The sequence below is a fragment of the Nuphar pumila genome, chromosome 5 (assembly GCF_984573655.1).
Source record: "Nuphar pumila chromosome 5, dmNupPumi1.hap1.1, whole genome shotgun sequence".
Taxonomy (NCBI): domain Eukaryota; kingdom Viridiplantae; phylum Streptophyta; class Magnoliopsida; order Nymphaeales; family Nymphaeaceae; genus Nuphar; species Nuphar pumila.
Genome location: NC_143253.1, coordinates 112,638,565 through 112,710,653, shown reverse-complemented (window position 1 = coordinate 112,710,653; position 72,089 = coordinate 112,638,565). Strand labels below are relative to the sequence as shown.

At 38.9% G+C, this 72,089-nt stretch overlaps 2 protein-coding genes across 3 annotated transcripts; both read right to left on the bottom strand.

Annotated features, from left to right (window-relative positions):
* Positions 1-23,964: 23,964 nt before the first annotated feature.
* Positions 23,965-24,996, bottom strand: LOC149838173 (pentatricopeptide repeat-containing protein At1g06143-like). Its single transcript, XM_090008201.1, has one exon. The coding sequence runs from the start codon at positions 24,994-24,996 to the stop codon at positions 23,965-23,967; it is 1,032 nt and encodes a 343-aa protein (XP_089864327.1).
* Positions 24,997-27,749: 2,753 nt separating this feature from the next.
* LOC149838172 (immune-associated nucleotide-binding protein 9-like) lies at positions 27,750-67,895 on the bottom strand. Of its 2 annotated transcripts, none has more exons than XM_090006433.1 (6): positions 67,791-67,895; positions 65,542-65,806; positions 61,663-61,940; positions 29,224-29,388; positions 28,983-29,117; positions 27,750-28,146 (listed from the first exon to the last, which is right to left on the bottom strand). In XM_090006433.1, exons 2-6 carry the CDS (start codon positions 65,771-65,773, stop codon positions 27,937-27,939), a joined length of 1,020 nt encoding a protein of 339 aa, XP_089862559.1. In that variant the 5' UTR covers positions 65,774-65,806; positions 67,791-67,895; the 3' UTR covers positions 27,750-27,936. The 2 variants fall into 2 exon arrangements, with proteins under 2 accessions (XP_089862559.1, XP_089862560.1); XM_090006434.1 differs by lacking the exon at positions 67,791-67,895 and adding an exon at positions 67,304-67,455.
* Between the last annotated feature and the right edge of the window lie 4,194 nt (positions 67,896-72,089).

Sequence of the window (72,089 nt, the reverse complement as noted above, 5' to 3'; positions counted from 1 at the left end):
CTTTATGATGAAATCTAAGAACTCCCTGATTATCAACCTTGAAGTCTAATTCCTCACTTTTTGAAATTCTTTTTCTAATTTGGGCCAACTCTGAATCTAAGGGTTGCTTTTTCTTAATTTTCTCCTATAATTTTAACCTCAATGTAGTTTGCATAAATAATAACCAACCTAGTAAGCATCAAGCTTTTGCTTTCTGATGCGCGACTGAAGAAAATAAATCCCAATTTGCTAGTTTGGTCAATGCTCCTGACTTTCTGCTAAGAACGTCAGTGACTACATTCACCTTTTTCGAGTGATATTTCAGCTCAAAGTCATAATCTTTTAAGAATTCAAGCTATCTTCTCTTCTTCAAGCTCAAGTCTCTCTGCGAAAATAAGTATTTGAGGTTTTGATGGTCAGTAAAAACTTTAAATTGTTCATCGTATAGGTAGTGTCTTCATATTTTAAGAGTGAATACCATCGCTGCTAGCTCCAAGTCATACGTCAGATAGTTGATTTCATGTGTTTTAAGTTGGTGAGATGCATAAGTTATCACCTTACCATGCTGCATCAGAACACAACCCAAACTCTTATGAGAAGCATTACTATAAATAGTAAAGTTACTAGATTCAGAAGGTAAGACCAAAACTAGAGCAGTGGTCAAACGCTTCTTTATCTCTTGAAAATTCTGCTCATACTTGTCATTCCATTCGAACTTTAAGTCTTTCTTAGTGAGTTTTGTCATAGGAGCTGTCAATGTAGAAAATCATTCCACGAATCATCGGTAGTACCCAGCTAATCCCAAGAAACTATGAATTTTTATAGGATCCTTGGGTCTAGCCTAATTGGTGACTTCTTCAATCTTTGCAGAGTCTACCATAATTATCTCTTTAGATACAATATGACTAAGGAAGGACACTTACTCCAACTAAAACGCACACTTAAAAAATTTTGCATAGAGTTGATGTTCTCTAAATGTCCAAATGCAGAACAATCCTCAGGTGTTCCTCGTGTTGCTCCCTCATGGTTGAATAAATAAGGATGTCATCAACAAATACTACCACAAACTTATCCAAATATGGTCTGAAAACTATATTCATCATATCCATGAAGGTTGATGGTGCATTAGTCAAATCGAAAGGCATGGCCAAAACTCATAATGGTTGTATCTTGATCGAAAAGTCATCTTAGCCACATTTTTTTTCTTAATTTTTAGTTGATGGTAAATCGATCTCAAATCCAACTTTGAGAAACATGTGGCTCCTTGAAGTTGACTGAATAAGTCATCAATTCGCGATAATATATATTTATTCTTGATGGTCACTGCATTTAATTGTCGATAATCTATACACATTCATAGTTATTCTTCCTTCCTCTTGATGAACATAATTTGAGCACTCCAAGGAGATACTAACGGTTGTATAGAACCTTTCTTTAATAATTCTTGCAGTTGCTCAATGAGTTCCTTAAGTTCTTCAGGTTACATTTGATAAGGAGCCTTCAAAATGGGTGTTATTTCTGAGACAAGATCAATCTGGAATTCAATCTCTCGATCAGAAGGGAGACCTAGTAGTTCCTTCAAAAAAATATCAGAATATTCTTGAACTATGTCCATATCTGATATGGTGAGGTCCTCTCTCCCGTCAGTCTTCATGTAGGCCAGAAATCCAATGCATCCTTCTTGAATGTATTTATTTGACTTCAAGCATGATATAATCGTTGGCCTGGGTATTTTCCTAACACCCTGATATGTAAAAGTTCAAGCCTGGGGGTTTTGGAAACTAATGCACTTCTTTCTACAGTCAATAGTGGCATGTTGATCTGACAACTAGTCCATACCTCGGACAACATTTATATCCTTGAAATCGAGTTGCAACAAGTTTACAGGCAACTCACGGTTCTCTATTTTTACTATACAATTGTTGTACAAAGTGTCCACTATAGTGGACTCGCCTATGGGTGTTTCTATCAAGTAAGAAACAATCAATCGTGAATGTAGAACTAGTAATCATTTTTCAAAGGTTGATGTGGTAAAATGATGTGTAGCTCCAGAGTCAAATAACACATGTGCTATATTGAAATGATTATATAATTGATTTATCATTATTTGAGTCAGTTATATTCGTATAAAATTTCCATCACATGCAAGCAATTATGGCACTCATTTATTCAAAAATATTTTATTTCATTAATCATTTCAATTCACATAAAGAAAATATTACTAGGCAAGCTAAAAAACAAAGCAAAACAAAAAATAACTGAAATAGACTAAAAAAAATTAAGCATTCCTAAATATGATGTCCTATCATTCTCCAATCCATCTGAAGCTTGGTTCTCTTCATGAACTCCTTTGCATGTGTTGAGGATGAGTCATAGAAGGAGTATTCAAGCCGTACGGGAGCTAACCAGGAGTGTAGGTAGGTGACACAAGATCAAAAATGTGATCCTTAGATATAGGAAGAGTACTCATATTGTATGGGGGCAAAGCGGGAGTGTAGGTAGGTGAGGTGGGCATAAGAGTCTGATCTTCATCCTCGTCTCCTTCCCACGAACTTTCTGATGTTACTCATCCCTGAGCTAGTCCTGGGTTGCTTCCATTCACATGTGTCATGTGTCATGCTGCATTTGCGGCCTGAATTGCCGCTCTCCTGGTTTCTTCAGCGAGAAACTCTCCAGCTGGATTCGAAACTCCTTAATTGATTGTGCTCATGGCAACCACATAGCTAGTCTAGAACATATGTCATCCACGTACACTGGTCATTCGAGATCCTCCTCGAGACGTAAAGTTCGTGATAGGGGATGCTCTCCTTGTGACTTCTCCCCAAGCTGTCATCCAATCCCTCATCGTTCACCCTCGCACTAATCAAGCTCTCTGACAGTGAGATTGATGAGTCCCTCACCCGTTGGGCTGTGGCTTTCGCCTGTAAGACTGTCGCCATTGCTTTTGAGTAGTGTCAGAGTCGTTCTATTAGTATGTATCTATATCCCCGATTATGATATAAATTGGTGGGGGTTATGGTATCAACTCTCTAACTAATTAAGTCATACTTGTCATGACTATAGTAGTCATCGCCATTACAACAACGAACTCTTCTCTTCCTATGATCGGTTGCTCAGAAGTATCTTTTGTCTTAGAGTCTCTGTGATTATCGTGCTCGTTAGCTATTCCTAATCACAAAACAACATAATCACTAATATGTTTTTATCAAGCAGAGACTTATATCATATTCTATGTCATTAAAATTGATATGAATGATGAACCTTTTTTATGTGAACCTCGCTCTGATATCATTTTGTAACACTCTAATCTAAGACCTCAAGAGTCCGAGTTCGGTTGGTATTACTTCTCGGAGGAAAAGCATACTGAGTTCACAAAGAGAAAACATGGCTAACAATTTTGTTTTCTCTTACCAATAACTTACTTTCTTTCACAAAGTTCATCATTCATAACATAAGAAAATAACAAGTACATAAATGTTGAATGACAAAAAAATAAAACTACCAAGTACTATGCTGAAGTTGAAGTAGTCAGTCATGTCCTGCATGTGCTAGTGTGCTTGGAACCTACAGTTGTAATTATATAGGGGTGAGTATACAACCCAGTAAGAAATAATTATAAGCAAATGAAGTCTTTAACTTAAAACTATAGTGAACTCTAAGTGTGATGCCCCAAATCCCGACAGCAGAAATACAAAAGAAGGGGTAAGCAAAGGCCGCAAGTCTGAGCAGGCCATAGAAGTGATACATACAAAACCAAAGTCCAAAATATACGGTGCCAAATAGTTTAAAAGTACAAAATAAGACATTATACAATATTTCTATCAGTCTCACAAATGAGAGAAAAATCCCCTCAAACCCCAAAAAGAAGAAGCCAGGATCAGCAGACTAAGTGTGGGTCCAAAGCCTCCAACTGTGCACTATCGCATCGCAGCTGAATTTATTCATCCCATAAAACGGGGTCAGACTCTTACAAGTTGGTGAAGCACAACAACCATATATTACCATTTTAAAAAAGAAATGCATGAAGCATGGAAGCAGGTAAATTAACAAGTATATGTGCAGGTGAGCAAGTAAGTGCACGTACTACAAGTCTAAACAACGAAGGCAGTAACAAGTGTAACAGACTACAACAGACAGAACAGAGAACAGAGAAAAAGCATCTACTGAATGAGCAACTGAGGAGAATACAAGTAAGAAAGGTACAAGAATAGTACTATCATAAGCAAGCAAAGCAACTAACAAAATATGTTGGCATGTGATTGGTTAGCAATTATGTTCTTCTGATTACTCTTTTGGGTACGCGAATAAACCTCGCATTCTGTGAAACATGCACCTGATGTCTGTTATTCAAATTCTAATGTGGTAACCGGGGATGCTACAGATCGAGTAACCTCATGCGGGCAGCCCATGGATGAGAGAAACCTCGCATAGGTAATGGATTGCAATCCTCACTACTACAGTAGTGGAGGTACCTCAATAGGTAACCTCGACCTCCCTAACTGTTAGTGACTGGAGGTCAAAGAACACCTCAGCTCCTATAAATGTGTCGTAGTAACGACCTGTCACTCAGGGTTATACCATCCACCCTCTCTAAGGTGAACCGTTCTTATGAAATGGGGCGATGGCGGTTTATCTTTCTTAAGTTGATTTGACAGTCATACCTCCTTCCGAAGTGTTTAGACACACTTGCCTCATGATCTTCGTAGAATATGCAAATGAGGTCTTAGCTTGCCCATTCATGTGCTCAAGCCTTACACGGCCAAAGAATGAGCACATCACCGGTAAAGGCTATTCAACACCATTTTTTTCATTCTCATTTCTAGGGTATCACAATACGTGAGCTCTCTCACGAACATGGGACCATTGCCCAAAGACTCAAGTAGAGTCACAAAACCTCAAAAGGTGTTTGTGCTAATACCCAATAGTGTTCAAGTCATAACCATCTGTTACATCGAGTGTGTAGTGTGCACTTGGTGCATTTTTCGATATATCAAGCCCAAGACTTAAGTATAATACTCGAGGTAATAAATGGATAGTACAGGTGTCATAATGTGCTAACATGCAAGTGCAAAGCTATACCACACATGATTTCAATTTTTCGCACAAGTATCAAAACAGAAACAATGGCACTTACACATACTTATATAAACACATCGCAACACGTGAGAATGTACAAGTGAGTGTATCATTCAACATTTGTATACGATACAAAATTCAACAGTGCGTAAATTAGCCACCATTGTATACATGTCAAAAATAGTTTATTGAATACTTTGATCATAAGCCATGACTACAAAATTCCAAGTAAACACAATCAGAACGTCATATATAGGTAAATTTGCGTAGCGTGACCATTTACATGAAGAATTTATGACAACTACGTACACAAGTATCGAGGTATGAATATTTGCATACGTATGGGGATTACATTAGCATGTCCAAGGTTTATCGTCACGCTTGCGGAAACTAACTAGGCAAATCTTCGGCTTTCGGTGAAGGCAGAAAAAATCTAGAACGGAGGAAAAAGGGGGCACACGGGGTGGACAACATACTGCTCACCACTCTGCTAACCACCTTGCTGCCATAACAGAACAACAAGGGGGCCACGGGTGTTGCCTCGGGCCAGCACACACATTCGGCCGAATGCGGCCGGTTGAATGTGACAAGCAATGGGGCAACCATGTTGCCCACCAAATGAAGTGCAGGCTACGACCTAGGAGGCCAGCAGCCCACTGGTCTGGACATGCACAGCCTGTGCAAAGTGTCCAGGCCAGTGCATGTTGGATAGCAAGGGCACGGGACACCCGTCGCAAAAACCTTAACCTTTCTACTTCGCTTTTTTTAATGCTTTATAGGTTTGCGGCAATGGAAGGGTATACAGGCTTGCTGACTGAGCCCCAAGAGGAAGCTCAGCCAAGTCTGGTCCAGGTGGGACCAGACCCAGTTGGTCTCATCCACGCTCTGGTCGGAACCGGGGCAGTTCAGACTAGGTGGGTGCCAAAACAAGGAACCGGTTGGAACACCCCCGGACTGGAACCGTCCGGGTGTTCCAGCAAGCTAGGCGCCAAGACCGCAGGGTCTGGTCCTTCAGACCAGACCTTACGATCAGAGAGGACTCTGATCTAAACCAAAAAGGTTCAGACCAGGTGCTGCAATATGGTGCAACCTGGTCCAGAGGCTGAAACTGAGGCTGGTAAGGCCACCCGGGTGAAACTGGCGCTCGGTTATGTGCTGTCGCGCCCAGGTGGTTTAGCAGGGAACACCTGGCCGAGCACCTACTTAGACCAGGGTGCTCCTGGCTGGGTCCAACACAGGTGGTTGCGGGACAAACAGACACAGTCACGCAAACAGAAAAAATATCAGGGGTTAGAAGGGAAAGAGTTGCATGCGGCCTGGGTGGAGGGTGATAGGTATCGGTTGGGCTGGGCTACTAGCGAGCCCAGTTCGGTGCCCCATCCCATCACGAGGCTCAAGAGCTGCCTCATCCGACCTCATAACAGCGAGAGGAGGCTGCGAACAGGGCATGTATAACAAAACAAAAATAAAAAGAAAAAAAAACTGAATTTCTTTTGCAACAACCAACTGAAAGCATTTGTCTTTTTTTTTTTAAAGTAAACAATGAAAAGGGATTAACATGCTTAGAACCGAATGAACAACTAGTTGCTTAGAATCCCTCTCATTTCATGGAATGAAATGAAGGGAGTTCAAGCTTACTCCAATCCACAAAACACAAACTTTTAGCAAAAGAATCGTGGGTGCTCAAAGTGAAAAGGAAAAACAAAGAAAGTAACAACGTTACCAAGTACCTTAATCCACCAAGAGTCGTGCATGCCATGGATGCACCCGGCCCTCTTGGCTTTATGAATCATACAACATGTGAATCTCCAAATAAAATGGAAAAATAAGGGTTGAAATCTCACCTTGCTTGAGAACCTCCTCCACACGGTTGCACAACACACACACACACTCTTGGAAGCACACACACACAGTTTTGGAAGAAGAAGAGAGAAAGTGTGGGAGAGAGAGAAGCCTCACAAAAAAATTTGCCAACTCCTTTAGCTCTCTCTCTTTCTTAAAAGTTTTTATATCCCATGCATGGAATATGAACGGCTAGGATCTCTTGGAGAGATCCTACGGTGGAGGGCTTCTACACTCCCCTCTAGGCGGTGGCAAGGGTGTGATTCCCTTGCATTTGCCGCCCAAGGACGCCACCCATCTTTCAAGATTTGAAAGGTTTAAAAAAAAAAAATCAAATGTGCCATGGGGTTGCCGCCCCATGCACCCAATAAGGGCTCACCCCTCTCATAATTGCTACTTCCCCTATTTACATGGACGTCATGGGCTACCGCTTACTTGGCCAATCTATGTTCTTCTTTCAAAAACCTTGTTTTTTTCTTACTTTTGTGCCACCGCCCAGCCTGGTCAACGTGACCAGCTGGTCTCCAGGGTCATCCAATGTCCAAAATGTAGGTCAACCATGGGCTAGGGTTGACCCCCTAGTGGGACCCAAGCCCACCTACGAAGGAAAAAATATGATAAAGTTACAAATATAACCCGAATTTTAAAAATATATTTTTAATTTATGTTCTTTATGAAAAATCATCTCCGGTGTAACCCATACCTCTTTTGAAATACATTCTTTATTAATTTACATAAAATGACAGGGTTTTAACATCATTTAAATTTTTTGATTCGAGATCTGATTGATCTTATGCAATTCAAATTGAATTTAGGGTTTCGATGAATAATGCATTATAAATTCGCATTCATTTTAATTTGTGTGCATATATATATATATATATATATATATATATATATATATATATATATATATATATATATATATATATATATATATATATATTCATATTAGGGTTTTGTACATACATATATATAGATATATATATAGATATATAGATATAGATATATAGTTGTGTGTGTGAAAATCCTTGTAATCCATACAAAATTATTTCTTTCTGTACTCTTATCATGAATTGAATTTTCTCAAAAAAATTGTGGGTCGTACACTAAGCCTTTAGTTTGAGTTTAATTTTTTGCACACCACACAAGATTTGTATGTTTTAATTATCCCAATTTAAACTCTCTAAGACACTCACTCACACCAAACTAAATCACTAGATCGGCTATACCGGTTATAACTGCCTATGGGCGTAGCAACCCGCGTAGAATACCTTAATTCTATATATTGGCAAGACAATGAACCATACACTCCCAGTAATCTCTAGACCACCGAGCACTGCAGTAAAACAAAAAAAAAATCCACTGATAACTAGCTGAGAAGTTAGGCTCAATCTCAATCTCGGCATAGTTCATGCTACCTCCTAACCATGATGGTTTTCAACCATTCATGGTCATCAGGATTCATATACACCTTGTGAATATAACCCTAAGTTATATCTTAAGTTCATCACATTGGACCATATTCTCAAGCTCGTGTTTCACTCATTCTCTCACAAGTGATATCGTAAAATGATCATGACGAATCTCACTCTCAATCTCATAATGACATTAGGGTTCACACTTATCTCATACTAAGCACACAGTAATGTAGAGTCTCTACATCGTTAAATCACTGGTGCTTCACTCTCAATAGTGGTTGTACTCTGACCGCGAACCAGGTAGCCCTTTCCACAAGTCGCTACTTCCGAGATTTAAGAGGTTATGCATGTTAATCTCAATATAAACATTCACATGACATGAAATAGAATAAAGTGACTCAAGTCTAATGACAATCTCATTATGATGTATGTTATTTGCAATTTATAACACACATATGCTGTCAACAAATAATCTATTTCTAATATACATGACATATCATGACTAACATGGGTATGTAATTATCTCACAATTTCATGCATGCATAGTCATTTTATGCATATTATGTTCATACTCAAGCGCTATCTTTTTAATTATGTTAATTCACAATATTACAACAACATGCAATGCAGTAGGCTTTATTCACAACTAAAATTGCTTATAATATCTCTTACCTCGAATATGAATGTTGTGTTGTGGTCGCAATTGATTCTCAAAAGGCTCTAATAGTATGATCTGATTATCACACAGGCATGTTTGTATTAATAAACATAACTTTTTATATTTTGATAAAATTACCAAAACACTCTTCCTCAATTGACTCATTAAATCTCGATTTTTGTGCCTCTGATTTGACCAAAACCAGAAAACACAGAGATTTTTCTCTACAATACGAGTCCAACGCACCAAACCTCACTCAATTTTGAGGTTGGAGTGCAAAGTTATGTCTATTTTACCTAAACGGATCTTGGGTACACACATAAGGGTACTTTGGTTATTTCAACAATTATTCTTAAAATTCAAAAATTAATCACAAACTGGATCTAGATTCATTTTTTATCTGGATCCAAAACTATCAGACTGGATTTAGACTCATTTATGATCTAGATCCAGAACTGGTCCATCCAGTTATAAGTTGGATCTAGATCTAGCTCTCATCTTGATCCAAAAATGTCAAACTGGATCCAAACCCAGATCTGATATGGATCCAGAATCCATCCATTCAGTTGAATCCAGATCTAATTATGATCAGGATCCAGTACTAATCTAAACCAGATCCAATTCCATTTGGATCAGTCCAGAATTACTAGATCGGATTGGATCCAGATTTGGTCTTATCCATATCAGACCAGATCCAAACTGAGAACCGAGACCCAGTCACACCCGACTTAGTCTGGTTCACACCCAAACTGGTTCATTGTAACTTACTTAGTCTGAATTGGTTCTTTTCGGACTGGTTCGGTCTGAACTGCTTTGTTCCAAACTGATTCGATATGAGCCGACTTGATCTAAACCGGTTCGACCCAGAATCCCTTTTTCTTTTTTATTTAAACTTACCTGGTTCGGCCTGGGACCCAAACCGACCCAGTCTGGTCCTATATAAACAAAAAAAGGATAGACAAAAGTGGCATTGCCCCTTCCATCTTTCCTCTTCTTCTCAAACACAAAGGGACCGACCATCGAAGTTGGCCCTCTCTCTGTTTCTCTCCAATGCAGAGGGATTGGCCACCAACACAAGTCGGCCGACCATCTCTCTCTCTCTCTCTCTCTCTCTCTCTCTCTCTCTCTCTCTCTCTCTCTCTCTCTCTCTCTCTCTCTCTCTCTCTCTCTCTCTCTCGACAGCCTTGATTTTCCCCTTTTTTTTCCTATACTTGCAACCCGCCCGCAACTATGGCTGCCAACCCTCTGTTCGATCATAAAAAGAATGAAGGGGAAGAACCTTACCTTGCTGCGCTGGCCAAATTTTTGGTGATCTCCTCCTCTCTCTACACTTTCTTATTTTTTTTCCTCTTGCTCGATCGGTGGGGGGGGGGGGGGGGGGGAGGTGCACTATGAGGGTTTTTATAGCCCTCACGGTGGGTGAAGATAAACCTCACCCCCAGTCGATCATGGGCGGTGAAGTTTATCCGCATCCCCTACCTCTCTACGAGATTTGTGGAAGACAGTTTTCTCAATTTTAGGGGAACCGTCTTCCCCCTTTTTTTGAATTACTCTCCCCCCCCCCCCCCCCCCTCCCCAACAATTTCGTCGGGGCTGGTTTTACATCCTGATATTAGATTTTCATCTTCACAAAAAAAATTGCCTAGACTATTTGGTATTGTGAATTACTCCTCATAGAGACTACTGAAAATTCCACAGGATTGATGCTATTGCCAGTATATTTCATATTATAGTTCCAAAAATTATTTTAAAAATTTTTAATTTGAAAAATTCATAAATTACTTTGAAAATTTTGACAAAACCTTCCCTATTTTAGTATTGAAAATTCAAAAGTTATTTTAAAAATTTTGACAGAACCTCCTCTATATATGAGAACTATTAATTTAAACTAAAATATTATTTAACATGAATGATTTAATATACTGTGTACTAATATATGTTAATCATTGTATGAATTCTTGCAGGTTTGGATATGTGAGCACATGTTGATTGAAAGGCCTCTGAGAGGTCACTTCTCCTTGAATTTTTACATATTGCAAAGTGGAGGTGATCAAATAATGAATATGGGACTGATCGAAGATCATATGGTCATCACATGTTCAAAGTCCATTACTTTAAATTATTAAGAAGGCTGGCGAGGGAAAATACATGTATTTTTTATAATATTTTATACTTGTTTATAAGTAATGCAATATAAGACTAACCATGAATGAAACTTTATTATGTAGGTAAAGTGGTGCCCCTATGAAGATGCAGAGGAGGAGGAGGAGAATTATGATGTAGTTGTGCAAAGGGCATTGTGAAGACAAACGTTTAGTTGCATAATATGAATGAAATTGTGCGTCAAATGGTCAACAGAGTGATTCAACAATTTGGCAAAGCTCAGCAACCAACTGGATGCCTGATGAAATTAGCAAAATCTTCTTGTTGATAATAAAGGATAGGACAAATGATTACCTTATCTTATTCTTCTCCAAACTTGAAGACTGACGTGATGACAATGAAGACATCGACTTGTCCTCTATGGTACTTGCCAGCAATGACGAGTATATAGCTGCTCAATCCTAGCATTTTGCAAGCAGTCCCACAAAAAATATGATCATTAAGGAGGAGGAATATGGATCGATGAGTCAAAAGCACAAAAGGACTACAAGTGGAGTAGATGTAGAGTTGGCTCTTGCACAAGACAAAATTCGCATGCTGAAGGATATGCTTTTTGCAAAGGAGACCATTATACGAAATCAAGTTGAGTTTATCGAGGAGCTGCGAGCATGCCTGAGTCATCTACAAAAGTGAAAAGTGTTTTGTAATTGTAAATCATTATAATTAAGTGAACAATGTTTTGTAAATACAATTATAATTGAATTTCTAAATCATTGTAATTAGGTGAATTGTATATTAATTTTAAATTTGAATGTAAATGTCTGCGAAATTATAATAAGAAATGTTTGTTGAATTGTAAATGTCTGCTAAATTGTAAAATGTCAACTGAATTATAACATAAATTGATGGATTTATGATTTTAGGGAACTTCGTAAATAATTGTTGCGAACAATAACCAAGAGTTACGATTTTTGGGAATTCAATAACAAATAATATGCAAATTTATTGAATATTCTAGTAAAAAATCATAAATATGAAAGAACATCATACATTTAAATATGTGATTTTACTGTGATATATGCATAGTTAGTAACATATTTATGTCTCTCCACACAATTAGATATGTGACTTTGGTATAAAATATACGATTTTACTAAGTTATTTTCGAAGTTATGATCATAAGGATGTTCACATAAGTTATATTTGTGCATTTTGTAAATACTGCAAAAAAATAAGTGTGAACATACATTTAAGTGTCGGTTAAAGAAATGAAAATTGAGTTTTGCACAGTTTTTTGTGACTTTTGTATAAAATATGTGATTTTACTGCGTTATAAACAGAAGTGCGATTAAAGAAAATTTGTTTAACTTATATTTGTGCACTTTGTGAAGACCACAAAAAAAATAGGTGTGAACATACATTTAAGTGACTCTTAAAGAAAGAAGAAAGTAGGTTCACATAGTTTTTAAAGACTTTGGTATAAAATATGTGATTTTACTAAAGTATTTATGATTTTCTGATTAATAAAGAAGACTACATAAATAACATATTTTTTGTGCGCTTCTTGATGACCGAAAAACAATATGTATAAATATACATTTAAGTGAGATTTTGCCTTAGTCGATGGGCGAAACGATATATCATATGAACTTTGTGACGTTTTCTTGTGCGAAGGGTAAAAAGGTTCCAAAAAATTGCTTATTTATGGTTTTGGACAGCAGACAAATTTCTGAAATTTTAGAGCATTTGGAGAAATGCATCATTTTTGCCGCATAGTATAGTCATTTTTTGTAATTAATAATAGTGTTCATAAATGATGATGACACGCCCCAGCTCATACATGCATAACACCCTACACATTGTTAGATGAAGCATCCATATTGTCCCTCATTATAACTTAATAGTGTCTCACAAAGCATTTTTTATAGCGGCAAGTCTATATAGCCGACTTAGTTTATGTTAAAAAATTTATTATGACAAAAACAACATTAATGAAGATATAAAAATATGTAAATACTTCAAATTAAATATTTTCATTAAAAAAATGTATGTAAAAACTATTAAAGCAAATAAATACACTTTTATGCCACTTGCATCAAAGCTCTAAAAAGTAAACCAAGCATCTTGGTTACCCATCCATTTAGTAAGAGAATGAAAAAGAAAAAAAATTTAAAACAGATGACAAAATGTATAAAGAAAAAATAGCTTGTTTTTTTAAGTTGAGCAACATTGGGTCAAATATGATAAGAGACAGAAGCCTAATATAAATGTAAGAGAGAGTGGGTGACCTTTTGTTAAAGTCACTCAACATTTACTTTTTTTGAATAATTAAAGAGAAAAACCCTTCATCACCGATCGCACATTGGCTGGCATCCCGTTGGTAAAACCCTTGAGGTCTTTCCGGCCAATCGGGGAGTACGCCCAGCTTCAACCTTGCAGCAAGAGATGCCACTTATGGATTTTGAACTTGTGATGACCCGTCAACTTGGTGACGTTTACAAGTTTCCCCTCCCATATGAGCGAAGCCCTTGTGCACTCTCAATATTTATTTTTACAAGAGGTCAATGATCGGCAATTGGGAAATATGAAAAGTTGACTAACTAGATATGCAAGTATTAGTTTTATGCAAATTTACAGAATTTCCATGTGACACATAAATTCGTTGGAACAAAATTTACAAATGCCCAAAGAAATTTATAATTTCATTATGAGAACTTGTAATAAAGATGTCACTTGAGAAAAAGTTACAAAAGGAAAAAGTTTTTGGCCGCCACTGCAGATGCTTTTGCTTTTATATAAGAATTAAAATTAAGATTAAGATATATATGAGACTTGGACAAAGCTACCAACATGTAAGAAAAAATATATCGATTCAGAGTTGGGAGTGATAAGATTATAAAATTATATATTGTTTTATAGATATAAGCAATAAAATTTTATATATGAACCTATTGCTTGTAAACAAAATACTTCAATTATATGTTTTATTATATTATATGATATAAAATATATCTATTACTACTTAAATGAGCTTATGCGAGTCAAATCAAACCGAAACACCTATTGTCCATGTTCAGCTTGTCAAGTCTATTTTACAAGATAGAACGAGCTGAAAACATGTCTAGCCACGATGGCTCCACTTGTTTCCCAACATTTGAATCATCCTATATCCTTAAACTAGGTGTTTTTCTAACATATAGTATCCTCCTCCAGTAGGTTGGGAGATGTTATAGGCCTTCAGTAGGTTCAATTAAGGACGGAGAATTGGGTACATGGTGAGGAACTCGGAGGGTTAGTTTATCAAAACAGGAAATAACCGTGCTGTTTCAAAATGCCTAAAAATTTAACAAAATCTTTCGCATATCTAAAATAATCAAATTTTGACTTTTTTAAGATATTTTTGTCTTTCATGCATGCAAACATGTTGAGGTTCACTTGATATATAGGTACATTGTAGGAAGTTTATAACATTTCAATAAAAAGATCGCCTATAAAGCTTCACAAATATAGTACTGCATCTACAAATATAGTACGACATTCGCTAATATAACCTGTGAATCTCACTTAAGTAAATACTCCTCAAAGAGTTTCATAAATGTGTGACATTCACAAATACCAATTGTGAATGTCCCTGACTTTCACCGTTTGATGAAACCTCCACAAATACAATATGACCTTTGTGAATATAACCTGCAAATCTCCATTAAGTAAACTCCAGAAGGAGATTTGCAAATGTCTGCTTAAATTCATAAATATTTGTATATGCGGATCTTGTACCTCAATTGTATGTAGACTTTTCAAATATTCGTAAATTGGACATGAGATTTGCAAATTTTTTGAAGACTTAAATGTGAATCTCCCTATTCTTTTGTGAATGTTTGTACTAGCATTAAATGTGATGCATCGATATTTAAAAAGTGATGGTTCGCATTTTAAGGCTTTTTTGTATTTTAGGGCTTTGTTTATGGTTCCCAACCCTTTTTGTCCCATCATATTTTTTTCCAACAAATTTTCTCAGGTTTTTTTTTTTGACTACTTTCGACGGTACTTCATCAGCAATTTTTTTGGCTTTTAAGACATCATCGATGATGAGATATTCTAGTAAGCACTTTAACGGTTGAAATAATTATTATTTTTTTTATTTCTAACATGAATCAATTAAAGTAACTGAACATTGACATGAATAAGTTATTTTGGCATTCTCTTTTCCTGTTAAATGAATAGATAAATGTACATTTTTTAAAAATTACTTTATATTTTACTTGTTTATGTTATTTTGGCATTGTCTTTTCCGATAAGCACATATTTTTAGCATTCTCTTTTTGTATGTATGTTTGACTTTTAGGCATGCTTGTTTATCTTATGCATTGCATTTAATTTTCTGATGCTACGTGATTTTACTATTGATCATAAATCTAATACATTTTGTGGATCTTGATTTGGGTTTCATGATAAAAAAAAAATTATAGTTCAATTTACTCTAACATTGTGTTATTTTAGTCTATGTTAAAAATGCAAAAAAAAAAACTAAAGTTTTTATTAGAAATACTGATAATTGTATAACTTTGACCACTTTTGAAAAGTAATCTAGGTGTATCGATAAAAAAAAAAAAGAATAAAAATTTAATTGTGAAATAATAAGTTTCAAAAAAGAAAGAAATTAAACAAATGATCTTGAGTATTGACAATTCTTGAACATGAATTTTTGGGATGAACATAAATGTCATAAGAATGTTAGTCTTCTTTGTTTGGTAAATTCTGGTTTTAGGTTGCAATCCAACTCAATGAAGACACTTTTTATGTTAAAAGTTATAAAAAAAAAAACTTGTAAATATATTATTTATATGTCATATTTTGTTACGGATCCCCACCTCAAGTCGGACCCGCAAGATCCCAAATCCATCCTTGATTCGCCCAGCTCAGATTTGTGCAAGAGAGAGAGAGAGAGAGAGAGAGAGAGAGAGAGAGAGAGAGAGAGTCCCACTTATCTCAAGATTCTCTCCAGAGTGGGAACCCCCCCCCCCCCCCCCCCACCCCCCGAGTCCAATCCAGTGTGGACTCCCGGCTAACCTGAGATTCTTTCCGGAGTAGGATTGCAGGAAATTAACACTAACTCTTTTATATTAACTTTTTTTGTTTTATAAATAGGCATATACTTTCTCAATTATTTTCAATGAGATTTATTGAGTTTAAGCTCTAGATTTGTGTGATTATTCCAAGAGAATGACTCTGCTCCCTCAATCATTTGTCGTAGGCCAGTCGAAAAAGGCTTTACTCCAACTGAGTAAAAGGAAAGCTTATAAGGAATTATTACAACCAAAAGGAATGAGAAGGGGGAAGGGAAAAGGATGGGAATAAGCATATTGTAATCTCCCTTGGTTGAACAATTTATTAGATTTAAAGGCGACGTATCACCTTCCAAAATTTAAATGCAACGCCTCGCACGAGTAGGTGTTTTCGTTAGAGAGAGAGAGAGAGAGAGAGAGATTCATCTCCAAGCAGCCTCAATTCCCTAGAAATCTCATTCAGGAACTTGTTAATCCTCTCAAATTGTGGGTGAGAAGAATCACCAACAACAAATTCATGAACCACATTGTTCAAGTCTATGGAGCTACACCCTAGCGTCTTTCGAACACCTCTTTCTCTTATCATCTCTCGAATCGTCTCAACATCAACCCAATGAGAAAATTCCAAGTCCGTAGCAATTAGGCATGCATCACTCTGAAAAAAGAGTTGGACGTTTTCGAAACCCCTTTCGTGAGCAGAATCCAGAAACATTAAAATTTTAAATTATTAAATAACATATGGTAAAAAAATTCTAAGAATCCCTAACCAACTTCCACCAAAGCTGGATCAGGGGTAATCACATTGCACATTTTTAATGTGCTGCTGCACCTGAGCACCCTCCATCTCTCCCATACAGCTTGTCAGCTGTGCTGTCCAACAGCAGATGGTGGGCGTTTAGATGCAGCATCACATTTGAAATGTGCAATGTGATTGCACCTAATCTTTTTCCACTTCCACCACACCTTGAATGACGAAATCACTAAAAAGAACAAGTGTTGTTTCCATTGACTGTTACCAATAATCCTTGAAGGAGCATGACCCATCTTCATGAAAATGGTGAAATCAGTTCCTGCCCCTTACTACTATTTTTCTGCCAAACAACTTTGCAATTAGTTTGGTAGCAGCATGGCAATCGTTGCACATCCTCTGGTTCTTCACCACCCTCACCACAGAACCAGGCCTAGTGCTCAAGATCCCAAAAGCAATTGCCACCTTCTCACTGTGGTATCTAACAGAACTCTACTCCTCCTCATCGATGTCATGCAAAACAGGAACCGTATCGATCTCATATCCAAGCAACCTCAATTCCTTAGAAATCTCATCCAGGAACTTGCTAATCCTCTCGAATAGTGGATGAGAAGAATCACCTGTTGGAGTGTGTGGCCATGATTCGCACACTTCGGCATATCCACAAACAGGGATGTTCATGGATATGCATGTGTTGTTTTCACAACTGTTTTTTAAACTAAAATTTATTTCCAACAGATTTCAGTTTTGGCCCGTTTCTAATATCTCTTGTTGTGCTTATCTGCAACAGCTAAGCCTGAGGAAAACCGAGAGAGAAATTATAAATAGTCATGCCCAGCCAAATGTTAAGAAAAAATTCTAAGCAACTCTTACTGAGCTCTCTCGAAGCAAACCTAAAACACTATCTTCCTTCTTTTTTCTTCTTTTTTCTTCTTTTTTCTTCTTTTTTCTTCTTTTTTCTTTTCTGAAACTCCGAGCAGCAGCCCGTTCGTGGACTCCCCTTTCTGTTGTGCACCCATCAGTGGTATCAAAGCTTTCAGGTATCAATGATCTCGGAATTCGATGGACATTGTTGCTGCGATCAGGAACTGCTTCTGACACTGAAGCTGCAGAAGGATACCTGCTGATCATTCCTGCACACACAAGCAAATAGGATTAAGCGTACATCAAGTAAGTCAGGACTTCTTGAGGAAGCCCTTTTGCATATGTGCTTAAGCGTGAAAACAAGCACACTTAGAGCTTTACCTTTCTGGAAACTTGTCTTATGTCTGCATGTGCCTCAACGAGCCAAGAACTCCTCACTGTGTTTTTGCTTTTCCTAAAAATAAGCATGTATTTCCTTTAAGACACAGCAAAATCACAATAGTTAGTTCTGTGCATTTGTTTTAAACCCCTTGATACATCAAGGATATGACTCCTGCATAAACAACACAAGGGATAAGTTACAAGGCTCACCCAACTTTGGGCAACCATCTTTGACAATACAGGAAAACTGTGTATCTCCTTTTTGTTAAACCATAAACACACACACTAAAGAAAAAAATTTATATATATATATATATATATATATATATATATATAATATCTTGTTTGTCGCCGAAAAGTTGTTCGGCGACCTCTGTTTTTCGACCGTCGGGAAGGAGCTTTCTCGGTTGTTTGTTGTTCTGCTTTCTCGAATCATCAAACTCCTCCTGGAAAAGAAAACACCAAGCCTAAAAACAACACACAACAAGAGATAAGCTGGTAAAATAACATGAATCTCAGGATCTATCGAAAACCGACGACAGGAAAACCGAGAAACTCGGAGTCTATCGGAAAACCGAAAAATGTGAGATATCAACCAAACTGGGTAAAACCCATCGGTTTGCTTTGGGTTTTTCGTTGAGAGGAGCCTGAGGCAAGATTTGAAGACCCAAGCAATCGTCTGGCCTCCCCACCGCCGAAACCGGTCGGAACTGTCGGTTTTCCTTTCGTCTTCCCGGCGAAGACTCAAGAGAGGAGAGAGAAAACCCTCATTAAAATGAACTAAAAATCATGTTTGTCGAGTTTTATATGCCTTATTTCTGAAAAGGTGTGTCTACCCCTGGCTTTTTTAGATTTTCTCCAAAAGACTGTTACAAGTCTTTAAAATTAAACTCGCATTCTTTTCTTTTTGAAAATTACTAAACAAGGGTTGCGTGGTTTGAAATTTCATAAAAAAATTCAAATTTGTCTGAAATACCAGACAAGTACCTGAATCTTTTATAAAATTATACCGACAGTTTTTTGCATCTTTAACCATCCATTCTTGATCTATTTCTGGTTAAAGACCTGTTTTTTTTATGGCCTTCTGACTCCTTCTTTATAAAGTTATTAACATTGTTGTCCACTTGTTTGCTTATTCTTATCCTTCTTTTATAAATAAATAAATTTAAAAATATATATATATATACATAAATAGTAAAATGACTAGTTGTGTGTGTGCATCCGAATTGGCCAAAACTGACAAACTAAATGGAACAAAGTTTCCTATTTGGAAAAGACGCATCCTCTTTGCTCTAACTCTAGAAGGACTTGAATATGTTCTCCATACCTATGTTCCTAACCCAGATGAAGAGGTATCAAAAGATGACAAAGATAAATATGAAAAATTCCAAAAAGATGACCTAATGGCTAAAACAATTATGCTTACTTATATGGATGATGACCTTATAAGGGTCTTTGAGGATTATACAACAACCAAAGAAATGGAGGCAATCGCAACAATGATACAACATTCGAAGTCCGCATACAACTACTCCTAGAAACAATACAACTCTTATAGAATGAAAGAGTCAGAAAATGTGGTTGACCATGTAAATAGAATGTTAGTTATGGCCAAGGATCTAGCCATTGACGGAAACGTGATCTCAAACCGGATGCAAGTTTCAACAATACTGAATAGCCTACCTCCATCTTGGAAGATGGTCACAACGGCTCTAAGGTTAAATTCCCAAAACCTAAATTTGACTGAATTACCCCTGCAACTAGCCATAGAACAAGAACACATGGCTAAAAAAAAGAAGTATGAACTATTAATTACTCAAGACACCTCTTTATTCAATCGAGTACCCCTTAAAACAAACAACTTTAAAAGAAAGGGTAATGAAAAATTCAACAAAGGACAAGGTGCAAGTTTCAGGAGACCACAAGGAAACAAAGGCTCTCAAGTTAAATGCTTCAAATGTGGCAAGCTTGGACACATACAGAGGAACTACAAGACCAAGTTTTCAAACAACAAGAACAACAGAAATAATGGGAGGTACAACAACAACCCCAACAACAAAAATAAGGAGGTTGTTTGTGTGGTGTCAGAGTGTCTCTTCGCAAATGAAGAATTGTTTGGATGGTAGGTGGATTCTGGAGTAACCCATCATATTTCTAGATCCACAGATGGAGTTGTAGGACTCAAAGAATTAGGACCAAGAAAACATAAAGTATACATGGAAAACAACTCATACTGTGATGTTTTAGGCATTAGATCGTATCGACTTAATGTTGGTGGCACCAATGTCCTTTTGAATGATGTTCTCTATGTTCTCTTTATGAGGAGAAATTTAGTGTTTGTGTCGGCTTTAACAGGCAAAGGATTTGAAGTTAGGTTTGTTCCTGGCAAAGTTACTATAGGAAAACATGGAAAAGTCATGTTTGAGGAAAAATTTGTAAAAGAACACAATATGTTCAAACTCGGTGATAATAAATGATCTCTTTCAGTTTATATTGATTGTGTCCCAACTGTTGATGTAAACATCTGGCATAAAAGATTGGGATACATAAGTATTAAAAAGATGAACAACATGGCACAACAAGGCATTATTCATGTCTTCAATGAAACACTGTTTGAAAAGTGTGAATCTTGTATATACGGAAAGATGGCTAGAAAACCTTTTCCATCAAATGTTGTTCATGCCAATGAAATATTAGAAATAATACATACTGACATATGTGGACCTTTTAAAGTTCAAACTCATAGTGGTATGTTGTATTTCATAACTTTTATTGATGATTTCTCAAGATACAGATACTTGTATCTTATCAAACATAAATCTGAAGCTCTTGAGAAATTCAAAGAATATAGAAGTGAAGTCGAAAGACAACTTGGAAGGAACGTTAAAATAATAAGATCGGATAGAGGTGGTGAATACACCTCAAATGAATTTTGTGAACATTGTAAAGAACTTGGCATTAACAGGCAAATAACCATGCCAAGAACACCGCAACAAAATGGTGTTGCAGAGAGGTGCAATAGAACCCTCTTAAACATGGTTAGATCCATGTTAGCAGGTGCACAACTACCCAAAGTATTTTGGGAAGAAGCTATTAGTACAACTATGTACACTTTGAACAAAGTACCCTGCAAAGTCATCCCAACCAATCCTTATGAAAGGTGGACTCGTATGAAACTAGACTTAAGTCATCTTAAGATATGGGGATCTGTAGCTCATGTGAAAATCTTATATCCAACTATGAATAAATTGGATAACAGATCTGCAAGGCGTATCTTTATTGGATATTCTAAGGGATCTAAAGGCTATAGATTATATCATCAGAGGTTGGAGCTGATTGAGAGTAGAGATGTGAAGTTCCTTGAAGGACTCAATAATGAATCCAGTGATTCAATTGATGACCAATTTGACTTACTGGATAATGAAGAGCAGTTAGGCAATGAACCAACTGCAGAACAGTTTGGCAATGAACCAACTGTGGAATAGTTAGGCAATAAATCAACTGATTTTGGTACCTCTACTTCTCAAAGACTAAGTGATCATAAAAGGTCTAGAGCTCCTCCATCCTATTTGGATGATTATTATGTGTATTTGTCTGAGGAGCTATGTTATTCTATAGACCTGGATGAAATGGCCGATAACTTGACATATTCTGATGCAATAAAATCACATTAAGCATCAAAATGGAAGAAAGCCATGGATAAGACAATTGAATCCATTGAAAAGAATAAGGTCTGAGAATTAACCGTTCTTCCTGAAGAAAGAAAACGTGTTGGATGCAAGTGGGTTCTAAAGAAAAAATGCAAATATGATGGAACCATGAAAAAATTTAAGGCTAGACTGGTGGCAAAAGGTTTCTCCCAAAATGAGGGAGTTGATTATGTTGAAACTTATTCACCAATGGCTAAGTTTGCATCCATAAGGATAATTTTGTTCATAGCGGCTTTCTTCAACCTTTGTGTATGTTTGAAAAAGTAAGAAACACTTTTGCATTCTATCATTATACGTAGATAATATATTGTTGACCGAGAATGATAATGAAATGATAGTCAACACAAAAAGTTGGTTGAATACTAACTTTGAAATGAAAGATATGAGTGAAGCCTCATATTTTTTTAGAATTAAAATCACCCGAGACAGAAAATCAAGAATTCTCAGTTTGAGTCAAGAAAGATATATTGACTATATCTTAAATAAATATAGAATGCATGACTCGAAACCCAGTGGTACTCTTGTCGCTAAAGGAGTGAATCTGAGTAAAAGTGATTGCCCAGGAGAAGGCCAACAAAGATTGAATGTGTCGTATGCACAAGCTATCGAAAGCTTAATGTATCTTATGTTGTGTACAAGACCTGATATAAGCTTTGTTGTTGGTCTTGTAAGCAGATACCAGAGTAATCCTGGTTGGCGTCACTGGCAAGGAGTTAAGAGAATATTCCGATATCTGAAAGACTCAAAAGGATTACAACTAAGCTTTCAATCTGATAAACTTGACTTGATCGGATATTCTGATGCGGACTTTGCAGGTTGCAAAGACGACAACAAGTTCATCTCTGGTTATATTTTTCTATTTGGGGGAGGTGCAGTAGCCTGTTCTTGTAAAAAGCAAGGATGTGTGCCCTTACATACTCAGGAAGCTGAATATATTGCATGTAATGCAGTCACAACCTTTGCAGTGTGGATTAGTAGGTTCATTTGTGATTTAAAGCTTAATCTAGCATTTGAACTTATTCACCTTTTATGTGATAACCATGTTGCTATCTCCTTGATGAAAAGCGGAACTGATAGCTCAAAGAGCAAACATATAATGGTAAAATACAATTATATACATGATATGATTGAAAGAAACAAGATAATTGTTGATTATCTAACAACATCAAACATGGTCGTTGATCCTCTTATAAAAGGGATCCTTGAGGATATGTTTTAAAAGCATGTTGCTCGCATGGGATTAAGGTATCTTTGATTACGATGGAAATCCTTGAAGGAAAAACCGTAATCTTTTATGGGAAGCTCACACTAATGGGAGCAAGGCTGGCATATTCATGGCCAAGTGGGAGATGTTGGAGTGTGTGGCCATGATCCGCCCACTTCGGCATATCCACGAACAGGGCCCGTTCGTGGATATGCATGTGTTGTTTTCACAACTGTTTTTTAAACTAAAATTTATTTTCATTTAGTTTTGGCCCGTTCTTAATATCTCTCGTTGTGCTTATCTGCGACAGCTGAGCCTGAGGAAAACTGAGAGAGAAATTATAAATAGTCATGCTGTAAGGAAAAATTCTAAGCAACTCTTACTGAGCTCTCTCGAAGCAAACCTCAAACACTATCTTCCTTCTTTCTCCTTTTTTTTTCTTTTCTGAAACTCCGAGCAGCAGCCCCTTCGTGGACTCCCCTTTCTGCTGTGCACCCATCATCACCAACAACCAATTCATGAACCACATTGTTCAACTCTATAGAGCTACACCTTGGCGTCTTTAGAACACCTCTTTCTCTCATTATCTCCCGGATTGTCTCAACATCAGCCCAACGATTTGTTGATGCATATAGATTTGACAACATGACATAGTGTCCTCCATCGTTAGAATCTAAACACATCGGCCTATAGATGATCTCTGATAATTGATTGTTTCTACTGCCACGGCAAGCACGAAGCAAACTGCCTAGGACTACAGCATTAGGTGGCATTGGTATTGTCTCTACAAGCTCTTGTGCTCTGTCTAACAATCCAGCACGGCCAAGAAGATCAACCATGCATCCATAGGGCACTATCATAGGTTTAATCCCATATTTGTTTTGCATTAGATCAAGAAAATGCAGGCCTTCGTCAACTAAACCTAAATGACCACCCACTTAATAATCCGACTAAAGTAACGTTATCGGGCCTGATGTTCACCTTCTCCATCCTCAAGAACACATCAATGGCTTCTCTTACCAAACCGTTCATGGCCAACCCTGAAATAATTGCGTTCCAACAAAAGATATTCTTTCTATGGAGCCCATGAAAAGTTTGCATTGCACTGTCAATACTGCCGCACTTCATGTACATGTCAATGAAAGCAGTTCCCAAAACAACATCAACCTTCAACCTCTCCTTCCTAATATAAGCATGGATCCATCTGCCAACATCCAGATAGCCCAAATGTGAACACGCCGACAACAAACTAATCATGGTGACTTCAGTAGCCTTAGCATTCTCTGGTTGCATCCGATTGAAAACTGAAAACGCCCTTCCAAACTCCCTACCCTGCACACAGCCTGAAATCATACTGTTCCATGAAATAGAGTTCTTGGTACCCATCCGTTCGAACATCTTCCAAGCGGACCCCAAGTCACCGGATTTACAGTACCCCGTGATCATGGAGTTCCAAGTGGCGACATCCTTAACCGGAGCCTGTTCAAACAAGCGGCGAGCTTCAACATCATCCTCACACCTCCTGTAGCAATAGATCATAGTGTTCCAGGAGACTGTATTCCTCTCAGGCATTTCATCAAACAGTTTACACGCATCATCAACAAGACCATGACGCGAGAAAGCGGAAAGCATCGAGTTCCAGGCGACGACATCTCTCTCAGGAATTTCGTCGAACACTTTCGCCGCAGACCCGAGATCGCCTTTCTTAGCATAAAAATCGAGCAACCCAGTTCGCAGAAACGCGTCAAATCCAAAACCCATCTTCAAAACCTGGCAATGGATCCCCACCCCAAACATGGCGGACGAAGACGCCGCGCAGACAAAAAGAACCAAAGAAACGATCGAGTTTTCGGGCGGGTACCCTGTTGCAGCATCTTCACATAGCAAGAGAGGGCCTCTTGCTCTAGACCCGACTCTGTAGCAACCTTTATGATCGAGTTCCATAAATTGGAACATGATGGTGAGTTTTGGATCAATTTTTCAGGGTAATCGAGTCGCCCTGAGTGATTGCAGAGGGCCAAGAAGCTCTTGATCACAGAGTGGTCGGTTTGGAGGCCGTTTGTGAGGATCTGGGAGTGCGTTTGCCGCAACTGTTTGAGGATCAGAGGGTGGCGGTCGTTGGGAGGATTGTGAAGCAACAGATCAAAGAGGCATCTCGGAATGTGGAGTTGGGTGGTGGTAGTGTTATCGTTCTTTTGCATTATGCAGCAGCCCAAAGATAAAAAGAGATGGTCGTGTTTCTCTCCTGTCAACGGGTCGGGTTTGGTTCGGACCCAGGTGAAATCAGACCTGACCCCTATTTTCGGGTATGGTATCGGGTCCCAACCCGGATCTAATCGGATCCATCATAAGAGAAATCATACCCGGACCCGATAAAAACTACATGAACCAGACCTCCGTTGAGCCGTGGTCTCAACGAGTCAGACCCTGGTTAAATTCGATCTGGGTTGGGCTTTCAAGTTTGAACCTCCTATTTTGTGTTCAATTCAAAAATGTAAACGGTTTGGATTCTTTTTGGCTTACCAAATGCGTATTTTTTAATCTATAATTCAATTTTTTAAAACATGAGAAAACGAATCCATGTCACAGTAAAAGAACAAAAGAAAATGAATCACTTGTATGAGATTATTTTTCTCAAGCCAACCCAACATGAGAAATGAAATCTCATGAGACTCCAAATCAAGTGATTTTGATTCTCATGAGATTCTAAATCACATAGGTTGGGAGAAGCCGAACATGCCCTAAATGGAATCAAATTCGACCCGATATTGGATAAAATCTGATTAATTGACATCCCTATTTGCAATTACAATGCAACCCAAAGATAAAAGAGATGGGTCATGACCCTGGTTAAATCCGGTCTAGGTCTGACTTTGAAGTTTGAACCTCCTATTCTGGGTTCGATTGTACCCGGCTCGTAAGGGGCTCACTCAAACTTGTGAAATACGCTTACGAAGATGCTGCAACAGGCCGCCTACCCACAAAAATGATAAGTGAATTGTTATTTGAAATGCACATAGATAAAATAAGTGGTTATTAAACGTAATAGTGCAAATGCTGGCCAGTTTTTGTAAATTACTCTACTATTTTTGTGGTATTCGATCTCAAGCTCGAGCTTGATTTATGTGAACCAAGCTGAGCTCGAACGTGTTGGGCTCGTGTTCGAACCGGCTAGTGCACAGCCTTAGTTGGTAAAGATGAATACCCAACAAAACTCATAGCTTAAACCTAATCCCATTATTATTTTGGTCAGGTTCAGTTCAGTATATGATACCAATATACAGAAATTAGTATTCCGATTAGGTCAGGGTGTTTGACAAAGATTAGACTCATTGATAGCCTTCAGCTATTTCAAAAAAGAGTTGAAGCAAACACATTAAAGAAACAGATCCCAATCTATCCTAGTGTGTCCGGTTTATAGAGTTGCTCGTTTTCTAACTTTCGAAGGTCATGGAGCCTACAAATATGATTTGCATAGTTTGATTTTTTATTCTTAGATCATAATATCACAAGTACATACGTTTTTCAAGAGCTTCAAAAAACATTGGCCCCACGATGCACCAAAATTTCTTGATTCAAAAGTAAAAGTTTATCGTTGAAAAAACACAACTAATAGGGAATTTCCTCACAAAAGAACCATGTTGAACACATCAGGTGGGGTCAAATTGAGTATATAAAACTTTTGCCCATGATTTCCTACAGGATGGTATGTATAGTTGGCCATAAAAATAAAATAGTTAGGTCTTTTTTTGAAGTACAGCACAGGAAAATCTCTCTCTCTCTCATGCAAGGCACTGTAGGGCCGTGAAAGTATACCCATGAGACCTAGAAGATCGTGATGATTTGTTATGAACTGAAAAACAAGGAAAAATATTGATATTATTGATGTGAATGTTATTTTATAATGAAGAAGATAAATGAAAAGTAAAGATTGAAACGAGTAATTCGGGTTCTGATGTAGACTTACTAAACCCAACATAATCGATTTTGGCTCAATCCTTGTCAAAATCAGATTTACGTTTAGATGAAAAATGCCATCATAAAATCAAGATCTAGTTAGCTATTTAAGCTAAGCTAATCGGATGCACCTTTTACATGTTCTCATATTCAGATGCCCAGTTGGGCTTGGAAACAATTTTGCATTCAGATGTAAAACTAACACTGAAACCGAGTCTGGTTATAACCAGATACAAGTTTAAACGAATCCAACAACACAGAACTAGATTCAGTTGGGTATCCAACCAAAATCCAAATTTTGGCTATGAGCACAGCGAGAGAAAGTGATGACCAGAATACTACACAAGTCAACCGAAACCTAACAAGAATATTATACAGGTCAGGCTTAAGTAACGACTTTCATCTGACCCGATATTTCATGTGTATTTTCACGTAAATAATACATTTTAAACACTTTAAATTATAGAGCTAGGTTTAGGCTTCCATTTAACCGGAGCCTGAACCTATCTACAGGTTATTTTGACAGGTTCTGTTGCACCCTGATGGGTCTGATATCCTTGCCTGTTGACAACCCTACAATTAGTGCAATAGCTTCAAAAAACTTACTTTTTGAGAAAAAAACTTCTTTACATTGCACGTAGCTGTAGGTAGCTGTCTGGGTTTTATCTTTTAAACATAAGCTGAACCTAAGCAAATAATGTGCACCAGTTCACAAAACAAAAATCAGAAACCAGAACGGAACAAACTGAAGTATATACATATTCAAATATCTACAAGACAAACTTTTCAAAGTCTGGACTTGGGCACGTTGAGACATTGTTTAAATAAAAGTCTTAAATATATCAAACTCATTATCTTTGTGAGCATAACTATTAACATGCTAACAGACCTCGCATCTGTTAAAGAGTTGACCCCGTGAAAATAGTTTCATAAAATTGTACACATCCTCTCAGCCTGCCTACGAAGGGTTTCTGTCTCATGCCTTGCTGCCTCTAAGCTTTCTCTGAGCCTCCGAATTTCTTCATTGGAATTCATTTGTGCCTTTCGTGCTAGTTCTTCTGCCTGTTTTCGAGCTGACTCCTCTAATGAAAGTTTTTCTTCAAGTCTAGCAGCAGTGTCTTTTAGTTTTTCCTCCATCTGATTGGAACAACAGAGAGATTATTGCCCAACCAGCAAATATACATGGTCAACAACTAAAAGCATTCACCAAATCATATACCAATTTTCTTAACTAATGCAAGAACATTTTTTTTTCATTTATTACTTGAAGAAACCACACCCGGGATCAAAGACCTGGCTGCACTGGTCTTAGCCCACCGTACCTACTGCCACTGCCCCAGTGGCATGAAACTCCATGGCCCTTCTCAACCCTAAGGAGCCTCTTGCTTTTTTTGCATAAGGGGGCAGTCACATGAGAACTCAAACTCAGGCTTGGGGAGACCTCCCTATCCATGAGCCCAGACCTTGACCACAAAACTCAAATACTCTTTGAACCAGCAGGAGACCATGAAAAACACAACTAGTTCCAGTAAAAAAGTAACACCCACCAAGACAATCCTCCTCAATGGTGGTTGTCTATTAACAGTGTCATCACTTTACCATTAGAGCAACTACAGCAAGTGGAAACCATTACCACCCTCGGTGAGTGAACATCAATAAGTTCAGTTCTTAACAATTCAAAGGATACCATGGCAGTGCCATGTATTGGCAAGCACTAAATTTGCAAAAAGTATAATGTCACCATTTTGAGAAGGCTCCTCATATTTTAAGATGGAAATGAAAACGGTAACATGTACATTTTGCACTGGTGTCAAATTTTAGAGGACAATATCCACATATATGCACACACTGGATATATTGATTCTAGAATCTAGAAGCCATAAGATTATGGAATAGAATAGAATGTCCCCACTGGCATCATTTAACAGATGTAATCGAATCGATAGAAAGAACAGAAAGCAAGAAAAATATACTATATCAATCATCCGTTCTAGTTGCTCCTTGTATGATTTTTCGATCTCTTGCTTCAACTGCAACAATTCTTCTCTTGGATGTTCCTGGAATGATTTGAGGTTTTCTATCTGGGTATGAAGCTTAGCCTCCCGTTCCTATCAAGCAATCACCATGTTTATTAAGGAATTAATCTACTTTTATACAATGTGTATGTTGAGATATCCATAGAGGTTCTCTATGAATATCTATTTTTATGTTTACCTTGAGTTTGTGGAACATTTCATCTGTGTAAGGTTGGCCACCATTGTCAAACATAACACTGTTTACCAAGGAAACCAACTGTTCAACTTGATGAACCCTTTTCTTTTCATCCTTAGTTTTGTTATCGAAAAGCACCACTCTCTCATTGCATAAACGAATAAAATCCTGTAAAATATTCAAATGCAACAAGACAATAATAAGGCATGATTTCATACTCCCAAATATATCCAGCAAGTAATAAAATAAAGTGTAGCTTTTCAATAGATAAAACTCACTGAGGTCATGCCTTTACAATCACCACATCAAAGAGATACATGATACAACTCTCTTGCACATATTTTTTGGTACTAGTATGCTTCCAGGAAAATGAACAAATATTTAGCCTTCCAAGCACGAAAAATAAAATTATTCAAAGGTGAAAAGAAGCAGAACTCCTTAATCAAATAGTTAACAAATTGTCAAAGACAGCATGCCCTCACATGTGCATGAATGCAACAACAACAACAACAACAACTACGCCTTCATCCCAAAACAATTGGGGTCAGCGATATGAACCAAAAAAGAAATTCATTTTGGGTCTTCCACATGAATCCTTTTCCTCCAATCATTTCTATCCAACGCCATGTCCTCGGTGAGGTTCAAAGCATTCATATCCTTTCCTATCATCTCCATCCAAGTCTTCCTAGGCCTACCCCGACCTCTTTTAACTAATATATTTTCCCATTTCTCCAACCTTCTAACTGGAGCATCATTAGGCCTTCGCCGAATATGTCCAAACCACCGTAAACGATTCTCTCGCATCTTATTTTCAATGGGTGCAACACCTACCTTCTTACGTATCTCTTCGTTCCGAATCTTATCTTTTATTGTATTTCCACACATCCATCTAAGCATCCGCATCTCAGCTACACTCATTTTTTGAATATGATGTCTCTTGGCAGCCCAACATTCCGTACCATATAGTAAAGCGGGTCTAATAGTCGTCCTATAAAACTTTCCCTTCAACCGCAATGGCATTCTACGATCGCACAGCACTCCAGTAGCACTTTTCCATTTCATCCACCCAACCTTTATCCTATGATTTACATCTCCATCAATTTCTCCATACTTTTGAATGATGGATCCCAAATATTTGAAATAATCATTCACCGGTATATCTTGCTCACCAAGCTTCACTACACTCCCATCCCTACTTCGTTGCTTACTAAACCGACATTCCATATATTCAGTCTTACTCTTACTCAACTTAAAACCTCTAGCTTCCAATGTCTATCTCCATAATTCTAACTTAGCATTAACCCCAGCTCTAGACTCATCAATCAAAACAATATCATCAGCAAACAACATACACCACGGTACATTTTCTTGAATTGATCTCGTAAGCTCATCCATCACTATCGCATGTGCATGAATGCATTAAGAGAAAATGTCTGGTAGGCACTCTAGTCAGTGCCATTTGCCTGCATTAAATGGATCTTAATATTTATTAAAATCTTGGTTAGAAAAAGATTTGAATGAGACAATGGCATGTAGGACATGACACTGTGCACGTATTTGCAGTACAAAACTCTAAAATTTCTTAAAGAGTTTTCTTGAAAGCACATCCTTGAATCCTCCATGAGATTCCCAAGCTTTTCTAGTTTCATTGAACTCGTTTGACCCATTAGAGTCAACCTCGTTTCCCTAATTCAGCAGAAAATTTGGATGCAGACCTGAACCTTGTCTTGCATAACTTAGAAATTACCACATGACCAAAAGCAATCTCCATCTATATTAAATCCAAACCACCTAGCCTGTCACGGGCCTATTTCCTTCAATGGGCCAACGCGACGCGACGGTCCTTCCTCACCGCCGCAAGCCTACTAGTCAGCTCGCTTGCCGATCGCGGAAGCTTGTAATCAGAGTGCAAGAGAGAATAGAGGGAGAGAAATTGCAATCACAAGAAGCAATCACAATGAGGGTGAACAAAAGAAAGCTCAATGCATTTACTTCATTCACAATTTTTGCCCGCAGGCCATTACAGTTCAAGTATACGGGCTGCCCTTTCGGGGTATTGATTCACCTGAACCGGGCAGCTTACATCAGACTCAACAAAAGCAAAACAGACTCTAAGCGCAACTGTACACTGTAAGTCGCAAGGGAACATGCTCCCCCCTTCAAATCATGCATCGTCCTCAACGCCATCTGTTTCGCGGTAAGCCCTGACTTCAGCCGAGTAGCGGCTGTTCATTCGAAATACAGGCTCCCACGTTGGTTCCGCTGTTTCCTCTCACTGCACCAAGTATTTCTTCGTTTGCCCCAAGTAGTTGACCTTATGGCGAAGGATCTGACTGAGGTGCTTCTCGGCCTGTTGTGTTGTCGGAGCCCTCTGCATGATGGGAGCGCGTTGTGGCACACTGCATTCTGGGTCTCCATCATCTGGATGGAACTGCTTGAGGTTGCACACGTGGAACAACGGGTGCACCTTGAAGTCTAGGGGCAACTCCAGCTTGTATGCCAGCTTGCCCACCTTCTTTGTGATGGTGAAGGGTCCCTCATACTTTCTGAGTAGTCCGCGGTGCCGCCCGCGGAAGATGCCTGTGCGACTAGGATATAGCTTCACCAACACTTGGTCCCTAACTTGGAACCCTGCGGGCCGACGGTGTTTGTCCGCCCACTTCTTCATTCTCTTTGTCGCTTTGTGTAAGAATGTCTTCGCCAACTCATTCTGCTCGTGCCAGTCGCGAACAAACTGATAGGCGAAATATGGCCTTCCCTTTTCTTGTGCGGCAAGAGTGTGCGGGGTCAGTGGCTACTGCCCCGTGGCTATCTCAAACAGGTTGTGGCCTGAAGACTCGCTCTTCTGCAGATTATAACAAAATTGTGCCACATCAAGGAGCTTCACCCAATTTTTCTGATTGGCACTAACAAAGTGCCTAAGGTACTGCTCCAGTATCCCGTTGATGTGCTCTATCTACCCATCTGTCTGCGAATGGAAGCTTGTTGAAAACAGCAAATCCGAGCCAAGTAGCCGAAATACTTCACGCCAGAACTTGCCCGTGAAGCGAGCATCGCGATCACTCACAATGCTCTTTGGTATGCCCCAGTGTTTCACCACATGCTTTACGAACAACTCTGCAGTGCACTCCTTGGAAGCTGGGATGAAGGTGACATACTTTGAGAAACGATCCACCACGACCAAAATAGAACTGAAGCCCTCTACCTTTGGCAGACTAACAATAAAGTCCATAGAGATGTTTTCTCAAGGACGTTCTGGAATTGGTAGAGACTCAAGGAGACCGGTAGCCTTCTGGTTTGTCCCCTTATCTTGCTAGCAGACGAGGCATGTTCGCACATACCCCTCAACATCGTCCCTCACTGCGGCCAATAGTAGCCGCGCTCAAGGAGTGCTAAGGTCCGCTCCTGACCAGGATGGTCGGCCCATAGTGTATCATGGCACTCCTTAAGCAATTCTCGGAGGAGGCTTCCCCACCGCGGTACGAAGATGCGTCCCCCTTTTGTTACGAGGAGGCCATCCTGTAGCCAAAATCGTCGAGTCTTCCATGCCTGTACCAGAGAAACAAGGTGTTGTGTGGTCGGATCCTGCTGCGTACCTTCACGGATGCGGCTCAGCAATGTGCCCTCTAAGTGCACTTCAGAAGGCTCCGCGCGCACAGCTGCCAGTTCAGCCCTACGGCTCAAGGCATCTGCCACAACATTGGTCTTTCCAACCTTGTACTCCAAGGCAAAGTCAAACTCAGCCAAAAACATCTGTCATCGAGCTTGTTTAGGCGTTAACTTCTTCTGTGTTTGAAAATAGCTCGTGGACACATTGTCCGTCTTGACGACGAACTCAGCACCCAAAAGGTAGTGCCGCCAAGTCCTGAGGCAATACACAATGGCGATCATCTCACGTTCATGCACTGTGTAACGCTTCTCTGCATCTTTCAACTTGCGACTCTCATATGCGATTGGATGACCATCTTGCATAATAACTCCGCCAATGGCAAAGTCTGAGGCATCCGTGTGGACTTCAAAGGGTCTTGAATGATCAGGCAGTCGCAGCACTGGCTCCCTCACTAAGGCTTTCTTCAAGCCATCGAAGGCATCTTGGCACGCTCCTGTCCAGAGTCATACCCGATTCTTCTTTAACAAATCTGTGAAGGGCGCAGCAATGAGGGAATAGCCTTCGATGAAACGCCGATAATAGTTTGCCAAACCGAGGAATGATCGCAATTCGGGCACTTTGCTTGGCGGAACCCATTCCTGGATGGCCCTTATCTTCTGTCCATCCATACGCAGCACACCACGTCCCACAACGTGGCCAAGGAAGCTGATCCCCTCCTGCCCGAAGAGACACTTCTCTCGTTTGACACAGAGGTCATTCTCCTTCAGCACCTGAAACACTGTTCGCAAGTGCCCGACATGTTCCTCCATGTTGCTGTTGTAGATCACGATATCATCCAGGTAGACTACCACAAACTTGTTTAAGTAAGGGTAGAAGATTTGGTTCATTAAAGTCGTGAACGTGGCTGGAGCATTTGTCAACCCGAATGGCATTACTAAAAATTCGTAAGCACCATAGCGAGTGACGCAAGTTGTTTTCGGCTCATCACCTTCGGCAATCCTCACCTGCCAGTAACCCGATCGCAGATCTAGCTTGGAAAAGATACGGGCACTGCCTAGCTGATCGAACAAGTCCGCTATCAATGGCAATGGGTACTTGTTCTTCACCGTGACCTTGTTCAGAGCACGGTAATCCACACATAACCGTTTAGAGTCATCATGTTTCATCTGGAAAATGACTGGAGCACCAAATGGGGCTTTTGATGGACGAACAATGTCTGCGTCCAACATCTCGTCTAGCTGCCTGCACAGCTCCTTCAGTTCAATTGGCCCCATACGGTATGAAACCATTGTGGGAGGCTTCGCTCCCGGGGTCAACTCAATCTTGTGGTCGACCTCACGTCTTGGCGGAAGACGCTTTGGCAATTCCGGAGGCATCACCCCTCGAAACTCCTCCAATAGTGGGGCTAGGGTCGGCGGCACTGCTGCTTCTACCTTTCCTTCATCTGCACGCACTGTAACTAAGAATGTCTGATCCTCATGCTTGACACCCTTCTTCAGTTGCATTGCTGATAACACTGAAGACTTGCCTTTCTGCGTAAGGCACTGTACTGTGTGGGACAGGTCTGACCCCATGATCGTCAACATGTTAAACTTTGGCAGCATCATAATCTGGCTTCGCAAAAACTTCATACCCAGAATCACCTTGAAATCGTCTAGGGGCACCACAAAGAAGTTGGCTTTGACGACCCAACTCCCCACTTGAGTAGCCACATCTCTTGCTTCACCAAGGATGGGCTTGACCTCAGAGTTTACTGTTTTGATAGTCCTCTGCTTTGGCCCAGTTTTCAAGCCCAACTGCTTTGTCTCTTCCCGCGAGACAAAGTTGTGTGTGGCCCCGGAGTCTATCATTGCTGAAGTAGACTTTTCATTCATAATGACTTCTTCGTACATAAGTTCCTTACTGACCTGCATGTTCTTAGCTGCGCAACTTCTAGCTGCGTTAATCGATCGCATGGCCCTCATCCTTGGTTGCATGGTCTCAGTGTCACTGCATTCAGTATCGCTGCATTCTTCCTGTGCAGCATTGGCTTGCCCGTCGTCCTTTACAAGGCGCTTTGGGCACTGCCTAGCGATATGTTTATCACCGCAGAACCAACATGTCACAACCGCACCCTTGTTGTTGTTGTTATGCTTTGTGAAGTTCTGTTTCTTTTCGGATTGATGGTGTGTCGACGCCTCACCTTTATCATTGTGTTGCTCATCCTTCTTGCCTCTGTGGTCAGGCTTCTTCCCAACTTTGGTTGATGGAGTGAAAGGCTTGCGCTGAATGTCAACTAAGCGCTCAGCCACCACATATGCATCTTCTAAAATACGGGGGTTGCTCCTTTCCACTTCAAACTGTGCCCATGGCTGAAGTCCCACAATGAACCAGTTGAGCATGTCGTCTTCAGGCATATTAGGTATCTCCAGCATAAGCTTCTGAAACGTTCTGACATAGTCTTGCAACGAACCAGTGTGTTTGAGCTCATGAACCATCCGGTAAGCCTGCCTCTGCGCATTTCTTGGCATGAAGTAGTTGTGCAACTCCATTTTGAAGTCATCAAAGGTGTTTATCACACATTGACCCCTCTCCATGTCATTGCGCTTCCGCCTCCACCAAGCGATAGCATCTCCATCAAGTAAGGTCGTTACAGTCTTAATCCTCAGATCTTCGAGGGTCACATTCTGGATATCCAAGTAGTCTTCTACTTGGAACCAGAAGTTCTCAATGGCCTTGCTGTCACGAGAACCATTGAATTTTGCGGGTCTTGGCACATTAATCCTTGATAGCCTCTCACCATTTCCGCCATTTAGGGTCACCGTTCGCTACAACGTACGGTTCTTCAACTGAAGCTCCCCTACTTCAGCCTGCAAGTCGGTCACTATAGTCGTTAATGAAGTGACCTGCCCCATTAATAAGGTTACCTGCTCTTGCAGGCTCGCCACCACATCATTCAGTCCATTGAATGATTCACATGCGCGTGAAATCGCTTCCTCATGCGAAATCACCTCTTCCACCAGCTTGTTAACAGTTGCAGTCAACTCTTCTTGGCCCCGAGGTGAACCCATCTCCTCAGCTTCAGCAACTGCCTTGCCTTTGGTGTTGCGCAAGTTTTGATAAGGCGCCACGATGTCTTGCTCACAAATCGCAGCCTGTCGGCGTGTCTGTCGACACCGACTCCGGAGTCCCTTTCCCAGCAGGAGAACGGGCTCTGGTACCACTTGCCACGGCCTATTTCTTTCAATGGGCCAGCGCGACGGTCCTTCCTCACCGTCGCAAGCCTACTAGTCAGCTCGCTTGCCGATCGCGGAAGCTTGTAATCAGAGTGCAAAAGAGCAAGAGAGAATAGAGGGAGAGAAATTGCAATCACAAGAAGCAATCACAACGAGGGTGAACAAAAAAAAGCTCAACGCATTTACTTCATTCACAATTTTTGCCCGCAGGCCATTACAGTTCAAGTATACGGGTTGCCCCTTCGGGTTATTGATTCACCTGAACCGAGCAGCTTACATCAGACTCAACAAAAGCAAAACAGACTCTAAGCGCAATTGTACATTGTAAGTCGCAAGGGAACATAGTCAGTTAAGATTCAAAAGCAATCTCCATCTATATTAAACCCATACCACCTAGCCAGTTAAGATTGTTAGGTTGTAGGCACCGTGACAAAAGTTAAAAACGACAAAATATCGTTTTTCAAAACCTGGTAAGAATTTGGCAAAATCTCGGCAATAAAAAATAAATTTAAAAATATATAAAATTATTTTTATAAGAAAATATTAATAAAAATTATTTAAAAATAAAAACACACGGTTTTTTCACGATAAATAGCCGTTTAAAATGTAAATATCATGTTTAAATCATGGTATTTATGTTTTTTCATAAATCTCACGATTCTTTGAAAATCTCACGAGAAATTGTCGTTTTTAACTTTCAGGCAATTTCTCGCAATATTATCACGAGATTTTCATAAATCTCGCGATATTTGTCACTATGTTTGTAGGTCCCCTTGGTCATGAACCAAAGTGGATTTGACCCCTAGCTGTTGCATGGGAGACTTAGAGATTAGGAGAGGAAAACTATGAAATCAAGTATACAGCTAGAGCAGCAGGAAAGCACAGTTGCACCAAAGTGCAAGGCTGGCCATGACTTGTATCTAGGTTTTAACTTTCACCTATCATGATCAAAAGGTGAACATACTCCTCTCAAGGACAACAAACACACACACACATGCATAAAGCAAGTTTGAGATCAATGGTTATTTGCATGTTATCCAAGATTCATATTCATTGAAAAGCACATACTGTCAAAACTAACATTTAACTCAAGAATTTCTTCCCATTATTGCAGTGATAAAGCCGTATCAAACAATCAGGTACTTACAGTCTTCACCAGCATGCAAAGAAGAAGAGGATACAATCCACAAGTTTCAATAGCCTTAGCCAACTCCAGCACAAGTATTATCTTCCAGCCTACTGTCTTGCATGAAACATGAATTACAGATATTTTAAATTAAAGGCACCCCTCCCATTCCTAGTTTCAAAAGAAGACAATAGTTTTGCAATGCTCTAGATTAATTTGCAATTTCAACAACTGATCTTCAGCAAATACATCCACCAAACACAAGTAATGAAGTGTTCATTACCTTTTTTGTAACGCCCCCAAAATCCCAGCGTTGTAAATTTTTAAGAAAAATTTGAAAGCATTGTAATTATTCCTTTTTTAGAGTTTAATATAGCAGTTCAGCAAAAATTGGTGTTTGAAATGACAAGTTAACGGACCTTGGGCGCATTACAGGTGAACCTTTCTTTACACAACGGATTTGAAACCAAATAGATTCAAAACGAGGTTTTAAAGTTTTTACGAAAAGTAGAATTTCAAAGAAACCCTTATGCCAAATTACAAAAAATGTCCTCGGGAGTAAAACGTCAAGGAAAAAGTCTCATCTTGAAATCATAAGTCATTGCGCCATCACCTGCCGTTTCGACCTAATCATCACCTGTACCCATGAAACAGGTTAGATTGATGAAAATCTGGTAAGTGCATAGATATCAAAATTAAGAACAAAACCAACATATATGTTGTTCTTTTCGTGATGTGCAGTTCAAAATAAGCAAAATGAGCATGATAATCTTTTGTGTTATGAGAGTACGTACAGGAGAGAACATAGAAACAACTGAGACTGCCTAGGGGTTTGTTATGTTATGTATTTTGATACCCCGGACAACTAGCTGAGTCCATTCGTAAGGAGACGGCCAGTGACCGAGAGAGAATTTCCCAGAAGCATTCATAGCAAAGGATGCATCCAACTTCTGCAGAAGTTCATAGGATCTCACCTAGAATAATTTTTGGTATCCTCGTCCCCTAACTCCGAGGCTGGGAAACACCGAGTCAATTGCTACTCGAGGAGCGTAGTTGTTAACAACCTGTCGATCGGAGTTTTTGTATCATCTCATCTTCTCCCTTGACGAAACCAAAAGACGAATAGGTATGTCAGGTTCTATTTTAACGGACGACCCATTCTACATTCTTTGGTCTTTTATAACAAATCAAGCATCTTACCTGTTAGGGCGATGATCACCATTTATGTGATTTTCTTTTCAGCATTGTGCATTTGCACGCTACGAGGTTATCATAAACCTCTCATCCAATCATCGTAGTACTAACATGTCATGCATGTCTGATAGTACAGTTCCAATGAGAGGGGTATCGGTTTCTCATAAAGAAACCCCAACAACAACAACTACGCCTTCATCCCAAAACAATTGGGGTCGGCGATATGAACCAACAAAGAAAATCATTCTGGGTCTTCCACATGAATCCTTCTCCTCCATTCATTTCTATCCAATGCCATGTCCTCGGTGAGGTTCAAAGCATTCATATCCTTTCCTATCACCTCCATCCATGTCTTCCTAGGCCTACCCCGACCTCTTTTAACTAATATATTTTCCCATTTCTCCATCCTTCTAACTGGAGCATCATTAGGCCTTCGTCGAATATGTCCAAACCACCGTAAACGATTCTCTCTCATCTTATTTTCAATGGGTCCAACGCCTACCCTCTTACGTATCTCCTCGTTCCGAATCTTATCTTTTATTGTATTTCCACACATCCATCTCAGCATACGCATCTCAGCTACACTCATTTTTTGAATATCATGTCTCTTGGCAGCCCAACATTCCGTACCATATAGTAAAGCGGGCCTAATAGTCGTTCTATAAAACTTTCCCTTCAACCGCAATGGCATTCTACGATCGCACAACACTCCAGTTGCACTCTTCCATTTCATCCACCCAACCTTTATCCTATGATTTACATCTCCATCAATTTCTCCATACTTTTGAATGATAGATCCCAAATATTTGAAAGAATCATCCACCGGTATTTCGTGCTCACCAAGCTTCACTACACTCCCATCTCTATTTCGTTGCTTACTAAATCGACATTCCATGTATTTTGTCTTACTCTTACTCAACTTAAAACCTCTTGCTTCCAATGTCTGTTTCCATAATTCTAACTTAGCATTAACCCCAACTCTAGACTCATCAATCAAAACAATATCATCAGCAAACAACATACACCACGGCACATTTTCTTGAATTGATCTCGTAAGCTCATCCATCACTATAGCAAATAGGAAAGGGCTTAAAGCAGATCCTTGATGTAACCCAACCGTTATAGGAAAATTAGTTGTCACCCCTCCACAAGTGCGGACATTGGTTACTACTCCTTCATACATATCTTTAATTATACTAATGTACTTGAGAGAAACACCTTTCTTCATCATTGTCCACCAGAGAACGTCCCTAGGTACTCTATCGTAAGCCTTCTCCAAATCAATAAAAACCATATGCAAATCTTTGTTCCTCTCTCTATTTCTCTCAATAAGTTGTCTAAGAAGATGTATAGCTTCCATAGTAGATCTTCCAGGCATAAAACCAAATTGATTCTCCGATATCATGACAACCTTCCTCAACCTAGACTCAATCACCTTCTCCCAAAGTTTCATAGTATGACTCATGAGTTTTATACCACGATAGTTTGTGCAATCTTGTATATCACCCTTATTCTTATATAGAGGCACCAAAGTACTCTTCCTCCACTCATTAGGCATCTTATTTGTCCGCCAAATCTTGTTAAAAAGATTTGTCAACCATTCTAAACCTTTCTCTCCCAAGCATTTTCAAGCCTCGATAGGTATACCATCTGGGCCAACTGCCCTTCTTGATTTCATTTTCTTCAAAGCCTCTGCAATTTCTTTCTTTTGAATCTTGCGCATAAAGTCATGATTCATCTCATGAAAAGAAATGGAAAAGTCTCCAAGATCCTGAGCATGACTTTCAATAAATAGCTTATCAAAATAATCTTTCCATCTCTCCTTAATCTCCTCATCTTTGACTAAAACCCTTTGCGTTTCATCTTTGATACATCTAACCATACCCAGATCCCTCGATTTCCTATCTCTCATTTTTGCAATCCTATAAATATCCTTCTCACCCTCTTTGGTATCCAACTTATCATAAACCTCCTTATATACCTTATCTCTCGCGTTCCGAACTACTTTTTTAGCTTCCTTCTTTGCTATCATATACTTCTCCAAATTCTCATTATCATGACTTTTACTTAGATTTCTATAACACTCTCTTTTAACCTTAATAGCTAATTTGACATCTTCGTTCCACCACGATCTATCCTTACCTAGCGATGCACCGCCTTTAGACTCACCCAATACCTCCTTAGCCACCTTTCTCATGCCACCCGCTATCTTATTCCACATAGATTCTGAATCCTCCTCGAGACACCAATCAACTTCCTTAACTACCCGCTCTACAAACATTCCTTGTTTAGCTCCTTTCAGTGCCCACCACTTAATTCTAGGATCTATCCTATGTCTATCCCTTTTGCGGCATTGTCTAATTCTAAGATCTAAAATTAAGACTCTATGTTGTGTAGCTACACTTTCTCCCGGTATAACCTTACAATCGATGCAACAACCCCTATCTCTCTTTCTAAGTAGGAAAAAATCTATCTGACTCGTATTAACCCCACTTTTAAATGTTACTAGGTGAGACTCCCTCTTCCTAAACCAAGTGTTTGCTAAGATCATATCATAGGACAAACCAAAATCTAAAATCCTTTCTCCACTATCGTTTCTTTCTCCTATACCATAGCCTCCATGGATACTCTCAAATCCATCCCTACTAATGCCTACATGCCCATTAAGGTCACCGCCGATGAAAAGCCTTTCTCCATAAGATATCCCTTGTACTACTCCATCTAAATCTTCCCAAAATTGACGTTTAGTGGAATCATCTAAACCTACTTGAGGTGCATAAACACTAATAATATTAATAATATCCGTACCTAATACTAATTTAATAAGTAAAATCCTATCACCCTTCCTACGAACCTCAACTACATTATCTATAAACTCACGACTCATAACAATCCCTACTCCATTCCTATTCCTATTTATTCCTGTATAATAAAGAAACCCCAACATTCTTTAAAAATCTCAAAGTCCCGGTTATCACTATTTATGTGATTTCCTTTTAATCATTGTATATTTGCATGCTACGAGGTTACCATAAACCTCTCGTCCAATCATCGTAGTACTAACATGTCGTGCATGTCTGATAGTACCGTTACGATGAGAGGGGTATTGGTTTCTCATAAAGAAACCCCAACATCATTTAGAAACTTCAATGTTCTGTGCTTTACGCTGAGAATATTCGAGTCATTTCGGATACCAAAACGAAGGACCGTACGTACCATTTAGGGCTACGCAGTCGAAGCTCTTTCGTTACGCAGGGTTGAGGGAAAGACTTGGTTACGAATATACAAACGCCAAATATTTGTTTTTACTTTTTGAAACAACGAATATTACGAGCTTTGGAATCTCGCATGTAAAATCCTCGTTTTCTTTAAAGACTTGATGAGCATGTGCAAATCTGCGTCTTTAAATGCAAGTGTAAGGCAAAGTAAGCAGAAGTATGCAAAACTGCGTACTTTACCAAGTTATATATATGTATATATGATACATATATATCAAAGCATAAGCATGTGCACATTTCAGCGCGACGGCAAAGTAAATGACATAAAGTCAAACTCGATGTGTGAAACCACATATCGAGCTAAATAAATTGCGTAAGCCATGCACGATATATGAAATCGTACATCGGCTAAATAAATTGCGCAAGCAATGCAAATGTACGAAACCGTACATCGACTAAGTAAATTGCACAAGTAGTGAACGATGTACGAAACCGTACATCGGCTAAGTAAATTACATAAGCAGTGCACGATATACGAAACCGTACATCGGCTAAGTAAATTGCGTAAGCAGTAGCCTGTGCACGTAACAGCGCGATGGCAAAGTAAATGACATAAATTTTAAATAGACAAGAATACGCAAAACTGCGTCATTGAGTTTAAAAGCATATATATATAAGTTATAAGTATTTTGTTATTTGTCCTCGTATGCAACTTTCTCCTACCTCGGAGATGGTCAAACTCGCTGACGATTCTGAGCGTAGGTTATCAAGGGCTCGTGCCTTGGTGAGTGTGTCACGTCCGTTGCGCCGATGGGGTGCGTTAAAAGGTATATTATCATACTGTGATGTAAACGATGAAACCTTTTTAAAATTCATTGAAGTAAGCAAAGCTTGCATTGCAAGGGTCGAACCCAAACCTGGTTCGAGCCGACCGGGCTCATGCCAAGGGTGAGCCGAGCTGGGCTCGGTGCTAGCCGAGCTCAGCAAGGCTGTGTTCGACCAGCAGAAGGCGGGGGTCGAACTGGGCTCGATAACGACCGAGCTCAACTCGATCGTGTAAGAAGATGAGTTATTGGATCATCACCAAACGAAGCTTCAAATAGCTCCAACCAAAATACCGAAAAAGATCACTCATAAGAACCACAAGGGTTCATACACAAATACCCAAAAAAGGGTATACAATAAAGAGAGGGAAAATATATTTATTGAATGGGTAAACACCCTTGGAAAATCATACATAGTGAGGGGGCTTTGGCCCATATTTATAATACATTGGAGGGAAGTAGGAGAGGGAGTCGTTGGGCTCTCAACGACTCTAAATAGAGTCATTGGGAGTCCAACGACTCTCTTGCTTTTTGACTAAGTCAAACATTGACTACTCAAAAAGCCTAAATCAGTACAAAAATGAAAAAATAAAAAATCATATTCTAACTAAACTAATCATATTCTAATTAGACTTAAAAGATATAAAATATAATTTAACACTCCTCCTCAAACTTACGATTGGATAACCGAAAGTTTGTCCAAGAGAAAGTGAAATCGAAGAGCAGCAAGAGGTTTGGTAAAGAAATCTGTCAGTTGATATTTTGAAGAAACATAGGGAAGATCAATGGTGTCGTGTAGAAATTCCTCTCATACTCAGTGACAATCCATCTCGATATGCTTGGTTCGTTCGTGGAATATCCAGTTGGCAATGTAAATAGAACTTTTGTTGTAGCAGCATAGTCATGATGTTCTTGCACTCTCAACACCTAAGTTATGAAGCAACCGCCTTAGCCAGACTACTTTCATAGTGATTGTCGTCATGACTCTGTACTCGATTTCAGTTGACAAAAGAGAAACCTTTTGTTGCTTTTTGCACCTCCAAGAAATCAATGATTCACCTAAAAATACACAGAAACCAGTAGTTGAGTGTCGATCATTGGGATCACCTCCCCAATCCGCATCAGTATAAGCAGTTAAATCTAGGGAGGAAAAAGCAGACAAGAAAAGTCCTCGAAAAATGAAAGTTTTAATATATCTAATAATGTGTAAAACAGCTCACATATGGATAGTGGTAGGAGCATGCTGAAATTGGCTTGTTGTGTGAACGGCATGCGTAATGTCAGGTCTTGTAATGGAGAGATAAGACAGTGCCCCGAAAAGTTGTCTATAAGGTATTGGATTTTTAAGTGGTTCTCCATCATCAATCTTCATTTTGATTTTACAACTTCGGGAGTGTCAACCTGTCTTCCATCTGAAATACAAGACATGTCAAACAATATCTAGAGCAAATTTAGATTGAGTTAGCAAATAGGCTTTAGAGGAATAAGCAACTTTTATGCCAAGAAAGAATTTTAAAAAACAAGTCACTCATTTCAAAGTGTGTTTTGAGAAAGTTTTTAATATTATTAACTCTTTGTTTATCACTTCCAGTGATGATCATGTCGTCTACATAGAGGAGAAGAATAATAATACCTGCATCAGAATTCTTAACAAACAAAGTTGTGTCAGTAAGACAAGATTAAAAATCAAAATCAAGCATAATCTGACTAAACTTTGCTTAAGTCCATACAAAGCCTTATTTAAACGAAGAGTTTTTCTTTTAAGAATATTGATGCCAGGTGGTGGGTCCATGTACACTTTTTCAACTAGGCTTTCATTGAGAAATACATTTTTGACATTCATTTGATATATATGTCATTTCTTTACATAGGCAAGAGCTATTAGGATCCTAATTGTGGTCATTCTAACGACTGGGGCAAAAGTCTCTTCATAGTCTATTTCATATTCTTGAGAATAGCCTTTGGCAACTAATCGAGCTTTAAACCTCTAAGAGTGCCATCACTCTTTGTTTTAACTTTGTACACCCATCGACAGCCTATAGGCTTTTTGTCTGGTGGAATATCTTGAATAGCCCAGGTATTTGATATTTCTAAGGCTTTTAATTCTGTTGTCATAGCTTTGACTCATTCAGGTTGTTCTTTTGTTGGAGCATAGTTAGAAGGCTCTTTGTAGGAGTGTATTAAGGCAATGTAGGCTTGATACTTTGGTGAAAAAGACTCATAGGACACAAAAATTTTGAGAACTTTTGACACTCTAGATGACTTTCTAGTTGATATTTGGTCCCGTTCTTTAGTATATTTTTCAAGAGCACATGTTTTTTCTAAATTTTTCTGCCTAGAATATCGAATACAATCTTGATTATCACTAAATGATTCTGAACTTATCATATCATTTTGATCATCTTGACTTTGATTAATGTCTCATTCATCAATCTTTGGAACTAAGTCCAACAAAAAGGAATACTCATCTATTTCTGTAGGATTCTCACTTTTAAAAAAACTTCTTTTCAAAGAAAGATACATTCCTTGATACATATAACTTTTTAGTTTTAAGGTCAAAACATTTATAGCCTTTTTGATGACTCACATATCCTAAGAAGGCATAAGGAATAGCACGATGAAAGAGTTTATCATTTTTATCTGTAAAAACAAAATATTTGCACCCAAAAACCCTCAACCTAGAATAATCTGGAATTTGCTTGAAAAGTTTTTCGACAGGAGAGATATTGTTTAGTGAAGAAGATGGCATCCTGTTAATAAGGTAAATTGCAGTTAGAGTGGTTTTGGCCCAAAAGGTTTTTTATACTTGATGTATAATGAGTAAAGTTCTTGTTGTTTCTATAATATGCCTAATGTTTTGTTTCTGCTAAACCATTTTGTTGAGAGGTATAGGGTCATGATCTTTGATGTGTAATATCGTATAGGTTCAAATAATCTTCAAATTCTTTTGATGCGAAAAAATGAAATATCATTCTTAAATTGATTTTTGACTAGATTATGAAATATTTGAAAATGTGAGAAAACTTTGGATTTATGTTTAAGCAAATTAATCCAAGTATGTCTTGTAAAGTCATCTACGTGAAAAAGGTGGAGGATCCGACCCGATCCATGTCACAGTCCATGTATGTAAAGATGTATTTTAGTTATCGGGTCTGGATATATATACCAGACCCGACCCATAGTGTAATATAAGCTTAAATACATGTTTAGGTCACGATTTCTTTAATTGAAATCGTGACAGCCGCAGCCTCTCTTTTCTTCTTCTCTTCTCTTTCTCACAAGACAGGTACAAGAGAAAAACTTACATGATATCAGAGCCAAGATCCACGTAGAGTTTGAAGTGGCTTCCAAAAAGGTGCGACCTGACTATTTCAATCAAGAAAGGTTCTTATTCCTTCCACCTCTTCTCTTAGTTTTTTGGAAGGATTCACGTTTCACGTGAATCCCTAAAATCAACCCATCTGCTTCTTCGTCTGGAACATTCAGATCTGGTTGTGTTTTTGCACCAGATCTGAATCACTTCACCTTCTGTATTCACGTGAATCCCTAGTTTCACCTGAATCCCCAAAACCGACCCATCTTCTTCTTCGTCTGAAATACTCCACCTCTGCATATTCTTATTTTCTCACTTGAACCGAAATATTCAGATATGTGTGTGAGATTGCATCAAATCTGATATATTAAGTCTCTGATTGGTTTTCCTTTTATATACTGTCCAATTTTTTTATATCAGATTTCTGATCTACATCTAATCCATCTAGTGGCTGCAGGCCATTCCTCCTTGTTATCAATCTGATATTCGTATATCCCATCCTCTGTTGATATCATACTCATTTGTGTTCTGTCTGAAAACACAGTCAAGTTTAAATTCAGTTCAACGTGAGTTGTTCAGAACTTGTTATCGTGTTAATCATAAACCCCATAAATATAACAATTTTTTTGGATCCGGTTCTCCTTTTGAATCCGAAAATTTCTGATCACTAGTTTCTCGAAAGTTGCACAGCCGCAAAAAAAAAAAAATAAGGCGATCAACAAATCTCTCTGGCTGTAGACTGGGCACTTCGTAAATACTTTCCTGTTAAAATTCTTTTTTTCATGGTTCTTTATTCCTCTTCATCCAATCTTTCCTCAAGTTTTCTCACTCAACTCGTTTCTGAAAAGTTAACTACCTCAAACTTCTTGATTTGGAAGAGGCAAATTATTCCTTTTATAAGGAGTCAAGGTCTCTTAGGTCACCTTGATGGAACCACTCCCGTCCCACTCGAATTTGTTACGAGAGAAGAAAAAGACGACAAAGGAGTAAGTTCAATTGTGTATGTCAAGAATGTTGACTACCTCAACTGGGAAAGGAAAGATCAATCAGTGGTTGCATACATCACTTTCACCTTGTCCCAAGAGGTCCTTGTTGCCATCCCCGACAACTGTACTGCTCTGCAACTTTGGGAAAAATTGGTTCAAACATATTCACAAGTTTCGCAGGCGAGAATGGTTTTTCTCAAGAGGGAATTCCAGATGTTGAGAAAAGATTCCATGACCATCATGGAATATCTGAACAAGATGAAGACTATCACAGATCAACTTGCGGTTATAGGATGCGCGGTGAATGACAGCGATATGGTACAACAGACTCTGAGTGGATTGGGATCCGACTACAACATGATCGTCACTTCCCTATTGTGTCTTTCTGCTCTTCCTACCTTTGATGAGTTGCGAGCAAAATTAATTCAGTATGAGATGACTCTGAAAGGGTTCTCTGAGGAATCTCATGTTCACACAAATTCTCAAGAAGTTTTTGCCACAGGGGTGTCTTATGGTAGAGGACGCGGACGAGGAGGACAAGGACGAAGTGGACACGGAGGGCGTGGTTTGCTTCCCACTCCAAATATGCTAGCTCATGTGCAGGGGTCAAGATCCATTCCTACCTGCTTCCTTTGTAATAAAAAGGGGCATATCAAGGCGAATTGTTGGCATAATCCAGAGAATAAAGGAAAGGGTCCATAGACAGAAAACAAAAGGAAGTTCTCAAGCAGTGGAGAGATTAAAGATTTATTGATATCTGCCTTGTCAGAGTTGAAATTGAAGCAGAGCGATGAAGGCACCTGGTTTGTCGACTCAGGGGCAGCGACTCATATAACAGGTGATGCAGGTAAGATTTCTAACCCCATTCCTTATTTTGGAAAAAGTAAGATTGTCACTGAAGATGGATCCCACCATCCTGTTTCTCATGTTGGAAAAACTGTCATTCCCATGTTACATTCCACTCTTACTCTTTCTGACGTTCTTCATGCTCCTGACATTAAGAAAAATATTGTCTCTGTCTCCAAACTTATTGATGATAATAATGCTTCAGTTGAATTTACTCCCTTCTCTGTGCAGGTCAAGGACCTTCGCACGAGGGAAACATTCGCTGAAGGAAAGAGACAAGGCAATATGTATGTCTTTGAAGAAGCTCCTTGTCATGTTGTCCGCCCTGTCCACCTGAATTCAGAGCCTTCATTAGAGTCATGTTCATCCTCTTCTGTTAATGTTTTTAGTATTTCTGAATGTAATAAGTCATTCTTATGGCATAGTGGATTAGGACATTGTGGGGGTCATTTCATTGAAAAACTTGTATCTAATAATCTCATTCCAAAAGAAAGTCTAAATAGGGATGAGAACAGTCACAAATGTTCCAGTTGTCTTTCCTGCAAGAGTCATGTATTGCCTTTTCATTCCATTAATAAGAGAGCTTCAAAACCTTTTGAGATAATCTGTTCTGATGTATGGGGACCAACCCCAGTTGCCTCTGGCTCTGGGAGCAAATACTATCTAATCTTTGTTGATAGCTATACTCGATACACTTGGATATATTTCATAAAAAATAAGTCGAAAGTCTTCTCTTTGTTTCAAAATTTTTTTTCCCTTGTCAAAAATCAATTTTCTGAGTCTATTCAATTTTTCCAATGTGATGGAGGTGGGGAATTCTCATCCCGTGATTTTATCTCTTTTCTCCAAAGTAATGGAATAGGAAGAAGGGTGTCCTGTCCTCACACCCCTCAACAAAATGGAATTGCTGAACGAAAACACAGGCATATCGTTGAAAGTGCCATGAGTATGCTTCATGACAGTAATCTTCCCATCAACTTATGGACAGAAGCCTTCCATTCTGCCGTGCATGTGATAAACAGACTGCCTATGGTTATTCTGGAAAATAAGTCTCATTATCACTGTCTTTTTAGAACTTATCCTAGTTATTATGATCTGCGTGTTTTTGGATGTGTTTGCTATGTGCATATCGATCAGTCACTGAGAAACAAGTTTCAAGACAAAGCCCAAAAGTGCAGATTTGTGGGATATGCAGATGACTACAAAGGGTATAGGTGTTATGATCCCACCAACAAACGTATCAGAACCTCAAGAAATGTTGTCTTTGATGAACAAAATTTTGATCACGGAGCTAACACAACGAGTATGCCAACTGAAATTTACCATCCTTGCTAAGCTCAGAACTTTTTGCTGGCTCCAATGAAACATATTCCTCAGATTGCGTGCAACAAGAAGAAGAGGTTTTTTAGAACACTGGGAAGTCGAGGTCACAGAATGCAGAGGAAGTACCGGGCAGATACAAAGGCATTGTCTATTCCAGACAGAGACCGACAACATCAAGTCATTTAGATCAGGTCTCAACCGCCAATCCTACTCCTTCTCATACCCTCGCAGTCAGAAAATCAAACCGCATACGGCATCCTATTGACAGGTGGGTTAGTTATAACAACTTCTCCTTGGATTTTCAATTGTTTTTAACTGCCATAAATAAGGATGAAGAGCCCATCATGTATTATCAGGCAGCAACTTCTATGAAATGGGTAGAAACCATGAATGATGAAATGCAAGCCTTGCATGAATGTGGAACATGAGAAGTTGTTCCCAGACCACCTGACAAAAATGTTGTCGGATGCAAATGGGTCTACAAAATCAAGTACAAGCCAGATGGAACCATTGAACGATATAAAGCAAGGCTTGTAGCAAAAGGATTCACTCAAGAAGCAGGGCAAGACTATGATGAGACTTTTAATCCGGTTGTAAGAATGGGAACGATTCGAATTATCATTTCCCTGGCTGTTGAACATGGATGGAAGTTGAGTCAGCTTGATGTTAAAAATGCATTCTTACATGGGGATTTGAAGGAGGAGGTATACATGGAACAACCCCCTGGATATCAAGAACAAAATTGTAAAACCCATGTATGCAGGTTAAAAAGAGTCATCTACGGCCTGAAGCAAGCATCTCGCTCTTGGTTTGATAGCTTCTCATATGAGATTCAGAAACATGGATTTTCACGTTCCATGCTGGACCACTCATTATTTATCTTTAAAAGTCAGTCTGTGACCACTCTATTATTAATTTATGTCGATGATATTATCATCACAGGAAACTCTACGGACCACATTCAAGAAATAAAAGACTTATTAGGTCAAAGGTTCAAAATGAAAGACCTTGGAGTTCTACGCTATTTCCTTGGTGTAGAAGTTGACAACCAGGCTCATGGATTGACACTCACTCAACACAAGTACACTGTAGATGTTCTCAGCAAGACAGGCATGAAAGACTGCAAACCTCTAGGAACTCTGAGTGTACTTCATCAAAAACTTAGTGCTCATGATGGAGATCTGTGTGATGACTCCACCAGGTATCGCAGCATAATAGGAATGTTACAATACCTCACATTCACTAGACTTGATATTGTTTATTCAGTCAATCAAGTGTCTCAATTTATGCATGCGCCACGTACTGGACATATGGAAGCGGTCAAGAGGATCCTTAGATATCTGAAAGGGACTATTGGGGATGGATTGATATATTTACCACAGTCCCATGGCCAAAGCGAGCACGAAATTACTGTATATTGTGATGCAGAATGGGCAGGAGATCCCGACGAAAGAAGATCTACATCAGGATATTGTGCCTTCATTGGAAGAAATTTAGTCTCTTGGAGCAGTAGAAAACAAAAAGCTATCGCTAGATCAAGCACTGAGGCTGAATATAGATCCATGGCTGCTGCCACTGCCGAAGTCACATGGATCAGGCATCTTCTAACTGAAGTAGGAGAAAAGATCTGCCACACTACCTTGCTCTGTGACAATCAAAGTGCTATCAATATGCCATTCAATCCAGTACATCACAGTCGTGCCAAACACATTGAGATCGACCAACACTTTGTGAGACAGAAAGTTGAAGAAAAAAGAGATTGAACCTGAGTTTGTCAGTACTGAAAGACAGGTTGCAGACATATTTACAAAAGGGTTAACCAAGGATCGCTTTTGGATGCTTAAAAGCAAGTTGTTCATGGTCCAAAACCATGATCAACTTGAGGGGGGTGAAAAAGGTGCAGGATCCGACCCGATCCATGTCACCGTCCATGTATGTAAAGATGTATTTTAGTTATCGGGTCTGGATATATATACCAGACCCGACCCATAGTGTAATATAAGCTTAAATACATGTTTAGGTCACGATTTCTTTAATTGAAATCGTGACAGCCGCAGCCTCTCTTTTCTTCTTCTCTTCTCTTCTCTTTCTCACAAGACAGGTACAAGAGAAAAACTTACACTACGAAAATTACATAATACATGAAACCACCTTTTGATATAACAAGTGTGGGTCCCCATGCATCCGAATGTACTAACTCAAGTAGTCGAGAAGAGACAAAGGTTCTTTCTTGAAAAGGTAATTTTTTCATTTTTCCAAGAATACATTTTTCACATGTAAAGGTTTCAAAATTACAAAAAAAAATCTTTGAAAATAACTGGATCTTGGATATACTAGATGGCCAAGTCTCTTATGCCATAGATCCAAGTCTATTTTCTTAACATTACAACATAATGTACTCTTGGGTATTTCCAAAAAATCCATGTAGTACAAGCTTTCTTCTCTATGGCATTCTCCAATCAGCTTTTCTAACTGGTGATCCTGCACTCGACAACCATAAGAGAAGGAAACATTACACCCATGGTCAGATAATTGAGAGACAGATAAAAGATTTAGGTTAAGTTTAAGAATATATCTAATTTGCGGAATACAAAATCTTTTTGAGTTTTGAGAAATATTTTTAAAATTTTCTATTTCTTTGATTTCAAGAGATGTTCCATCAGCGGTAAAAACATTCGACCCATTTGAGTTATGACATTCAGATAACATATCTATGTTTGGTATCATATGAAAAGAAGCACCTGAGTCAAGAAACCAAAGAGATTTACCAAGATCGAAAATGCCGACGGAGGAAACAGCAGCTCCAGTGGATGAAGATGCTATAGGGTTTCTTTAATTTTGGATAATAAGTCTTTACGTGTCCCAGTCCTCGACAATAGTAACAAATGACTTTTCTGTTTTCAAATTCATTCTCTTGCTTCTCATCATTTGTCCTCCCATAGTGTGGAGGTTTGTATGTACGAACATGATTTCTTGGTCTAGATACGGCTAAAACCAAGTCATCATCACTCTTAGAGATTCTTTTCTTACGCCTATTCTCTTTCATGCTTAACTCTTCTATTGTGTCTTCTATGCAAGGAACTTTTCCTCGATGAAGAAGAACAGATTTGGTTGATTCAAACTCCGATCTTAACCCTCTAATAAATTGAAAGAAGTGCTTCGCATTCATTTGATTTTGGCGAAGTTCTATGTCTTGTGGACAATGCCACTTTGGTTCAAAGAAATCCAATTCTTCTCATAATTCGAACAAACTATTATAGTATTCTCTAATACTCTTGTCCCCTTGAACCATATTGAACTTTGTCTTGTAAGTTGCACACATGTATAATGTCTTTAAGAGAATACATTCTCTTAAGATAGTCCCAAGCATCGTTAGCATGTTCAAATTTTGCAAGACTTAAACATTTTTGATGTCGACACTACTTATGAGCCAAGACATAATCTTGGCAAGTCCCATTCTCTATTCTTTCCACTTTTTTTCATAAGTGGTAATGGCTTTGTTTTTTTCAACTCTTTGTAAGAGGTATTTCTTTCTCTCCTTCTACCTTTATAAGGATTAGCTTGGGTTCCAAATCGATTTCATCAATTAATCCCCATAACCCCTTTCCCCATATGAGGGGCTTCATTATTGAAGCTCATGTAACATAGTTAGAGTCGTTAAGCTTGATGGGTTTAATGGTGACATCATTATTGTCATCCATTTTACAAGGTTCTAAAAAAAATAGAGACAATTGAGATAGAAAATGAGAAGAGATAAAAGAGACGATAATAAGTACTCCACCATCGATAATGAGTACGAGTGCTCCTCCAAGCTCTTTACACGATCACGATTTTGAAAAGAACTTCACTTCATTTCCAAACTTTGGATGGCACGTTTCCTGATGCACCAAAAATAAACTTAGCTTGATCACCAAGCTCTGGTACCATGTAAGAAGATGAGTTCCTGGATCATCACCAAACGAAGCTTCAAATCGCTCCAACCAAATTACCAAAAAAGATCACTCACAAGAACCATAAGGGTTCATACAAAAATACCCCAAAAAGGGTATAAAACAAAGAGAGGAAAAATATTTTTATTGAATGGGTAAACACCCTTGGAAAATCATACATAGTGACGGGGCTTTGCCCCATATTTATAATACATTTGAGGGAAGTAGGAGAGGGAGTCGTTGGGCTCCCAACGGCTCTAAATAGAGTTGTTGGGAGTCCAACGACTCTCTTTCTTTTTGACCAAGTCAAACATTGACTAGTCAAAAAGCCTAAATCAGTACAAAAATGAAAAAATCAAAAATCATATTCTAACTAGACTTAAACAATTCCTAGTTAGCCTAGGATATTATATATAATTTAACAGGTCGTGCCTTCCCAGCATGGTTGGGCCACTGCCGTAGCCCACGGTTGGGCAGGCCACAGCCGAGCCAAGCTCAGTTCCTAAGCAAACAAAGGGGAGGGGGCAGAAGGGGTGGCGCCCTGCCTGCTAACAGAGGGAAAAGGGAGGCAGGAGGGGCGGTGCCCCTGTCTGTTAACAAAGGTAAAAGGGAGCAGGAAGGGCGGCGCCCCTCCTCTACTGGGTTAACAGGGAGGCAAGAGGGGTGTCGCCCCTGCCTGCTAACAAAGGGAAAGAGGGAGGAGGGAGGGGCGGCGCCCCTCCTCTGCTGGGTTAACAGAGAGGCAGGAGGGAGCCTCGTTTTAAACAGAGAGACGGGAGAGAAGAGGGCAGGAGGGGCGGCGCCCCTCCTCTGCCTCGTTTTAAACAGAGAGACGGGAGAGAAGAAGGCAAAAGGGTCGGCACCCCTCCTCTGCCTTGGTTTACAGGGAGACAGAGAGAGGGCAGGAGGGCCAGTGCCCTCATGCCGGCGTTAATCAAAGAGAAGGGAAGAGGAGGATAAAGAGAGGGGAAGACAGGGAGAACGAGAGAGGGCAGGAGGGGCGGCGCCCTCCTGCCTGGGATTAATAGGAGGACAGGAGAGAAAGTCAGAGGGGCGTACCTGAGGGGGCTCCGACGTATGAAAGAGGGAGGCAGGAGTCGGGAGACTCCGATGAGGTCCGGCTTTCAACAGAGAGGGGGAGAGAGGCGTCGAGAGGGGGTCGGGTTCCGTCGGCGTGTGGAGGGGCTCCGGCAAAGAGGAGCCTAGCGAGAGAGGGAAGAAGACGAGGGGGTCGGGGTTCTCCGGTGACAGTCGAGGCAAGCTCGGGGTCCCCTCACTGCTTTATAAAAAAGGAAAACCCCCCCTTGGGGGGGGGTTGACTCGGATCCGGGTTGGATCCAACCTGGATCCGAAATATATCTATACATATCTTATATCCTTCTCCTCTTAAAAGAATTTTGTGCTCAAAATATCCTTCAAAGGTTATCTGTAGAGATCGTAGTCTAAGTTAATCGGGGTTAACGAGGATGCACAACATGTGTGTGTACCCAAACATATAAGCTCTTAAAGTGATCAAGACAACTCATAATGAGTTTCTGAGAAAAGTTCTGAGCTAATTACTCGGTTGAACAAAATATATACGTGATTTCATTGATGAACCTTTACCTGGCAAAAATTTATCTCAATCACAAAAAGTCTTAACGTACGACCATTAAAGTGTCTATTCGTTATTTTCTACTTGTTCGGTTACAGTGGCATAAACACGGCCAGACACTCCTCTTTGTGGTTGTTGTTGAGGTTGCTGTTGTTGCTTACCTTCACCTGTGGTTCGTCTCTACCAATTTGTTGTCGTCTTGCGACAATTTTGGGTGTAATGCCCCATCTTCCCACAATATAGACAGCCTCCAGTGTCTCGGGGGCATGGCTGTCCAAGATGAATATAGTTGCACTTCGGGCATATCTGGTTTGGCAGTTGTTGTAGCTCGATTCTTCTATCTTGATTTTGCTTCTTGAATGGGGATCCCTGTATTTTGACGTCAGCATGTCGTTGTTTGTTGGCTCCACCATTTCCAACAGACTTTTTCTCTTGTATACCCTTAACTCACTCTCATTCCTCAATGCCTTGCGCGGCCAGCTGTCTCTTGTTGTGGCTTTGTATAAGGTGGCATTCTTCCACAGACAATTTACAGGATCCCGAGAATACATTTGACTCGGGTGAGCTTGATGGCATTCTATCGGTTACCACGTCATCCTAGGTTGGTGCTTTCGTAAGCCAACATATTCACCTTATGATCCAAGTTTTGAACCATTGATTGGAGTTGTTTAACTGCTCCGGTCAAGGAATCTATTGCCTCGATCATCTCATTGCATGACATCTAAACATATTTCTTTAATTAGAATAGAGACAAAAATGATTTAATCAATAAATACTTACAGTACGATGCAGATGCCGGATGATCAAGAATCATTGTTTTTCCTATCGCTCTAATACCATTTGTAACGCCTCCAAAATCCTGAACTTAAACCTTTTAGGAAAATTTTGAAAGCTTTGTAATCATTCCTTTTAGAGTTTAAAATAGCAGTTCAGTGGAAAATGGTATTTGAAATGATAAGTCAACGGACCTTGGGCGCATTACAGGTGAACCTTCCTTTACCCAATGGATTTGTAACTCCGTGCATTCATTAAAACCAAATAGATTCAAAACGAGGTTTTAATGTTTATACGAAAAGTAAAATTTCAAAGAAACACTTATGCCAAATTTAAAAAAATGTCCTTATGAGCAAAACGTCAGGGAAAGAGTCTTATCTTGATATCATCACGTCATCGCGCCATAGCTTGTCGTTCTGACCTAATCATCACCTGAACCCATGAAATGGGTCAGATTGATGAAAATCTGGTAGGTGCATAGATATCAAAATTAAGAATAAAACTAACATATACGTTGTTCCTTTCGTGATGTGCAGTTCAGAATAAGTAAAATGAGCATGATAATCTTGTATCGATATTAACTGTCCTGAGGGTACGCACAGGAGATAACGTAGAAACAATTGAGACTTTCGGGAGTTTGTTATGCTATTTATTTTGATACCCTAGACAACTAGCTGAGTTCGTTCCTAAGGGGACGGTCAGTGACCGAGAGAAAATTTTCCATAAGCATTCATAGCAAATGATGCATCCAACTTCTGCAGAAGTCTATAAGATCTATCACCTAGAATAATTTTTGGTAGCCCCGTCCCCTAACTTCGATGACCGGAGACACCGAGTCAATTGCTACTCAAAGAGTGTAGTTGTTATCATCCTATCCATCGGAGTTTTTGTACCATCTCATCCTCTCCCTTGACGGAACCAAGAGACGAATGGGTATGTCAGGTTCTATTTTAACTAACGACCCATTCTACATGCTCTGGTTTTTCAAACCAAATTGAGCATCTTACCTGTGAAGGCGATGATCACCATTTATATGATTTACTTTTCATCATTGTTCATTTGCATGCTACAAGGTTACCATAAACCTCTCATCCAATCATCATAGTACTAACATGTCGTGCATGTCTGATAGTACCGTTACGATGAAAGGGATATCGGTTTCTCATAAAGAAACCCCAACATTATTTAGAAATCTCAAAGTCCTGGTTATCAGCATTTATGTGATTTTCTTTTAATCATTCTGCATTTACATGCTACGAGGTTACCATAAACCTCTCATCCAATCATCATAGTACTAATATGTCGTGCATGTCTGATAGTATCGTTACGATGAGAGGAGTATCAGCTTCAGAGAAAGAAACCTCAACGTCATTTGGAAATTTCAATGTTCCGTGCTTTAAGCCGAAAATATCCGAGTCATTTCGGATACCAAAACGAATGACCGTACATACCACTTAGGGCTACGTAGTCGAAGCCCTTCTGTTATGCAGGGTTGAGGGAAAAACTTGGTTGCGAATATGCAAACGCCAAATATTTATTTTTGCTTTTCGAAACAACGAATATTACGAGCTTTGGAATCTCGCATGTGAAATCCCTTTTTTCTTTAAAGACTTGGCGAACATGCGCAAATCTGCGTCTTTAAATGCAAGCGTAAGGCAAAGTAAGCAGGAGTATGCCAAATTGTGTGTATATATGATACATATATATATCAAAGCATAAGCATGTGCACATTACAACGTGACAGCAATATAAATAACATAAAGCTAGACTCGATGTGCGAAACCACACATCGAGATAAATAAATTGCATAAGCCATGTACGATGTACGAAACTATACATCGGCTAAATAAATTGCGTAAACAGTGCATGATGTACAAAACTGTACATCGGCTAAATAAATTGCGTAAACTGTGCACGAAGTACGAAACCGTACATCGACTAAGTAAAATGCGTAAGCAGTGCACGATGTACGAAACCGTAAATTAGCTAAGTAAATTGTGTAAGCAATATCCTGTACACGTAACAGTGTGGCGGCAAAGTAAATGACATCCAAACTCGATATGTGAAGCCATACATCGAGCTAAATAATTTCATAAGTGATGCACGATGCACGAAACCATACATCGGCTAAATAAATTGCGTAAGCAGTGCATGATGTACGAAACCGTACATCGGCTAAGTAAATTGTGTAAGCAGTAGCCTGTGCACGTAACAACGCGGCGGCAAAGTAAATGACATAAATTTTAAATAGAAAAGAATACGCAAAACTGTGTCCTTGAGTTTAAAAGCATATATATATATATATATATATATATAAAAGTTAGAAGTATTCTATCATTTGTCCTCGTATGCAACTTTTTTCTACCTCAGAGATGGTCGAACTCGCTGACGATTCTGAGCGTAGGTTATCAAGGGCTCGTGGCTTGGTGCGTGTGTCGCGTCCGTTGCGCCGATGTGGTGTGCTAAAAGATATATTATCGTGGTGCAAAGTAAACGATGAAACCTTTTTAAAATTCATTGAAGTAAGGAATGCTTACATTGAAGGGGTCGAACCCGAACCTGGTTCGAGCTGACCAGGCTAGGCGAGGCTCATGGCAAGGGTGAACTGAGTTGGGCTCGGTGCTAGCCGCGCTCAGCTCGGCTGTGTTCGACCAGCAGAAGGCGGGGGCCGAGCTGGGCTCGATAACGACCAAGCTCAACTCGGTCGGGCCTTCCCAACATGGCTGGGCCACTGCCGCAAGCCCATGGTTGGGCAAGCCACAGCCGAGCCAAGCTCGGTTCCTAGGCAAACGGGGAAATAAAGGGGAGGGGCAGGAGGGGCGTCGCCCCTGCCTGCTAATAGAGAAGAGGAGGGGTCAGCAGGGGCATTGCCCCTGCCTGCTAACAAAGGAAAAAGGGAGCAAGGAGGGGCGCCGCCCCTCCTCTACTGGGTTAACAGGGAGGCAGGAGGGGCGTCACCCATGGCTGCTAACAAAGGGAAAGATGGAGCAGGGAGGGGCGGCGCCCCTCCTCTGCTGGGTTAATAGGGAGGCAGGAGGGGTGGTGCCCCTCCTCTGCCTCGTTTTAAACAAAGAGATGGGAGAGAAGAAGGCAGGAGGGGCGACGCCCCTCCTTTGCCTTGGTTTACAGGAAGACAGAGAGAGAGAGAGAGAGAGCAGGAGGGTCGACACCCTCCTGTCGGCGTTAATCAGAGAGAAGGGAAGGCGGAGAAAGAGAGGAGAAGACCGGGAGAATGAGAGAGGGGAGGAGGGGTGGCGCCCCTCCTCTGCTTTTGTTTACACGGAGACAGAGATAGAGCAGGAAGGTCGGCGCCATCCTGCCGGCGTTAAACAGAGACAAGGGAAGGGGGGGAGAAAGAGAAGGGAAGACAGGGAGAACGAGAGAGGGCAGGAGGGGCGGCGCCCTCCTGCCTGGGATTAACAGGGGGACAGGAGAAAAGGTCGGAGGGGCGTACCTGAGGGGGCTCCGACGTGCGAAAGAGGGAGTCGGGAGACTCCAGCGGGGTCCGGCTTTCAGCAGAGAGGGGGAGAGAGGCGTCGGGAGGGAGTCGGATTTCGTCGGCGTGAGGAGGAGCTCTGGCAAAGGAGAGCCTGGCGAGAGAGGGAAGAAGACGAGGGGGGCGGGGTTCTCCGGTGACAGTCGGGGCAGGCTCGGGGTCCCCTTGCTGCTTTATAAAAAAGGAAAACCCCCCTGGGGGGTTTAAATAGAAACATGGAGGAGGTGTTGACCCAGATCTGAGTTGGATCCAACCTGGATCCGAACTTTTTTTTTTTTTTGAAATGTGTGGATCTTACATTTTTCCCATAATAACATAGGTTATATACATTACACCTTAACATAACCACCAACTTTGTTAAGTTGAGAAAAATAATGAAACTTTGGCACTAATGATGATCCATTGAATTAAAAGTGTTGTATTTAATTAACATTTAAACAAATGAAAAAAAATTCACATTGTTGTGGATAAACCTATGGTGGTTAAATTTCTTTAGTCTTCTTGTTAAACTCCTAAACACACATGACATGAAGTGCATGGGAAGGACTACTAGGCAATGTTGTAAAAAACCATATTATACAATATGATAATACAAAATGATACATCAGTGTATCAGTCCCTCTATCCATATCGTATCATATGATAATACAAAAATGACATATTGGTGTATCGGGCCTGCCTCAACCGATACAAGAGGGATCAGTGTATCAGGCCCTCTGTCCATATCGTACCATATGATAATACAAAATGACATATTGGTGTATCGGGCCCTGCCTCAACCGATACAAGAGGGCCTCATATTGTCTAAATCCCAATTATCGGGTCACATGATATGGGTTTTCATCATAATGTACCATATGCTACAAACAAACCATCATCGGAAACTTAAATTTTCCAGTGACCATAAAAGTGTGATCTAGCTGCTTTGAAAGGGGAGGGGAGGCCAGAAGGGGATCATTTGGATCTTATTTTCACATTCAAACTTAAGAAAGCCCTTCCATTCTGATTTGTATCAAATCACAATAAAAATTTAGAGATTTTGCACAAATTTATGTTTTTTTTTTAAGAGATCCACCCTTATCCACTTCTTAAGAATTGTTTATGTGCAAGGATATCCCGAATCCAAGTCTTAAAAATTGTTTTTGTTAGAGATCTTCCCTCATTCGCCCACAAAGAGGTGCTTTGTAAAAGGATATTCCAAAAAACTGACCTTCGGATGTCTCATTCAACCTAAGGTTAGTCTAGAGGTTGTAGCTCTAACGTGTTTTTATCATAAAACTAATGCTATGGCACATAGGTGAGGGTGTGGAGACTGCAACATGGCAATTCCAAAAAAATTGGGCGCAGTGCAGGGGTGCAGATATATGTGTTTGTGTGTGTGCATTTATGTTACCTATGTAATATAGACAAAACTGGACTTTGTTAAGGCTAACAAAATCCAATTTCAGACAGAAATCAATCTCATTGCGGTTGACTTCACCTGACACAAACGATGCTGTGTCCAAGTGTCGCACTCACATCGGTGTGGGTGCGACACAGGTTTGTTGCCCTCTTAGAAGTGTCCATGTTACATAAAACTAATGCAATATGAACTATAATATGACCTTATAACTGTGCAATATTTTTTGTGTTAATTATTTATAATTGTGTTTCTTTTTTTATTTATTCATGTAGAATTCTTCAGTTATTCATTGTATATATTTGTTTTTTTTTATAGTTGTTCCTTATTAGTTACTATCATCTATTAATAATTAATAGTTTACATCTAACTGCATTTGATGTTCTAGACTTCTAGCAGTTTCAAAGCTTAATTACTTTTCATAGATATGATTTGTTTTTTATTTTCCCTGCTTTTTTAATTTTTTGTAGTGCTAAGATACACCTTTTTGTTACACCTTCCAATAAACAATACCACTAGGTGTCTCTATTTGCCCATTTTTATGTTGTGCCATGTGATATGAGAAAGTTGTGTAATTCATGAAAACCAACATCAGGTGGATGACGTTGGGTCATAATGGTGTTTAAACAAGCTTACATAGCATGATGTTAATATGGTTGAAACCATGTGTTTTAGGTTGAGGTGTGTTTCTGTTCTTTGTAGAGTGCTATAAGACTGGATTAGTAGTCACCACCAAGATTAATCAAGTACAGTTCCAAATTCTTATGCATGAGTCCCCACTTGTTTTTCCAGAATGCTGTGGTGTAAATTACACAATGCCCACTTAGGATATGCTATGATCAAGTCAGGCCTAAAACCAAAAAAGTGATAAGTGGGTTTGGATTAGGCCATAAATTTACAAGGATTCTTACAATTTTGTGGATAATGCTAATGATAAGCACCTTTCTAAAGTACCAATAAGACCCATAGACATACTCATACCTCTCATGGTTATGATTTTCGGATTAATAACACATACTTCTCTACATGTTAAAACTTGTTGCAACCTTTTTATTTGAGAAGGAAAAACATGAAGTTGAGTTTATACAAGTGGATTCTGGAAGCAACATGTTTGAAATTTAAACAAAATATAAAATATCATTAAAAAACATCATCAAATGCCTACAGTTTTAATAATTAGCTATCAGATGATGAGATTATTCTGGAAGACCAATCAGGTACCAGCCTAACCTTAAAACATTCACGGATAAATTCAAATGTTAATAATATTTTGACCATATATTCTAATTGTTGAGAAGCAGTAACTATCTAATGGGTCGGGTCCCTGGTATTTAATTATTATTCTTAAGGGTATTATTGTACATTCTTTGTTGCTGGCTAATCTCTCTATTTAAGTGAGATTAGCCCTAATGAGAAAGGATGCTCTCTCTCTCTCTCTCTCTCTCTCTCTCTCTCTCTCTCTCTCTCTCTCTCTCTCTCTCTCTCTCTCTCTCTCTCTCTCTCGTGTTTACTTGAAAACCCTAGCCACCAACTTCAACACTAATAATTAAGTACCAAAAAATGAGAGAATTGCAGTAACTGATAAGAAATTTAACCTTCAGGCATTGGGGGCAGTCTTGTCCCAAATAGTCTGCCAAAGTCTCATCCTCTTCCTCAAGTTCATCACCTCCAGTAAGAACAACAATCATGTAATTGACAATTTTCTCCCCAAACAAACTTCGCAAGCTTTGATATGCAACCATCTCTTCTATAGTAAATCGGTTCCTTAGCGAAACAACAACAAGGACCGCATGAATACCATCTTTGGACAATGTAATACAATTAACAATCTCTTTGACAATAAATTCAGGTGCCACTGATGAATCAAATAACCCTGTCAATGATCAAAAACATTAGTAAATCTTAACACAATACTAAAAATGCCGAAAAGCAATACCTACCAAAAGGTCATAATTAAACCAAAAATTCCTACCAACCTATCCTATAAGTAAGGTATGAGAACTATACTCTCTTCCATTAAAAAAAATAAAGACAATGCTCCAACTTTACATAACGGGATACAAAAGGTGAAAGAGAAGAATATGTACACAAGTGAACTAAGGGGAAAAAAATTATGGGTGCCTATTATAAAGAAATAAATAAGACAATTTTTTTATTAATACGAGAGAGCCAAATAAAATTTAAAGCATATATGTTTTATTCAGATGCATAAGTCAAGATCTGAGTCACATTTAACTCATGTTTCTCGTATGTAAACAAAATTACTCAAAGGTAGTATCATAAAAATAATCAAAACCAACTCAAAATATGATTTGACACATATAATCAATTGGATTTTTAAGTTGATTTAAAATTGGATCATCCAATCCAACTAGTCCCTCGTACAAGTTTTATGAACATTACTCAGCATTCCTGTACATCTAGGTTTCAAACTTAACTACACCCATTTTCTTCATCTGATTATCAAAATCATCATAGAGACAAAGCAGGATATCAAAAGTGTTTATATTAACTCTATATATTTGTTGAACATTATTCTTTTGTTAACTATATAGTATATAACTTCGACATGCTTTAGACTTTTAGCTCATAATTAACAGTAGATAACTTCATATCCAAAGTATCTTGTTAAATTAGATTGCATATTTTTGCATGTTTGTTATGAGTACCCATACCCATGTACCCATTGTTTTAAAAAATTTCATGTCATACCCCATAGCCACACCTAGGACTGGTAAACCAGCTGAACGAGCCAAAGAGAGCATGTTTAGGCTTAGCTTGTTTACCAATGGACTGAGCTCATGCTCGTGAGATCGAACTTGGCTCGTCCCTACACGAGATGAGTTGGCTCATGTAAAAAACTTTCATGTTATTTATACATGTAATACATATATTTTCTTATATATTACACTTAAAATATATAATTTTAATATATATTACTTAATAGTTCATATTTTAAATATAAATCTTCCATGTGTCCTCTTTATACATATATATAGGGAAATGGAAACCTACAAAATAGGCACGAAGCTAAATGAAACATGATATTGGATTTTCGGTCTTTTTTTCAAAATTCTGACCCCATAGATGTGATCGACATGATTGGTTTACTAAAAATCGACACTTGGATGATGCATTTTTGGATGGAAATAGTGGTATTTGGAGCCTCAAAATTTTATGAAAATTGTAAGCCGTTGATTTTTGAAACCTTATAAAAACTTATCCATGCATCGGAATCAAATGCTCCAAGAAGTGATTCCTATACAAACAAGCATATAGATCACATATGTACGGTCAAAATTTCAAAAAAACATCAAAAATCCAATAGCATGTTTCATTTAGCAATTAGCACCATGCCCATTTTGTAGGTTTTCATTTCTATAGAGAGAGAGAGAGAGGGAGTAATGGGTAGGTGCGAAATGATAGGTGCTAAATGAGTTTTTCATTTTATTTTTAAATTCTAATGATTTTATAGGGATCAGCTCTTGAAGTGTTTGATTCCAACACATGGGTAGGTTTTTATAAGGTTTGAAAAATCAACGGTCCAAAATCTTTGTAAGTTTTTAAGGCTCCAAATATCATTTTTTTTATCGAAAACACATGATCCAGGTGTGGATTCCTCGTAAATCGATAATGCCCAACACATTTATGGGGTCGAAACTGCGGAAAAAAACACCGAAAGGGCAGAAAAACTCATTTAGCACGTATCAATTTTGCACCTACCCATTTATATATATATATAGAGAGAGAGAGAGAGAGAGAGTAACCCGTATCATTTTTTTTTGTGTGCGCTCATGATTTTTAGTGGTGATCTTGACCGCCGCTAAGTCTCGTTTTTTCGAAGAAAAAAACCCGTGTGGCGTTACACCGTGCGTTTGATCGAGTTCGAAGGAAAACCCGTTCGAATATACGGGTTATATATATATATAGATATAGATATATATATATATATATATATAGTGTGTGTGTGTGACAAATATAGCAAAAATCTCGCAAGAAATTACCTAAAAGTTTTAAAAAGTAATTTCACGTGATATTTTCAAAATATCACAAGTTTTTCTTAAAAGCATAAATATCGCATTTTAAACGGCTATTATCATGAAAAAATCATGTTTTTTACTTTTAAATATTTTATTTGTATTTATTCATAAAACTATATTCTAAATCTTTTTATTTTGTTTATTATTGCCAATATTTTGCCCCAAAAAATGCGAGATTTTCAAAAAAAATATATTCCTCACGAGGTTTTAGCTACAAATGTTTTGTCGTTTTAAACTTTTCTTGCTATATATATATATATATATATATATACACAAGCCGAACCAAGCCAGACACGGGCTGTTCGGTTCATTTAGCAGCCTACCCACACTCATACCTACATGACATATGGTAATATCAAACACAATAAAAGGAAGAAAAAATAATGATTAAGACAAACATGACAAGTCCAATGCATGTTTTGTACATGTATACATGCCCTCAGACCATCATTAATCCATTTGTATATAAGTGTGCAAGGAAGTGCCTCAATTTGTCCTTTGCTTTGATAGACACATATTCTTGTATGTGTTTGTGCAACAAGTGCATAGACCTTGATGTTAATCTCATGGTCAATATTTTCCTACTCATATCCAAATCCACTGAGATACAAAGTACAAGCAGTGATTTGTAAGATAATTGTGTCTTTGAGTTCTTTTCCACATGAAATATGATTTCTTTGCTATATAATAGTGCTACTTTAATGGGATCCAAGAATAGAACTATCATGAAGGTGCCTTCTGAGAAACAGAACACGAGATAAGCAACACTTTTATAGCAGTAATGAGATCATATATTTCTCAAAAGAAAAAAGTTGTCACACTAATATCAGATAAGGACAAACACCTTTTTCCTTTTCTTTTTCTTGTTCCTTCTTTTGTTCCATAAATACCTTTTTCTTTTTTTCTTTTTTTTTCTTTTTTTTTCTTTTTTTTTCTTTTTTTTCTTTTTTTCTTTTTTTCTTTTTTTTCTTTTTTCCCTTTTTTTCTTTTTTCTTTTTTTTTCCTTTTTTTTCCTTTTTTTCTTTTTTTCCTTTTTTTCTTTTTCCTTCTTTGTTCTGTTTCCCAAGCAAGCTGGGGAACAGCTTGCAACGGTGTTCAAACTGAAGACATGTTCACAAAGATAGTACAAACTTAAATTGCACTTACTGAACATTAGAAATGTATGACTCGTTTATAAAACAGAGGCACACACATTGTTATGACAACTTACAAACATATATTGCAAATGAATCATATCATTTCATCTAACTTGAACTTTTCAAGTGACTTTCATGACAAATAATGGTTTATAAGGAACATAATATGTCTAACCAATTATATGCAGAAATCATTTTTCATTTTTTGATGAAAAAGTTGTGGATTAAAAGTTCAATTCACCATCTTTTCTAATCCAATATGCGCAATTTAGATAACATGTAATAAAAGAAAACTCACCAGGTGTATCAATTACATTTATAATACGACCATCGTGCAACACAGCTGTCTCCAACTGGCAAGTTGAGGTTATCGAAGATAAACTCTGTTTAGACTTAAATTTTTTCTCTCCAAGGATGCTATTCCCAGTGGCACTTTTCCCATTTCCAGTTCGCCCAACAAGAACCAAAGTATTAATCCAACTTGATGGGGTTGCCAATTCCCAATCATCTCCAACCATACTTCCACCCATGTTGCAATCAGACGTTATAGTTCACAAGAAATCCTGTTTCATGTAAAAAATACAAGCACAAAAATCTTGTTTCAGCAGAGAATAGTTCTAAAATATGGCAAAAGGAGTCCATTGATGGTAACATGCAAAACAATATTAGGTAAAAGAAACAACCTCTAAACACACCCCATAATGTATACAAAGAGAATACATGCCAAAAAAGGAAAGGCAAAGAAAAATTGACCATGTTAAACTCTCGAAATCATTTATGGGTCCATAAAATTTGGCAAACATTTTACTGAAACTTAGGTTGAGTATTTGCATCAGGGTGCAACCAAAGCTTAACCTTCATCAGGAAAAAGAAATGATTTATACCCAAATTATACATCAGTTGATGAGAACTTTGATGATTTGGCCACATTAATCAATAGTCTATTGGCTACAGTATAAAATACCTTAAGCCATGATGAACACAAATTTATCATCATAAAATTCTCACCATTTCTTCATTCCATACGACACTCGATCTAGGATTATTTTTTTTTGGCATTTGTTCAACGATAACCACATAATGCAAAAAATTAGAGTTAAATAAGCCATCTTTCTTGGTTATTTGACTTTCGGAGCAACCATGATCAATCATCACCCAAGTAACATAAAAAAGTTAATTGCTTGCAATATCTCAATTTGGTTAAACAATGTAACCAGATCACTCAACAACAAATTTTCCAATCTCTAGTCAGTCAAACTAACCTTTGAACGATAAACACATATACATGAACTATGAAGGAATTGCTTAAATTGAACAAGTTTCCGGTTTGACACCAACTACATACTCACATAATCTCGGTGGGAGAAGAAAAAACAAAAAAATTAAGGAGCAAGCACCAAAAGAGACACTGCCTGCTCTCCATCATGACATTAACATAAAATCTAGAGCATTTTCTTCAAAATAACCTTTGTACCAACCAAAAGAATAAAAGGGTTTGGCCTGATTTAGCAGCTCATCAACTGTGTTTTCTTGTTATATTACACATTTCATGGATCACCCTCTATTTTGTATACATGATGGGTTTTAGAACCCCAATTAGACAAAAAAATGTTGTCACCAATATGAAAAGGAAATGAAAACAATTGAAATTTTGATTCAAAAAATTATTTATATTCTCCATCAAATTAGGCAGTAATGAACAAAGTAAAAATAAAGAGCAACTTGTAATATGGCAATTATAACAATATGACACGGAAACCAAATACATACCAACAAAATAGAGATTATCACGCCCGTCAACAAACAACACCACCACCAAAAAAATAAACATGACATAGCAGAAAATTCCTAAAAAGAAGATAGAATCTTTAATGACTGATCAGTTAGAAACTATCACCACAAGAACACTGCATTTGGTATGACTATAACAAAAACATGTACAGATTATAATAGATAAAATCGAACCTCTAAATAGATCAGCAATACGATACATATATAATAACGTATCCAATGAATTAGCTAATGTATGCAAAACAATATCTCAAAACCAACAAACTTACATGTGAGTAAAAATAAAGGCATAAGTTAAACCCTGAAAAAGAAGGAAGATGAAAGAAAGAAGTGAAGGGCATCGAAACACCAAGAACAAATTCCCAGCCGCATACTGCTAAATCACTGTATGCATAACGCAATTAAGCAACTGAATCGCAAAACTAAGCAAACAAAACCCTAACCGAATTCAAAAAAAGAAAAAACAGAAAAAGAACCGATCACCAACAAGGAAATCGAAAAATCACCGATCGTCCAGAAAATCTGGAAAAGGACAAAGATTAAAAAACTCGAAAGCGGCAGAGAGATTCACAAAAGGAGAAAGGTACGCTCCTTAATGATACTCGAAGCAAAAAAAAAAAGTAAAGAAAGAAATCTGCGACAGAAACGCGCGTAAGTTTTGAATCGGAAACACAGCTAGAATGAAGAACGATCGATCGCAGTAATGAATCGGAAGTTCAGATGAATAGAAAGAAGGCGTAATGATGAAATACTTACGAGCGATGGCAAATTAGTGAAGAAACGGAAGGAATCAGAGAGAGCAGAAACCTTCGGAACGTAGAGGAAGACGTATTCCGATTCTTCTACGGTTTGATATTTTACAAGAAGGGCAATCTTCCTGCCCAATAAGAGCGGCTCCGTACGCGGGAAATCTAAGGATAGTTTTGTCATTATATTTATCGAACCGCCGCAATCGAATTATATGTCGGATTCGCAAAGGAGTGGATATTGAGTTCCGGTATGGTATGTCACAGGGACACGCCATTTTTACGTGTCCCAATGATACGGGATGACACGTTCACCTCGTAAACACTAACACTCATGGATATTATTTTAATATGTTTTAAATGATTTTTAAGTATTATTTTAATTAAAAACTCAGTTTTTAATATTAAAGAATAAAAAAATAGTTTTGTTGATTAAAAAATTATGTGTCCTCGTGTCTAGGGATGGCAGTAGACTGATGGAAAACGGGCCCATGCCCCGCCTCGCTCCGTTTGGACCGGGAGGACATGAAACGGGGTCCGGGGATAGAGGTTAAAATCAAAACCCATGTGGGGATGGACTTACGCTTTTCCCTGCCCCATCACCAATCTTTTTTTAGGGATGTTAATGGATCGAGGAAAAACGAGGCCCTATCGATGCCTCGCCTCATTTGGATCAGGGATGGAGGACATGAAACCGGGATGGAGGTTAAAATCAAAACCCGTGCGAAGATGAAGGCAAAGATGAAGGGCAGAATTTTGAGACCGAGCCATAGTGGAGACCTTGTCCCCTGGCCTGGTCCACTGCCATCCCTACTCGTATCCTGTTTTTTCAAAAACAAAAAGAGGGGGTGGTCTGTGGATGAGGCAGCCCAACGGGTCAAGTCAGGCTCAGCTATCGGATCGACACCCAGCTCGTTTATAAAATGAAAGGTTGGAATCAGCCAATCCCACAAGTTTGAGTAACCTAATTAATTGCCTAGAAAGAAAGTTGTTAACTATTATTATTTATCTAATTAGTTGTATTAATATTATAGAAACTTATTAATTTGGTCCATAATAAGTTGTCATCTTTATGAAAAACTTGCTTATAAAAAAGAAAAAAGCTTTATAAAAAGTAGAAAGATAATTGTTATGACCTTTTGATTTGAATGCTTTAAAAATTATCTAATGTGGAATTATAAGTATGGGTCAGGCTGGACCAACCCACTGAACATTGGCCCATTGGGTCAATGAGCTGGGTCATGGGTTGCTTTCCATACCCAAGCCTGTTAAAAACAAGGCTTAAACCTGGTTTATTAATAAATGGGTCAGGTCATGCTTAAAGCGGCCACGCTCCAAATGAGATGGATCGGCTCAATACCCACCCTTAGTTCCATCATTGTCAGAATTGGATTCTGAGCGGAATCGAAAGGCCGCAATCGGGCCAAATCGAATTAAAGGGCGAACTTTAAAACCGCTTTAAGGCCAACTAAGTTCGCCCAGTCAAGTTGGTCTGAATCGGCTGATAGCCCCTTCCTTGAATCGATTTTGGGCCAACGAACTCCACCTGGAACTGGTAGATATTTTGCTTAAAATATGAATTGGATTAGGAACTGGATCCAAATGCAAAACCTCGAAAATTGAATCTGACCTGTTTAAGTAAACAGATCTGGGGAACAATATTGAATCCAACTATATGGATTAGAATTGTTCAGATATATGTGCAGGGAGCAAACTGATAAAATACAGCCCGGACCATGCTGGACCTAAATGTAAATCTGAAATCTATACAATAGATTCTGATCCAAGTCTGGACCCGAAACGTATATGATAAATTGACTTTACTGACTCCACTAAAGGAATAATAATCCAGTATTTTTACATGCAAAGAGCAGAAATATATCTTATTTAAATCCAATACAAACATAGGTCCAACAAAAATACTGATTCCAACTTGAAAATAATATGCTTAATGAAAATCTTATTTTTAAGGATCCGTATCCAAAAGCTTACGTATTGGATTCTGATCATGTGTGACCAAACCCGATCCATTTGAGTTTCTATAAGGGTACAAACGGTAAGCTCAAATTTGAATACAAATATTATCGGGAAACAAGGCTAAATTTGGATGCAGATTGACGTCACACCCTTTTTTTTCTTTCATTCCATCTCTTCTTGGTCTTGTCTTGATCATATAAATTCTTATTGGCCTTGGACTCATGAGAAGCTTGTTTTGGATGCACATCTTGAACTCTTGCTTGTTTGAGGATTCCTACTTGAACGTCAACTTAAGTTGCATCTTGATCTGGATCTGAATCTTAGACCTGGATCTGTATGCTATATTTTGCCCGGTTTGCCATTAATCTGTTAATGTTTGACTGGGATCCAAATTTGTATTTACCCAAATCCAAATTTGGACCCAGAGCCGCTTCTTCTTAAGCTGGATCTGTACTTGCATAAGTTTTCTTTTTTTTTTAAGAAGTCGAGAGAAATATGAAGCCACGTCATTCGATTGGATTGGGTAGCGTTCTCCTCATCCGATCGACGTCTAGAGACAATGCTTGGTTTCAATCAAACCAACAAGATGTGAAAAATGAACAGATAAAGTTTCCAAAGTAATCAAACTTTTGAAAATCATGGAAGAAGTCCGCTTTGAGGTGTTTGCAGCATCAACAAACCTGGCAACCTCTCCGATAACAGACTCTTTGTTGTTCTGTATGCTTGAGAGAGAGAGAGAGTGTGTGTGTCCATCGTTCTCCGATTGGGTTTCGGCTCCGTTCGTGCTTTGTTGTTGCTGGGCTGCTCAGCCAAGGAGAAAGAGAGAGAGAGAGAGAGGGCGAAATGAGAGGGAGAGGGAATTAAAGACGAGTGGGAGATGAGGAGAGAGAAAAGAGAGGGCGCTAAAAGGGGAGTGCAGCCAGCTGGCTTCTTATGATGAGGGAGAGGGTTGCAGGGGAAGAGAGAAGGGGAGGGAAGGTGTCGGGGTTGGGCCGCGGAAGAAGAGAGGGAGAGGGGGAGGGTTGCAAGGGAAGAGGAGAGGGCGGTGTATGTTCGCCCCCGATGATTCACTGAATCCCACGTCTGTGTTCGGGGGGTCGAATGAGCGCCACGTATTCATGCACATGGGTCTCGTATTCCCATGTAAGTTGACATAACTTTGCATCGGACTCTGGTGTTGTTGCAAAGACCTAATCACCCTTACTTGCTTTTCATGCCCTGAAACGACGATTCGAGGAAATGACAAAAATATCCTCTATTCAAAAGTTGTGAAACGACGGTTCGAGAAGCGGACAAAAAAGTCCTTCATCCAGAAAGTTTGATGTTAACTATTTAAAGTGGAGATGTTCCCTATTCATTAAACTCCTGCGACATCTGTTGTAACAGTAGCTCCCATTATCAACCCAAACTTTGCCTTCGTCGCCAGTCGAGTTTTTCGCCTTGTTTTACAACACATTGTTTCCTTCTCGTGCCTGCCTTGTGTTACAAAACATTCTTGTGTCTTCTCTTCATTTTTGTTGTCGTTAGGCATCATGGAAGAAAGCAATGATGCACAAACATTCCAACCAGTGCCATTAAGGCAGCTTAAGTAGCTTTTCATCTCATCATGCTATCGATGAAGAAGACATGTCGTCTTGTGTGCCATTAAGGCATTGTTTGGTTATTATAGGTAGATCTTGTTCTTACGATGGTTGAAAAGTTTGATGTTAACTATTTAAAGTGGAGACGTTCTCTATCCATTAAACTCCTACGCTATCTGTTGTAACAGTAGCTCTCATTATCAACCCAAACTTTTCCTTCTTCTCCAGTCGAGTTTTCTGCTTTGCTTTTTACCCTATTTTACAACACAGTGTTGACTTCTCGTGCCTGCCTTGTGTTACAAAACATTCCACTATCTTCTCTTCTTTTTCATTGTTGTTAGGCATTATGGAAGAAAGCAATGATGCACAAACATTCCAATCAGTGCCATTAAGGCGGCGTGAGTAGCTTTCCATCTCATCATGCTATCGTGGAAGAAGGCATGTCGTGTTGTGTGCCATTAAGGCATTGTTTGTTTATTGCAGGTAGATCTTCTCCTTGCGATGGTTGGAAACTTATTGATATTTGTAAGACGCTGGGACCTGTTGACAAGAATGCTTGTTTACAAATGCTAGGAAGGGCCTCTACCTCATCAGGTACCCTATATTGTATGTCAAACCTCTGTATTAGTAACATACTCCCATTTTTGTGAGACACATTTTTGTTAGTTAATATCGATTTGTTTGCTATTATGCTCAATTTCTTCCTTATCGATTTATAATTTATTGTGCGATATATTTATTCACCTTTTAGA

Coding starts and splice junctions, on each gene's coding strand:
- LOC149838173 (XM_090008201.1), bottom strand. CDS start 24,996: ATGGAACTCGATCATAAAGGTTGCTACAGAGTCGGGTCTAGAGCAAGA.
- LOC149838172 (XM_090006433.1), bottom strand. CDS start 65,773: ATGGGTGGAAGTATGGTTGGAGATGATTGGGAATTGGCAACCCCATCA. Junction 29,389..61,662: donor ACTGCCCCCAATGCCTGAAG/GTTAAATTTCTT, acceptor AATATTTTACAG/GATTTTATTCGTTTATGCAA. Junction 29,118..29,223: donor AAATGTTCCACAAACTCAAG/GTAAACATAAAA, acceptor ATTGCTTGATAG/GAACGGGAGGCTAAGCTTCA.